The sequence below is a fragment of the Abramis brama genome, assembly GCF_963993115.1.
Source record: "Abramis brama genome assembly, chromosome: 22".
Lineage (NCBI taxonomy): Eukaryota > Metazoa > Chordata > Actinopteri > Cypriniformes > Leuciscidae > Abramis > Abramis brama.
This window is the reverse complement of record NC_139984.1, coordinates 2,393,354-2,465,442: the sequence shown is the minus strand read 5'-3', so window position 1 is coordinate 2,465,442 and position 72,089 is coordinate 2,393,354. Positions and strand designations below refer to the sequence as shown.

General features: G+C 40.2%; 1 protein-coding gene across 2 annotated transcripts; it reads right to left on the bottom strand.

Annotated features, from left to right (window-relative positions):
• Positions 1-32,818: 32,818 nt before the first annotated feature.
• On the bottom strand, positions 32,819-63,269 carry LOC311072839 (general transcription factor II-I repeat domain-containing protein 2A-like). 2 transcript variants are annotated; one of them, XM_084098142.1, is made up of 5 exons: positions 62,275-63,269; positions 54,958-55,154; positions 54,079-54,851; positions 33,663-40,031; positions 32,819-33,537 (listed from the first exon to the last, which is right to left on the bottom strand). In XM_084098142.1, the coding sequence occupies exon 4, from the start codon at positions 35,665-35,667 to the stop codon at positions 33,667-33,669; it is 2,001 nt and encodes a 666-aa protein (XP_083954268.1). In that variant the 5' UTR covers positions 35,668-40,031; positions 54,079-54,851; positions 54,958-55,154; positions 62,275-63,269; the 3' UTR covers positions 32,819-33,537; positions 33,663-33,666. The 2 variants fall into 2 exon arrangements, with proteins under 2 accessions (XP_083954268.1, XP_083954267.1); XM_084098141.1 differs by lacking the exon at positions 54,079-54,851 and having other exon boundaries at positions 62,275-63,268.
• Between the last annotated feature and the right edge of the window lie 8,820 nt (positions 63,270-72,089).

The window sequence follows — 72,089 nt, the reverse complement described above, 5'->3', positions numbered from 1 at the left end:
ACACCCAACAGTAAAACAATACACATGGGTTAAAGCCTCTCATGATTATATTAGTGCTGTGAGGTTGGATAGGTTTTATGTAAGTAAAATTAATTCTAATAGGGTTTTAAAAGCTAATATTTTTCCAAATGCTTTTACTGATCATCATTTTCAATTCAAATTCAATTCAAATTTATTTGTATAGCGCTTTTCACAATACATATTGTTTCAAAGCAGCTTTACAGAAAGTGCATTTCAGAAATGTACATAGAAAAATACAGTTAGTTAATTAATCATGCATTAATTTAGGGCATAAACATATCGCCAGCGTCGAGACGTCTCTTCACAGGCGTCGAGTCGTCTCTGCACGGGTGTTGGGGCATCTGTAGTTTCCATGGGAGGCTGGATACAAACTGGAGCAGACAATCTGTATTTACCTTGGGACTAGCGTCCCGAGATAACAACAGAAAAGCAGATGGGAAATAATTAGCGTAGCTGCTGTTCATAACAATAATGCATTCAATCTGATTCAACTGTAGTATAAAAGGTAAGTATTATGTGAATGCTTGGCTAAAGAAATGCGTCTTTAATCTAGTTTTAAACTGGGACAGCGAGTCTGAGCCTCGAACAATATCAGGAAGGCCATTCCACAGTTTAGGAGCTAAATATGAAAATGCCCTCCCTCCTTTAGTGGACTTAGATATCCTAGGAATGACCAGAAGCCTCAAATTTAGTGATCTTAAAGAGCGCGATGGATTGTAGGGCGATAGAAGTTCCGTTAAATACCCAGGAGCTAAACCATTTAGGGCTTTATAGGTCATTAGTAATACTTTGTAATTGATACGGAACTTTATAGGTAACCAATGTAGAGATGATAGAATTGGTGTTATATGATCATATTTCCTTGACCTAGTAAGAACTCTAGCAGCTGCATTTTGGACTAACTGTAGCTTGTTTATTGAGGATGCAGGACAACCAGCTAATAAAGCATTACAGTAATCTAGTCTTGAGGTCATGAATGCATGAACTAACTTTTCTGCATCAGAAACTGATAGCATATTACGTAGCTTAGCAATGTTTCTAAGGTGGAAAAAGGCTGTTCTTGTAACATATGAAATATGATTTTCAAAAGACAAGTTGCGGTCTAATATAACACCCAGGTCTTTTACTGTAGTGGATAAAGTAACAGGACATCCTTATAAAGTAAAGTTGTATTGTAAGAGGTTTTGTGGGCAGTTTTTTTGACCAATAAGTAATACCTCCGTTTTATCTGAATTTAATAGCAGAAAATTGCACGTCATCCAGTATTTTATATCTTTAACACACTCTGTCAATTTAGATAATTTATTGTTTTCATCTGGTCGTGATGAAATATATAATTGAGTGTCATCAGCATAACAGTGGAAATTAATTCCATGTTTTCTTATAATATTACCAAGTGGCAGCATATATATTGAGAATAGCAGAGGGCCTAACACAGATCCTTGCGGCACTCCATAGTTTACTGACGTTATCGATTTTTCCCCATTTAAACAGACAAAATGGTAACGGTCTGATAAGTACGATCTAAACCAGCTTAATGCCTGTCCATGAACACCAGTGTAGTTTTGTAGTCTATCTAAAAGTATTGTGTGATCTATAGTGTCAAACGCAGCACTAAGATCGAGTAAAACTAGTATTGAGATACAGCCTTGGTCAGAAGCTAGAAGTAAATCATTTGTAATTTTAACGAGCGCAGTTTCTGTGCTATGATGCGGTCTGAATCCTGACTGAAATTTTTCATAGATATAATTTTCTTGCAAGAAAGAGCACAATTGAGTGGACACAACTTTTTCTAGTATTTTAGACATAAATGGTAGATTTGAAATGGGTCTGTAATTTGCTAGATTATTATGATCTAATTGTGGTTTCTTAATAAGAGGTTTTATAACTGCCAACTTGAATATTCTTGGAACATGACCTAAAGATAAAGACGAGTTAATAATATTGAGAAGAGGTTCTTCCACTACAGGTAACACTTCTTTCAGTAGTTTAGTTGGTATTGGATCTAATAAACATGTTGTTGGTTTAGATGCAATGATAAGTTTATTTAGCTCTTCCTGTCCTATAGTTGTAAAGCGCTGTAGTTTTTCTTGAGGGGTGATAATTGAGGCTGAATTATAAGGCGCGATTGAAGATTGTACATTTACAATTGTGTTTCTGATGCTTTCTATTTTCTCAGTGAAGAAATTCATAAAATCATTACTGCTAAACTGTAACGGAATATTTTGCTCAGGTGACGTCTGTTTATTTGTTAGTCTAGCCACGGAGTTAAATAAAAACCTTGGATTATTTTGGTTATTTTCTATTAGTTTGCGGAGGTGCTCAGCCCTGGCTGCTTTTAGGGCCTTTTTATAACGTGACATACTGTCTTTCCACGTGATTCTAAAGACCTCTAAATTAGTTTGTTTCCATTTACGCTCTAAATTATGAGTTTCTCTCTTGATAAGTAGTAGTATTGTTATACCATGGTGCTTTAGTTTTCTCTCTAACCTTTTTTAATCTAATTGGTGCAACAATGTTTAATGTACTAGAGAAAATGGTGCTCATAGTGCTAGTCATTTCCTCTAGTTCATCTGTTTGTTTGGGTTCACTAATCAGCTGAGTTAGATCAGGTAAGCTATTTGAGAATCTATCTATAGTGGTTGTAAGGATTGTTCTGCCTGGTCGATAACGTGGCGCAACGTGACAAATTTCAGCAGTACGTAGTATGCAAGTGACCATGTAATGATCAGTGACTTCATCACTTTGCGGTATAATATCTATATCGGTTGGATTGGTTCCATGTGATATAATTAAATCTAGCGTATGATTAAGACGATGAGTGGGACCAGTGACGTTTTGCTTGACCCCAAAGGAGTTTAATAAATCTGTAAACGCAGCCCCTAACGCATCATTTGTGTTATCGACGTGTATGTTAAAATCTCCAACAATTAATGCTTTATCGACATTGACCAATAGATCTGAGAGAAAGTCTGCAAACTCTTTTAGGAAATCAGTGTAAGGCCCAGGCGGTCTATATACGGTAGCCAAGGCTAGAGATAATAGGGATTTCTTTCTTACATCTAAGAGAGTAACATTTAGCACAATTACTTCAAACAAATTAAACCTGTGACCTGTTTTCTGAGTAACATTAAGAATATCTCTATAGATTGTTGCAACACCGCCGCCACGACCAATCAGACGGGGCTCATGCTTATAGCAGTATCCTGGAGGAGTAGACTCATTTATACCGAAATAATCATTTGGTTTAAAGGTGCCTTGTGTAAAAATAAATAAATTCATACTCCACATTCCATACCAGATGGGGGCAGTATACCTCCAGAAAGTGAGTTGGTCTACTCTAGAGTATGAATATCTTCAAGCTACTCCCCTTCACCTTTACCAGTGAATATGTTCATATTCGTTTTGTTCATATTACATTTTTATTGTTAGTTTGAATTACATTAATTTGACAGACAGCATTCGCTGATGTTGACCAAGCTAGCGCCAACGTAACCAGAGCTTCCAACTCTCACGCATTAACCGTGAGACACACGCAAACACTTTTCACACGCTCTCACCCCACACATCAATTTTCTCACGCACAGAAAAATCGCGAAGCAAAGAGGACACGGAGACCGAAAGACTAGACAGAGCAGGTTAGTTATGATATAAAAAAATCTCAGCTCTCAGATTCTGTCAATTAAATACCGTTTTGGCGCTTGTAAATGTTACACGACAGATCCCTAGCGCATGTGAACCGATCATCTCTACTAGCTAATAGTAAAAAAATCACGAACACTGAAAGATACAGTAACGTTAGGCTACAACTTACCAAAATGTATTCCTCATACATAATATCGACCAATCAGTGTTTTTTATCATCGTGAAGAGGTCAATAACACAGCTGGAGAACAATTATGTCAGATTTACCTCAGGAAAGCCATTTAATATACATAATATAGGTCACGTAGTTGGCAAGAAAAAAAGAGCAATAGAGATTGTGCTATGTGTACTATATTACAATACTGTATTTATGAACGTTATATACGTTTATCGAACAGCCTTCGATACATTTCTATGTTATAACTTCCCGAAAATCTACACAAACATATAAAACAAACTTCTAACGAAATACTAACAGCATCTTACTTACCAATCCAAAAGAAATGTTGCAAGTTCGAAGTCAAACCTCATTTTTTTCATGTCCATTAGTTGTCTCCAGCGATGGAAAGCAGTGCCAATGTTTACTCTGGTTCTGTTCCTTTTTTATCATATTTTATTTGAATGTAGTAGTGGGCTGTAGGCTACTTTCCACACGATTGACATCAGGTTCAAGTACGCCCACAAGCCGTGCGAGTTATTCGTGTATTGCATGTTTGGCTGGTGGTTATGTTGCCGGCATACCGCCTCCCATGGCCGAAACTGGTATTACGACACCTGTCGGGCCGTGGCTATTAATGCTAATGCTAATTCAGGTTGATATCTCTGCAGCACTATAACTTGACATTTTTTTAATGACATCATCGCCCTTATTTCTTCTCATTCTTTTGATGCATGTAGCTCATTTTTGGGATATTTTTACCTCAATTTTAACATAAGGCACCTTTAAGCCAGGTTTCAGTAAGGCAAAGTACATCGAAACTATTATCTGTGACCATTTCATTTACAATAACCGCCTTAGGTGTGAGCGATCTAATGTTAAGAAGACCTAGCTTTATAAATTGTTTTTGTTCACTAATATTGAGATTTACTGGTTTAATCACAATTAGATTTTTCCTGGATCCTACAGTAGATTTAATGTTTGACCTCACTAAACGAGGAATAGACACAGTTTCAATATAATGTTCTACATTGGTACTTATATCAATTAAGTTTGTGCATTTGTGCATGATTGAAATGAGTTTAAAAAAGTCACAGCGTTCTAGTTATTATTGGCATTTTAATTTGAAATTATTACATGACTCTTTTAGGGCTGTCAAAGTTAGCGCGTTAATCACGCGTTAACGCAAAATCATATTAAGGGCACTCATTTTTTTAACGGGCGATTAACGCAGCGCATATTTTCTGTTTGACCCGTGGCCCAACCCTAGTTGGAGAAATGGAGATACACCGTGTTGGCAACTTAGCGACATTGCAGACCCCTTAGCGATTTTTTTTCCTTCAACAAAGCGCCCAAACCTTATTTAGTTTCTGAGAATCTACCGGCTCTCTCAGCACGCGCGCCTCTCTCTCTCTCTCTCTCTCTCTCTGCGTCTCGCGCGGAGGAGCAGCGCTTTAATTCAGTTAAACAGATATTATGTTGCTTCTCTAATTTTACAAATATACACGGATATTGTCTTTAGCTTATGTGTATTTGATTTCACCAGACGACGGCTCGATTATCAGAATTTTTGTGCAGTTTAACGTCTTGGAAGGGAGAACTGGTTATGTTTATTGGGTCGCGTTTCAGTCACCATTTCAAATTCATTGCGTTGTTTTACAATAGAAACAGTAAAATATACCAATGAAAACAGTTTTATTGAGAATTTAGCTTCATCAAAATGGGCACAGAGAGAGACAAACTATAATGTAATAATAAATAATAAATGTACATTTAGCATTTTCAGAAGAGCTGCCCTGTCATGCAAAAATCTAAACATTTTTTTGTTAGTAAATTGCTCAGTGCAAAGAAAGAGAAGTAATGGGAACATGGTATTTCTTTGTTCTTTCTACATGTGTCTAATAGACATGAACAAGTTCTTTGAAAAAACATCTATGATGACCTTTAAAACATGTCTCGTCTTCATGCTCTATATTGACTATTGTTTCAATAATAAACATACATTTGCATAAAGCATCTATATTTATCCATGCCCACGTTGATTAGAGTATTACAAACTTGAAAAGTATTAATTTAAGGTATATTTAGAACAAATAAAAAAATGTGCGATTAAATGCGATTAATCACGAGTTAACTCACGACAATCATGTGATTAATTGATTAAAAATTTTAATCGATTGACAGCCCTAGACTCTTTATTTTGTTAAAAGTTTGGGTTATTTTGGTCTAAGTGGCAAGAGCAAAAAAGTGACTACGAAGATTTAGTGCAATGGTGGGAGATTGGAAAAGCACAAATAAGAATCTTTTGCCAGAACTATACAGCCCACTCAAACAGACTTGTAAAGGACACTATCAAAATACTTGAGAGAGAGATAACTGAAATCGAAGAAGGAATTATTGAAGAAAATTCAGAAGAAGTGGATTTATTAAGAGAAAAAAAGACCGTTTTGGCATCCCTGTTTAATGAAAGAGCAAAAGGTGCTTTGATAAGAGCCCGTTTTTCCTCAATACGAGAAATAGATGCTCCGAGCTCTTTATTTTTCCAACTTGGAGCGGAAAGAAGGAGAAAGAAAACTCATGTTACATTTGAAACTACCAGATGGAACTTTAACAACTAATCCAAAAGAAATGAGAAACCATGCAAGTAACTTTTATACTGATTTATTCAAAGCAAGAGACTGTGACATTAACTGCATGGACGATCTACTAAGAGATTTGCCAAAGCTCACCGGCGATCAGAGACAATGGCTTGATGCCGATATCCAATTGGACGAAATATCAGAGGCGGTAAAGAAACTTTCTAATGGCCGGTCCCCTGGCATTGATGGACTACCCTCTGAATTTTACAAACAATTCTGGACTCTCTTAAAAGATGATATACTTGATGTTTTTAGATTTTCTCACAGGAAAAATGAACTGCCGACTAGTTGTAGAAGAGCGGTTTTATCTTTATTACCAAAGAAAGGTGACCTTGGACTGTTAAAGAACTGGAGACCAGTAGCTCTACTATGTACTGACTACAAGATTCTAGCTAAGTGTCTTGCAAATAGGTTAAAACATTTTTTAGAGTATGTTATTAATGATTTTCAGACATATTGTGTGCCAAAAAGAACAATAATGGACAATCTGTTTCTTGTGCGTGATATAATGAGTTTAGCAAATGCGGGTAATGAGGATGTGGGTTTTCTGTCAATTGATCAAGAGAAGGCTTTTGATAAGGTGGATCATTTTTATTTATTTGAAACTCTTAAAGCTTTTGGTTTTGGTGAGAACTTTATCTCTTGGATCAAACTGTTATACAGTGGAGCTTCTGCAATGTTAAAGGTTGGAGGTGGGCTAAGTTGTCCAGTCTTGGTTCAGAGAGGTATAAGACAAGGCTGTCTTTTGTCAGGACAGCTGTACTCTCTAGCAGTTGAACATCTGCTATGTAAACTGCAAGGGTTTCTAGTTAAAGGTTGTGAAAACAGGCCAATCACTCTTTCGGCCTATGCTGATGACATCACTGTTTTTATAAGAAGTGAAACTGATGTAGCGAATTTGAAAAATGTTTCAAATGTTTATGAAAAGGCTTCATCAGCTAAAGTAAATTGGGAGAAGAGTGAAGGATATTTATTAGGAGATTGGCAGGGAAGGACCCCTCCTGTGCTTCCAGGGGGAGTTAAATGGAGAAGACAGGGTTTGAAAATGTTGGGAGTATTTTTAGGATTAAGAGCAGGCGCGCTCAACTCGCAAAATAGTTTATGGGTGCGAGTAATAAAAAACGTTTATCAAAAGTAAAGATGAAAAACCGCACTCTCAGGTTCTATTTTCATACATTTATTATTACTATGTCCTCACAAACGCGTTTCGGCCTAAGCCATTATTTTTAGGAACAGATCAATATAGGCAGAAAAACTGGGAGGGCATGGTGGAGAAAATGTGTGACCGGTTGTCTCGATGGCCCCAGCTATCGTATAGGGGCATGGTATTGGTCACGAACAATCTGGCTGCATCTGCATTATGGCACAAAATGAATGTTCTGGATCCCCCAGAAAGTGTGGTGGAAGAGTTACAAAGAAAGCTAATTGACTTTTTCTGGGATGTACAGCATTGGAAAAAGTGCTGTATTTTTCCTACCTATTCAAGAGGGAGGACAAGGCCTAATGGACATTAACAGCAGAATAAAGACATTCCGACTTCAAGCAGCACAAAGATTGCTGTATGCGGAGCCGTGCTGGGCTGATACGGCGTGTGCTGTGTTGAGGAAAATGAACATTTTCAAGTATGATGTGCAATTGTTTTTGATCAACTTGGCCAACATGGACTTGAGGAATGTTTCCCCTTTCTACAAGACAGTTTTAAGAGCATGGACCTCAACGTTCATGGTCAAGAGGGTGCTCTCAAATATCGGACCCTGGACAGAGAACGAACCGCTTTTTAATAACCCGCTGATTCCAGCACCGGCACTGGAGCCCAGAAGCATCCAGAATGTAATGGCAAGAGCGGGGTGTACAAGAATTGCTGACCTAAAGACTGGTGAAAACTGGAAAAGTCCAGAGGAGATGTGCAACAAGACAGGTATCAAGTCCATAAGGGTAATGAAGAGAATAATGGATGGAACTGTCTCAGCATTGCCTTCTGTCTTCAGACAAAATCCAGAGGAAGACGAGGTTCCTGAACAGAACGGAGGGAGTCTTTTTCCCCAAGTGGAAGTCTCAGCAGCGGTGGATGAGGAGCCAGAGGAAGGTTCTCTTCTACATTTCAGGACTCCTGTGCTGGAAGGTTTCGAGACTGTCTCAAAAAAGGCAATGTACAATATTTGCGTGAAAGTGTCCCATTATAACGTGCTCAAGGATTGTAAGGAGACAAAGTGGTCAGATTTGTTCGGGCCAGACTCGTCCCCTAGAGGATGCTGGAGGTCCCTATACAAACCCCCTATAGAGAAACGCACGGCGGATCTCCAATGGAGGGTTGTTCACTGGGCGGTAGCTACAAACAGGCACGTGGCACACATTGACCCCACTGTAGGGAAAGAATGTCCTTTTTGTGGCACTGAGGAGTCAATAGATCATTTGTTTTTAAATTGTTTAAGGTTAAGAGGATTGTTTCAGATTTTAGATGGGTGGGTCAGAGATTTTGGGGTAGGGTTCAATAATGAATTTTTCATTTTTGGACCAAAATATGTTGCATCAGACAGGAAAAAAATCTCGTTAATTAACTTTGTGGTTGGAGGAGCCAAGATGGCAATCTGGTTAACACGGAAAAGGAAACTGAAAGGAGAGGGGGAAGTAGGTCCTGAGGTGGTTTTAAAGGCACTTATAGCAACTAGAATCAAGGCAGAGTTTGCATATTTTAAACTAATGAATAATATGGACAGATTTGTTGAAATTTGGGCTTTGAATGATGTTTTGTGCTCAGTGGATTTTGAAAATGAGCTGGTGTTAAATTTGAGTTTTTTGTTGAAAAAAAAAAAATTTGTTTAAATGAGGATTGTAAAATTTTATCCAATACTTTGTAATGTTTATAAGAATGTTTGAGTTTTGAGTGGGTATATATGTGTATTTATCAATGTACATCTGTGAAAAATAGATGTTTATGAGGAATGTCTGTATAGCGTAAGTAGAAATAAAGGTGTGTTAAAGGTCTCTCTCTCTCTCTCTGGGAATGATTTCTCGTACGCCAGTGACTGTGCTAGTTTCTTCACTCCTGGTATCTGGATGGGTCTGGTCACGTCTCTGCTCATGGTGTTGGTTCTCACGTACGGCCTGCACATGATCATGCAGCTGCGCACCATGGACCGCTTCGACGACCCCAAGGGTCCCGCCATCTCTGTGCCTCAGACCGAGTGAAGGACGCAGAGCCACATTCCTCACAGCACTAGTGTTTGCTTTAGTTACACAATATTTCGTTAATGTTATTAATATCTTGTCGTAATGTGTGATTGGGGTGCTGATGGATGTTTTCCTGTGATAATCATTTCATTAATAAGCATGTCTATGAATGAATCTCAGGAATACATGTCCAGAATAAAAAAAAAGAACATATAGGCTATATACTGTATATATATATATATATATATATATATATATATATATATATATATATATATATATATATATGTATATATATATGTATATGTATGTATAATAAAGAAGAAGAATTTTAGGAGCATTAGATTTTTTCATTGTGACTTTATTGTTACAATTACTGAGTGACATTTTTAATGGTACTAAAATGGGCTGCTTTTTATGCAAAAATCCACTTTCCTTAGCATGTCCTTGACAAGTTTTGTGAGATTCATTCTGAAGTATTCTTTGAGCTAAATATCTAAAAATCGACTACATTATATATATATTTTTTAATTTACTTTTCCAGAAAAATCGTATTGAATTTACAGACTGGGGCACCATTAAATGTAAATTGTACACTTTACATAAATTATTTGTGTGAGAGAAATATCTATTAACAGACAGCTTAATGTTTTTAGTGTGCTGTAAATATGAAATTAAGTATTATTTATTGGTGGTATGCGTGTATGTTTGATTCCAGTGTTTTTGAGTTTCCCCACTGTAGTTTCCTTCATAGTTCTGTGTCCAGTGTGTGTTCACAGGTGTTTCTGTGTGAGAACTGAAATGTTTTATGACCAATTCTGGGTTTTGATTTAAAGGGAAACATGTTGTGAGCTGTATTTAAATATTAGAAAAAAGGTTACCAGAGACATTCTGACATATTCTTTTGTTGAAATATCAGCATGATGTCTTTTAATAATATTATTGTAGTGAATAATTTGCACAAATAGCTCTCATAAATAACATGTTTTATGTTGATGGCACATCTGGTTTATACTTAAAATCTTAAAAGGTTATCTATTGTCATTTCATGCAGTTACATTTTGGAGGTGTATACTCTTAAATGTGTATATTGTGTCTGTGTTAAATAAACTTCATTGACATTGAAACTTTTGAACTTTTATTTTACCTGTTTATTTTAGACAGTTAATGTGGTTATGAAGGTTTATATGGTCATGGTCCAGGCTACAAAGTCACATTTGATTATAATTTCACGAGTTCTCCTAGCCTGGTCCTACCCATAGACAGTAAAATAAATGGACACAGCGACCCCATTGGATTCAACGGAGAAAAGTGAAGTCAATTAGAAGCACTCACTTCCTGATGGCTGAGCGACTGCACAGACTCAAACTGAGCTTGACAACGTAGATGTGACGTGAGCAACCTGTCTGTTTTCTAGTAGCTGTGCCAAGAGAAATCTGAATCAAACTTGCAGAGACGGAGAGTGTGAGTAGGAGCTGTCCATGAGCTGGAGCAGGAGAAACTTTTGCTAGGTATTCTGATTAATTATATTGTCATTTTGTCTCCACGTCCCCCCGATTGTCCGTGAGCTTCTCCTCCTGTCCATACGGTAATCTCTCTACTGTGCGACAGAGAGTCGCGTGGTTATGACGCAATCGTTAGCCTATTTTTACAAAAACTGCTTCTACGGGGCCATAACATAAGCTACAAGGTAATGGAGCCTTTTATACATTTTCATTAGAAATAAATAATGGACAAATGGAGTCTTTAAACGCCTCAGATGTAAAGTTATTCGCTGTGAAAGTGACGCCAAAATGAATGGGAGTCAATGGAATGCTAACAGCAGGTGAGGGTCTGCTAATCAATGGCGGCCCCCGGGGAAGCTTCAGTTTCCGGCTGAAAGATTACCACCTTGGTCCTACCAGACTCTCGTACATTTAATTTGTACAGAGAGTCTGGCCATTCTCCATTGGCAAGCGTTAACTTCCTTGAAGGCAGGTACTCTGTTGAAGTTTAAAACTATTGGATCTGCCCAGAGCCACTCTGGATCTGCCATAACCATTCGCTAACGTTTGGTCGTGACATAACCCTACAACTCAAACTAGTGCACAACGTCATCGTTCTCTCCCTCTGTTCACTGATTGGACCGGTAAAAATTTGGCTGGAGAAAACCCACGAATATACCGCAAACGTAGAGGAAGAAAGAGAAATAGAGTAAAAGATGGGTAGGTGGAGTGGAGGGATGCCGGAAGAGTTGTCTCTGGGACGGTGCAATGACTGGTGCTTATATACTGTACGCTCGTAATGATGATTGACAGGAGTGAATGATTAGGCTCCTCCCAAACCTAAGTTTGGATCTTCATTTATCCTATCCCATAGCAGTTTAGTTTAGGAGCGAGGTAGGAAAAGGATCTACCTCCTTTTGTGAATTTCTTGATTTTGGGTACAATCAACAGGACAGAATTTTGCCGTTGTTGTGACCGTGAAGGATTATAATACAATAAAGCAAGGCAGTTCAAGGCTTTGTATGTAATAATTAGTGTAATAAATGGTACAGAAGGCCATGTATGTGTTGGTCCAGGCACAGTGCTGGTCTATATGGCACTCCCATGTTGGTCACCAGCAATGCTGGATTTTTCAGCAGGGCAGAGAATCAAGCTTATACACTTTTATTCAAAATCTCTTTGAGTTCAGTTCATACAGGTTAAGTCCACCTCGAGTAACCTTAGGTTTAGTTAGGTCAAGGTTGTGTGATTTCTTATTGCTTGCTTTTAGAGGATTGATAAATCATTAACCAATCAAGTTTAGCCACTACAACACACTACACCATCCCACACTAATGGTGTAATTTATAGTAATATCTTCAGAATTACTGAGAAGTCTTGTTTCAATTGTAATTCTTTTGAAGTGTTGGTGCTTAATGTAACACTATCTAGTGTAAATGATAAATCACGTTTGAGATTTGTGCTGGCTACTGTATACAGGCCACCAGGGCACCATAAAGATTTTATCAAAGAATTTGCTGACTTTCTATCAGAGTTAGTACTGGCTGCAGATAAAGTCATAATTGTTGGTGATTTTAATATACATGTAGATAATGAAAAAGATGCATTGGGATTGGCATTTAAAGACATTCTTAACTCTATAGACCTTATGTAGCCCCGCCCCTTTTCAGCGCTGCGCTCGTTGTCTTTTGACTTCCGGTCTGTATTTTCACCATGATTTTGCGGTTTTTATTAATGAACGGCTCGTTTTAAAATCTTCCCGGTCGACTGATATTTGTTTAGTCATCTGCTTTAAACATTACAGTCCTCATGATAACTTTCGTTAACTTTACATTTAACTTTACATTAAGTAAATCCACTTCAAAAGCTAATTACTCCTGGACAGCAGCGCCATAGAAATATACAGAGCGACCGCAAAACGGAGTTAAAAGACAATATTCTAAAGATGGCGGCGCCCTCGTTTCTCTGGCGCATAAGGTCTATTGGAGTTAGACAACACGTGTCAGGACCTACTCATTGTCGTAATCATACTCTAGATATGAAAGCTTTAGCATCCAATCACATTCTAACACTCGTGGTATAAAAGATTGGTACTTACTCATGTTAGAGTTCGCAGATGCTGACGCTCCAATTCACCACCATCCTCCCCACCACCTCCAAGTCGAATCATTCCCTCTATCCTCCCCACCACCACCACCAGGATGGTCCCTTTCATACCTCACAGGGGGTCGGCTGCGCCCCTGCCTTGATCTTCAGGCAGGATATGCAGAGTCCGGACCCTCAGATTGTGAGCTACGGACGGGGCCTACGCCAAAGAACTTTATTGCTTGCTGGGTTGTTAATAAATGGATAATTGTCACAGTATTTATTCTCCGGAGTCTTTCTGGTAGAACTAATATTATCACACGGAATCAATGTTGATGCCGTTGAAATTCTGCAGCAGAGCGATGACATCTCAGATCATTATCTAGTCTCGTGTAAACTTCATTTAGCCAAGGCTGCAAAGCCGACTCCGTGTTACAAATATGTTAGACCTATAACTTCTGCCACTAAAGATTGCTTTATCAATAATCTTCCTGATCAGTTTCATCATCTCAGCATCCCGGATAGCTTAGAAGAACTCGATATTGCGACAGAAACTTTTAACTCTCTCTTTTCCAGCACTTTAGACACAGTTGCTCTGTTGCGCTTAAAGAAGATTAAAGAGGATTAAAGAAAATAGTCCAACGCCGTGGTACAACTAGCACACTCGGGCCCTTAAGAGAGTGGCCAGAAAAATGGAGCGCAACTGGAAGAAAACAAAACTAGAGGTATTTCGCATTTGATAATATTCGGAATGTTCCAATCCAATCTGGATTGGATTACTGCATGAATTATAATCAAACACTGTTAGTTCGTTGGCCAGAGGAGAACTGAGCGACTGAGTCTGGGTTCTCCCAAGGTTTTTTCTCTATTCTGTCACTGATGGAGTTTTGGTTCCTTGCCATTGTCGCCTTTTTCACCTTTTTCACCTTTTTCACCTTTGTTGACATTGGCTTTTGGCTTGCTTAGTTGGGGACATTAAATCTAACATTTAATTTAATATTCAACAATATTATTGATCTGCCTGCATTGACACCATTATATGAGAACTGAACTGAGCTGGACGATGACATCACAGTTTTGCAGCTATATAGCTATATATAAATGAACTAAATTAATAACTTCTTTACAACAAAATGAAACATCACTGAACTTACTTAAGATGGACTGTGACGCTATTTTCTTCTGGAAACAAACTTTGTTGCGTTTTCCTGTTTTATCTGTAAAGCTGCTTTGAAACAATCTATATTGTAAAAAGTGCTATATAAATAAAGGTGACTTGACTATTATACATTTTTAAGGCCAGACAAGTAATTTGTTGAGGTCAATTTGTAAAGAAAGACAACATGCCTGCGCACATATTTATTCAAACGTGCATACCTGTATAGACTAAACACGTAAGACACATGTTCACGCCGTCTGCGTTCTCACAGGTTTGCGTTTTTTAAGTTTGCGCAGAGATAACTTTTTTTCCCCAACATTTTTCAAGGCTTGCACCTTGGAATCTATTTCAGGGTTTGCGTTCTTGAGCCCCAGGCACTGTTGTTGTGCGGATGAGCGGGCCGGAGCGGTTAAGTGTTTTCTGTTAGAACTGTGTTGTGTTAGCGGCCCCTAAGTTTATAACTAATGATTTTTGCAACAGATGTGAATCAATCACAATTAACTTTCCCTTACGAAAAAGAAGTTTATTCAAGTGTTCTATTAGTATACTTCTTTTAAACTAAAAATAAGAAAGTATACTTTCAGTTGTTGGGAACTTTTTATTCCTTCATCGAAGCAAAACCAGGAGACGTTGGGATCGCGTTCAAACAGAAGTTATTCTTTATTGAGCGTGGCTGCGGTTCGTCCAACATTCTAAAGTAACATAACTTTTCATGGTGTCTTATAGGCATTTTAGGAGGAGGGACTTTTGAAGGTGGAGACAAATTCAAACAAAGCATGTAAATGAGTATACAGGTTTAGGTAACACACCCTAGACTGAGGGTCTGGCCAATCCTAATTCAATCAGCATAACAGTCTATTGCATTGCTAATCCAATCAGTCTAACGATTCAACGTCTGAAACTGGGACTTTGGCTCCAAGAGCCATTTGGGCTCCGAAAGCCATTTGCAGAACAAAAGGTGAGATTCTCAGTGAATCATTCGTGTGCTAATCCCATCAGTCTGAGTGAAACTGGGACTCCAAGAGCCATTAAAGACAATAAGGAGAAAACATGAATTGTAACTTTGCTGAGCAGAATCCTTATCTTAACCTTAAAAGCTAAATACAATATTCTGTACCGTGATGTTATGTATGGAAGCATATTTAAAATACATTCTTAAAATCTGTTATTCTTTACAGTCTACATTTTATATACTTCTCAGAAATATACTTCAAATTACACTTAAGTGTACTTGACTTATACTGAGAGAAAAGTCCAAGTATATTTGGCCTGTACTTGTACTCAATATTTGGATTGAGATATACTTAAAAGTATAATTAAGTATTCAAAGTATACTTGGCTTGTAGTTGTGTTAACTCTTTTGATCGAGTAGCCTATTAAATATACCTTCTTTTTTTTTTTTACATAGTTTTTCATATACAGTCTTATGAAACTTACATTGTTTGAAAATATTGATTCGAATATTGATATAAAACAGACATGTTCTAATTCTGCGTATCTGAATTTTTGTGTAGGCTAGTCCACTGGTAGATTACTTTTAGAATTTACTTTAATTCTACTTTACTCTTTCCCCACCATTGCATGAATTTTCCAGCCATCCACTCTTATGCGGTAGGGGGCGCTATATGACATTAAGTCAAGTTATTTTGCATTAATGTAAAACGCGTTGCTGCAGCATACAGGCATAGGCGAGACAGCTCGCGTGCCTATTGGCTGGTCTTCTGGCAACTGCTTGAGCCTATCGAGCGAGACCTAGAGTGACGTCATACCCAATGAGGGCGCTTCGCGCCCTCTGCGTCACATCCCGCCTAAACGGGCTTGGCTTAGGTCTATAAATGTCGCTCGCGGGCTCATATCTCTGATTTTTCACAGTGAAGCAACCAGAGCGCGTGCACGCACGGCAGGATACACAGTACTCGTTCCTCTCTCTAGAGAGAACCGAGGTTACGTTAGTAACCGAGTACTTTCTCTTACGAGAGATTCTCTCGTACTGCGTAGAATACGCTAGGGGAACCTAATGTAAAACGCCGTGTGTGCTGGGATCTGACACCATAGACTCAAGGGGCGACAGCCCGGAGTTTATATAGTGCACAATCACCTAGGGGACTCACAGGGAATCCTGGAAGAAGAGGGGTTTAGCCACTATCTTCCTTATATGGCTGCTTAGAGCAGCACTGCTATTCACAATAGCCGTATAACTCAGGACTGACAGTGTCAGTTTAAGAGATTTGGCCGTACTAGACCGACAGTAGCCTGGCTTGTAGTGCGGGAACCTCTAGGTTGTAAAACCTTATAAATGTAGACGGGGAGGCCCAGCCTGCCGCCATACAGATATCTTGCAAGGCAATCCCACTTGACCAGGCCCCCGATGAAGCCATGCTTCTCGTGGAGTGCACCCTGACACCCAATGGGCATTGCATGCCCTTGGTTGTGTAAGCTAGCGCTATCGCGTCCACTATCCATCTGGATAGGTTTCGAAGCGGCTAGTCCCTTAGAACGCCCGCTGAATGAAACAAAGAGCTGCTCCGTCTGTCTGAAGGCAGACGAGCGAGACACATAAGCTCTTAATGCCCTGACTGGGCAGAGGAAGCTTTCGTCCTCATTTCCTTCAGTGACCGGTAGGGCAGACAGGGAAATAACCTGCGCCCTAAACGGTGTATTGAGGGATTTTGGAACATAACCGTGCTTAGGTTTGAGTATAACCCTAGAGTCATTAGGCCCAAATTCCATGCACGTCGCGCTCACTGAGAGCGCGTGTAAGTCCCCTATGCGCTTCACAGAAGCAAGAGCCAGAAGAAACGCCGTCTTGAACGACAGGTGTTTAAGATCAATCTTCTGCAAGGGCTCAAAAGGATGACCTTTCATGGCTTCCAGTACCGTAGAAAGGTCCCATATAGGGACTGTGGGAGGTCTGGGAGGATTCAGTCTCTTAGCTCCTCTAAGGAAGCGGATGACTAAATCGTTCCTTCCTATAGACTGGCCAAGCGTTGTCGTAGAGAACACTACTATGGCCGCCACATAGACTTTGAGCGTGGAAGGGTCACGCCCTTCCACATTAATAAGGTCCACATTAATCTGCCCTTATCCAGCAGCTCCTGTAGGAAGGAGAGAACCTCCGTCACTCCGCAATTTAGGAGTGACAAGCCACGAGCTGTGCACCAGCCAGAAAACACCGACCATTTGGAGGCATAGAGACGTCTCGTAGACGGAGCTCTGGCCTGCATGATTGTGTTTAACACTCCCTGTGGGAGGGCAGCGGGTACCCGTTGATGGTCCACACGTGAAGGGACCACAGCTCCGGGTGAGGATGCCAGATCGAGCCGTTGGCTTGGGAAAGGAGATCCTTCCTCAGAGGCACTGGCCATGGGGCGGTGCTTGCTAACCGCATCACAACTGGGAACCAAGGTTGGCTCGTCCAGAGCGGCGCTACAAGCAGCACTGAACATCCTTCTTCCCTGATCCGTTCCACCACCTGGGTCAGGAGGGAGACAGGGGGAAAAGCATAGAGAGGACAGCGAGGCCACATGTGGGTCAGCGCGTCCTTGCTTTTCGAGAAAAATTCTGGACAGTGAGCGTTTTCCTGAGACGCGAACAGGTCTACTTCCGCTCTGCCGAATTTCTTCCACAGCAGCTGTACTGTCTGTGGGTGTAAAGACCATTCTCCTGTCGGAACGTGGTTCCTGGACAGTCTGTCTGGTCCTATATTCAGGAGCCCTGGCACGTGCGCTGCTTTCAGCGAGAGCAGGTTGCTGCGAGCCCATATCAGGAGGCGTCTGGTTAGCCTGTACAGGGACAGGGACCTGAGGCCGCCCTGGCGATTTATGTAGGATACCACCGACACGTTGTCTGAACGTACTAGGACGTGGTATCCCTTTATCAGGGGACGAAAGCGCGTGAGCGCTTTGCTCACTGCTAACATCTTGAAGCAATTTATATGAAGGGCCAAAGAGCGGTCTGCCCTCGAGCAGCGCTCACCATCCTGATGCGGATGCGTCCGTGGACACAACCATCAGTCTCGAGGAAGTCCCCAGGCTTACACCTGAGTGGTACCAGTCTTTTGCCCGCCAAGGGTTCAAAGCTGAAATGCACGCTTGATTGACCTTGAGGCGAAGCCGACCGGAGGCCCACGCTCTGTGAGGCACTCCCTCTCTGAGCCAGAACTGCAGTGGGCGCATGCGCAGCAGGCCCAACTGGAGAACTGATGATGCTGAGGCCATCAGACCTAGCATCCTTTGAAATTTCTTGAGAGGGACTACAGCGCCGCAGCGAAAGGAGCCGACTGCGCGCTGAATGTCCAGTGTGCGCTGAGATGACAGGCGTGCTGTCATTGACAGCGAGTCCAGTTCTATTCCCAGAAAAGATATAATCTGTCTGGGGAATAGCGAACTCTTTTCCCAGTTTACTGTGAGACCGAGATTCTCGAGGTGATCGAGTAAAATGGTTCTGTGCTCCACGATCTCTGAGTGAGATTGGGCTAGAATCAGCCAATCGTCCAAATAGTTCAGCACTCGTATGCCCCGGAGTCTGAGGGGTACGAGCGCTGCGTCCATGCACTTCGTAAATGTACGGGGTGCCAGGGACAAGCCGAAAGGCAGGACTGTGTACTGATATGCCTGGCCCTCGAAGGCGAATCTCAGAAATTGCCTGTGACGTGACGCTATCTGTATTTGAAAATACGCGTCCCTTAGATCTATTGACACAAACCAGTCCCCTCGGCGAACATGCGCGAGGATTTTTCTGGTCGTGAGCATCCTGAACTGACGCTTCATAAGCGCTCTGTTCAGTTGCCGCAGATCTAGTATGGGTCTGAGACCCCCGTCTTTCTTGGGTACCAGGAAGTATCTGCTGTAAAGCCCCCCTTCGCTTTGAGCTTGAGATAAGGGTTCTATAGCCCCTTTGCTCAGTAGTTTCAGAATTTCGGCTCGATGTAGATGTGCTACTTTCGATTCTACCGTGGTCTTGACGCGCGCCGTGTGACGGCGAGGGCGTCGGCGAAACTGTAACGAATAGCCTTCTTTTATGATGTTCAGCACCCATTTCGAAACCCCGGGAAGCTTTGCCCACGCGTCTGCACGGGTAGCTAGGGGCTGGGTGCGAAGCGCGCTTTGATCGGCTCGCGATACAGCGGCTTCGGTGAGCTGTGACATAAGCGCCGCGCTCATGACATCTGAGGCAGGGGGCGCGCTGATAACAGCGGGCAGTATGCCCGCGCTCGACTCCTCTGTGGTGGTTAACCGAGAGGGGGAGGGCTGGGCGAGTTCCATTGGAACTGTCATGTCTGTGTGTGGACGTGGGCGCAGGGTAGCGGGCACGTTTACCACTTTCATAGCATCGCTCGCCTGAGCAGAGCGTCTGCATACTGGTTTCGTTTTTACAGAAACCGTGGGACATGCAGGAAGTAGCGTTTGTGGGCACTGGGTCATGGGCACGTTTGCTACGTTTAAAGCGCAATCGATCTGGGTCGATTTTATGTGCGCAAGCCCCGTATGAGGGGCTGTGCTTGTGTGTAGGAATGGGCACTGAGTAGTGGGCATTTTTTCTACACATGAAACACCATCGGCCGTGGCTGGGACACCAGAAAATACACTCTTTAACCCTCTGGGGTCTAAGGTGTTTTTGGGGTCCTTGAGATGTTCTGACATGCCCTGACATTTGTGCTTTTTTCAGTTGCTTATAAACATATTAATGGCAACAAAAAAAAAAGCACACTATTTAGCACAAACAGGACTACCATAATATGTGAGCAACAAGAATGTACATGTCTGCATTTTTGAGAGAATAATGTTTATGCGTGGTTATGGAAAAAACTAAAGTTTCTGAAATAAGACCACAAAACACATACTAAATATGTGCCAATAAGACTTTTGTCTAATGGATGTCATCGCCTAGTGTTTTTTCTTCAAAATGATGTGAAAATCACCATGCCTAATCATTCACATAACACAATACATTGATTTGAATCTTGCAAAGCACTTTCTGTTTGGAAAGGCAATATTCGAGTGGGCGTCAACGATCATGCATATTTAGTGGTTCACACCTGAGGAGACAATGGGGCCCGCATACTTAATGAGCCATTCATTCAGGTGTGTCACCTATAGCCACAAGAATGCAAGAGCAACAGTTGGAAGCATCTCAATTCTTTATTTTTCCACAAATTGTGCTTGCAAATTGGCCTATAATATCCAAGGAAAACATGTCTAGTAATTGTGCAGTTAATTCTCATACTGTATTTTCAGTTTTGGAATATTTATCCTCTCCCCAAATTTGTCACTAATAAAACACAATAAAAATTATTTAAAGAAAAGGCTTATATTTACCTTTTAATAGTTTGTTTACATCTACTTTGTAAATATCTTTTTTTATTTTTATTAAAAAGGTTACAATTACAATAACAATTCAAGTGTAATCTTTCTTTGTAAAAACTAAAGTATACATTTTATCATACATATTTCAAAATTAAGGATTTGATTGATTATTTGATTTACTTTATTTTTGACAAAACATACTATATTTAACATATGAGCAAAAATTGGCAAACAAAAGCTTATTTGAGGTGGCAGATAGTTTACAGTAAAAATGTATAATCTATCCAAAACTAATCAACGAAATGTTGTCTTTCATATGTCTGTAACATAGGTCTTTCATTTTTATTATAAGAAATATAAATGTTAATTTGCAGTTTAATAGATTGCTTATACAAATACATTTTATTTCAACATATTTCAGTCGATTTTTACTCAGTATAGCAATACTTTTTTTTTTATTTGATTTATTTCAACAATAATCATAAACTTATACAATTATGCCAGAGGCAGTTCATATACATTGAATACAATTTGTTGAGGATAAAATACACAAAAAAGCCACAGGCTTATTTCCATTGTGGTCCTCTATCTGCATAAAATGAAACGAACAGTTCAAATGGGAATAAAATCAAATAACAAGCAACTCACACTTTACAAATTCTTAAGGCATCCTAATTGGAAAGCCATTTTTTAACTTCTCTTCTAAAGGGCCATACCACCTGTAATTGTTTTATATGATCAGGCAATTCGTTCCAAGCAACTGCACTTGAGTACAAAAACGAATTTTTCCCAACTACACTTTTAAACCGGTACAGATATATATTATTTGTCCTTGCCCTTGTAGAAATACAATGTACATCTCTCACAAAAACATAGTAGTCATACAAGTATTTAGGAACAGTTCTCTGAATTATTTTGTACACCATCATAATTTTAATAAACATTACTCTTTTATCCACTTTTAAAATACCCAAATCCCTGAAATGATTATTGTTAAGATGTATACGAGGATGCAATCCCAGAACGATTCTGCACAACCTGTTCTGAGCAGTCTGTAATTTATTTTTAACATGTTTTTTCGAGCCACTGTACCAAAAAGTTACTGCATAGTCGAAATGAGGTTGCACTAATGCACCAGCTAACATTGTCATTGTTTGTTTATCTAAATAAGCAGCCTGTCTTGCTAAAAATTTTATTCGATTATTTATTTTCGATAAAGCTACAGCTGCCATGCTATCTCCAGTCATTTTGTTATCAAGAACACATCCCAAAAGTTTCACTTCTTGTTTAAAAGTAAAATACTCATCTCCCACCCTTATTTCTGAGTTGGGACATTTCTTCAACTTTGCAGCAGAACCGAATAAAATAACCTCAGTTTTCCCTAAGTGCAAAAATAGCTTATTTTGAAAACACCAATTAGACACTTCTACAATTTCTCTACTTAACTTGTTTTCTATTGTTTCTTTATTTTCATCAGTAACTATTATTATGGCATCATCCGCATATAATGATAAGTGGCTAGAACAGGCCATCTTTAAATCATTTATATAAATTAAAAAAAGTAAGGGCCCTAATACACTACCTTGTGGTACTCCACTAGAGATCGGCAAAAAGTCTGAGCACACTCCATTTACATCGACCATTTGACACCTGTTCGTAAGATAAGATTTGATCCATTTACATGAATTAGAGTCAAAACCCATAGCATTTAATTTCAGCAACAGAATACTATGGTCAACTGTGTCAAAGGCTTTTCGTAAATCGAGCAGTACCATCCCACTTAATTTACCTTTATCTATTCCTTTCCTTATATAATCCGTCAAATATAGAATAGTTGACTCTGTGGAATGCAACCTTCTAAAACCAGACTGAAATTCATATAAAATACTAAAATTGGAAAAATATTCTTCAATTTGGTCAAATAATATTTTTTCAAAAATTTTAGATAACGAAGACAGGATTGATACAGGCCTATAATTATTACACTCTAGCCTACTCCCTTTTTTAAAAAGGGGAAAAATTTTGGCTTGTTTAAATTCAGCCGGTACCTTATTCTGGCAGATAGAGAGATTTAAAATGTGAGTAACCATAGGAGTTATAAAATTAGCAACATCTTTAATAAACTTGGCCGGAATATTATCTAACCCTGTGGCTTTATTGCACTTCAATTCACTTAGTTTCTTATAAACTGTCACCTCTTTTACTTTGTTAAATGAAAAACCTCCTAAGGCAACACCACATTTATCATAATATTCTTTAACCAAATTATCATCATATAAATCTGATTTTGCTGGAAGCTCTTTTGCTAAATTATCGCCCACCATAATAAAAAACTCATTTAAACAATTCGCTACCTTTTTCTGATCTGTCATCAATTGACCATTAATTTTAAGACTGATTTTTGAATCTTTACTTTTAACCTTTTGCCGATAGCCTAAACCACTCAAGATTCGCCATAGTTTTTTAGAGTCTTGTTTAGCTTCACTGATTTCATTCACCAAAAACATTTTTTTGGCCTCTTTAATCTTGCATCTTATCTCATTTCTTTTACGTTTAAATTTGTTATAATTATCTTTATTTCCAACTTTTTTGAATAATTTTAAGCTATTATTACGTTCCTTGATATCTTTTAAAATACTGTTACAGTTTGCTAAAACCGAAACATTCATTCACACACAGAAACGCCTGACTGTAACGTTGTTTTTATGAAATATTAGGGCATATAAATGTTAATTTGCAGTTTAATACGTTGCTTATACAAATAGCCTACATTTTATTTCAACATATTTCAGTCGATTTTTACTCATCTCAGTATAGCAATACATTTTGCTAAAACATCATCATTCATTCACACACACACAGAAAGGCGATTTAAATTTAAACTGTCTTTTTGCGAGCTGTGGTAAACAGCGCGCATCTCTGCGGCTGCCGTTCATTCATTCACACGGAAACGCGATTAACTTGAGAAGGAAAAAAAAACTTACTACAGGATCCTCGCTCCTCGCAATACCCGCACTCTGAGGTAGATTTTCCATTATTATTATTCCTCACAGCGCTGCCAGATGGTGTAAACACGTAGGCTACAATGATATGATTAAACTTGTGTTTTCTCGAGCTGATATGGGGGCGTTCACAGGTTTGCCTCAGTAATTTGCGTTTGAATAGCACGCGCTCTCCGTGGGCGGGTTCACATTACATTTGAATTAGCTCTAATGAGCTCGACTGGAATCGCTCTCTTTTAATACAGATTTCACAAGATGAGAATATTTGTTTTTTATATAAATTACCTCATTTAAAAGAAGAGAATTCAAGCTTCATGCCTGTGTGTCTGTATGCCTGTTTGACTGAGTATTCGCTGAGTTACAGTTCATTTTCGGACGCGTTTCAGAATGGATTTAACTGACAGAGAGAAGGCAGAACTCGCATCACGTTTATTTTTCTTTATTTGGCAAAAAGCACAACACTTTGTTTTTATTGTGAGTATACACAAAAATAATACACATTTAACAGAATCGATTGATGTATGAAACTTGCTTGTAATATCAAAGTCAACAGAGCAAAATTCATTTCTTTTGAACTGAACTGAAAAAAAGCGAGCCTATCGCGCCGGCGCTATTGTCGACCTCAGGGGGTTAAGGGATTTATCTGGGTAGCCATAAAAACGGCTTTTGTGTGCAGGCAAGCGGGCAATGGAACCGGCTTGTTGGCTGCTAAATACGCTGGACCAGTCACATTTCTTGGAACTGGACGAGCGGCGAGCTTTGGTGGAAGTCCGGCCGCAGCGGGACTTGGACACCGTCGCTTTCCTAGGCGAGCTAGGATGACTTCGGGGCCTCAGGTTTCAACGCAATCTTCGGCCGCAGGCCACGCGGGGCGGGGCGGCGGCTGGAAGAGCGAGAGCGCGGTCTCGAGCCCTGGGTCTGGCGGCGTTGAGAAGAGGAGGCGGCGGGCGGAGGCTTAGGCTGTGAGCTCTGGGCAGACGGTTTCGCATGGCCTGCTGCAGAGCTGGAGCGCTTCGGGAGGAAGTGCTTCATGGCCTGGGTCGCTTTCTGTACCTCAGCGAACCTGTCGGTGAAATCTTTGACCGAGGTTCCGAAGAGGCCGGCAGGGGAAAGCGGCGCGTCGAGGAACGCGGTGTGCTCCGATTCAGACATGTCCGAGAGCTTTAGCCAGAGATGTCTCTCAGACACGGTGAGCGAGGCCATGCTCCGTCCTATGGCCTGTGCCGCAGACTTGGTAGCGCGGAGATCGAGGTCTGTAGCGCTCCTCAGGTCTGGCACGCAGATTGCGTCAGGTCCTTTCTCGTCCAGCTTGCGAAGGAGATCAGCCTGGTAAATCTGGAGCGTGGCCATGGTGTGCAACGCTGACGCGGCCTGCCCAGCGGCGGAGAAAGCGCGGCGGAGCAGGGATGACGTCGTGCGGCAGGCTTTTGAGGGCAGTGCCATCTTAGCACGCCGTCCAGCGGAGGGCGGGCATACGTGCACTGCAATAGCCTCTTCGACCGGCGGCAGGGAGTGGTATCCTCTGTTCTTGGCGTCGTCGACAGCGCAGGAAGGCATCTTAAAAAAGACGCGAGCTCTTTCAGTCAGTGTGTGTCGCGCCGGCGAGCACACACACAGTGCAGAGAAAAGGATATAGGCGCTGGATAGCGCAGCAGGAAGGCGATGAAGGTGGCGCGGCCAGCAGCTTCTCGACTTGTCTCGCTGAGATGCTTCTTCAACAGCGCGGTTTCTTCTCGGATCCAGCGATGTGAGTTGCTTCGCTGAAGGATTAAAAATCTGAGATATGAGCCCGCCCGTTTCGGCGGGACGTGACGCAGAGGGCGCAAAGCGCCCTCATTGGGTATGACGTCACTCTAGGTCTCGCTCGATAGGCTCAAGCAGTTGCCAGCAGACCAGCCAATAGGCGTGCGAGCTGTCTCGCCTATGCCTGTATGCTGCAGCAACGCGTTTTACATTAATGCAAAATTAAGGATAATTTTTTGGCTTCAGTATTCTCGTGGAAAAGGATTTTCCCCTAGCGTATTCTACGCAGTACGAGAGAATCTCTCGTAAGAGAACCCATACACATTATTAAAAACCCATATACATTTGATTGTCTCTGTCTGCTGCTCACCGAATAAAGCCTCTTGATTGTGTGATCTTAGCTACAAGCTTTATATTGTTGATTAGCCTACAAGTTAGTAATCTTATAGAACAGGAAAGTTATTCTTCATGGCCAGAAGAATAGCCTTTCTTGAGAGTTTATAAGAAGAATAATCCTCCTTGAGAGTCGATAAGAAAATCGCATGATTCGTTTGGTGGACGAACAAATTATTTGATGTGACATTAATTTTGTAGGCATTCACAAATTTGATCTATAGCCCATCTGTATATTCATAATTGATTGTAATTCGTTGTGGTTAATTATCTATATATAAAGATACAAATATACCGGCTATGTATTCCCTTTTTGGGCGATTTAAAATGTGTAGGTAATATGGCTCAAAACCAGTATGATTAATTATTAATTATTAATTATTAATTATACATTCCCCTCATTTGAGCTGATTTCGCTACACCAGCACAAATCTCAAACGTGATTTATCATTTACACTATATATTGTTAGCCTAGAAATCTAGACGCACCCTAGCGGCAGCAAAATGTATTTTGCAGCCAGGGCAGTCTAGCAACTCTCCATAGACCTTCTAGCTGCAAAAACCTAAATTGGGTCAGACCAATCACGTCGTGTATAGAGTAGGCGGGGCGGGCTTAACATATGACGACAGAGTTGCGACGGTTACCTGCTACTTGAAAACAAAGAATGGCGGCTGCTGGCGAACATCTTTCGAATCGGCTTTGTCCGCGACTCTGGAGGACTTGGAGTTAAGTTTTTCTTTGAGAAAAGAGCATAGAACAGCACTTAAGTCATTCTTAAAAAAAGGAAGATGTGTTCGTATAGTTTTGCCGGCCAGATATGGCAAAAGTTGAATCTATCAACTAGCTCCGCTGTTGGGAAAACGCTCTGGTTGGTTGAAGCGCTGTCCTATTGCGTGCAGAGGGAGTTGCCAGACCCAACATCTTGATGTAGGTCTGGCTTGCCAGGCTAATATATTGTTATATTAAGCACCAACACTTCAAAAGAATTATATTTGAAACTAGACTTCTTAGTAATTCTGAAAATATTAATATAAATTACAGCAACATCTCCCTCTTTGCCTTTCAGACGAGGTTCATGTTTATAACAGTAATCTTGGGGGGTGGACTCATTTAAAGTAATATAATCGTTTGGTTTCAGCCAGGTTTCTGTCAAACACAGCACATCTAGATTATAGTCTGTAATCATATCATTAACAATAAGTGCTTTTGAAGTAAGGGATTGAATATTCAGCAACCCGAGCTTTATCATTTGTTCATCTGTATTATATCTGTTTTTTATTTGTTGAACATCAATTACATTTTTACCCTTAGATGGGTTTGGAAGTTTTTTGTATTTCCTAATTCGGGGAACAGACACAGTCTCTGTATGATGATATCTAGGTGAAAGAGTCTCTATGTGATGGGATTTATCTGACCTTGGTGACGCGAGGCCGCTAGCAGACGGTCGGTTTAGCCAGTCTGTCTGCTTCCTGACCTGAGGCCCAGATTGTCATGTTTGAGCTCTAAGACTATGTGCCATATTACTAGTAGAGGATGACACGGGAGTGGATTTTCACTCCTGTCCTGTCCCACTCCCATAGAAAGAAATCTTGTCCCGTCCCACTCCCAGACCAAAGTTTAAAAAATAATCCCATCCCATCCCGCTCCTGTTTAAACTGACTCCCGCTCCTGTACTGCTCCCATATATTTTTTTTCTTCAATTAGTGTTTAGTTAATACATAGAATTTGATTTAATCTGCTCTCCATCCTGTTTTAGACCAGCTGCTGAGCCCCTGTTTCTAGATTTTCTCCAGGAAATGGAAGACAGCAAATAAAAGAAAAACAGTACATAGTTCACACCATGTCTACAATAGTTTAATAAACCCAAACAGCACATAAAGCTGCATTTTACTCATTTATTGTTGAGTAAACAATACATTTATAGTTTACATTTATAGTTTTTTTTAATTACATGTTAACGATTTTCATCAATTATGCTCTTGCATAATGAGTCCATCTTAGTTATATGTTGCTGTGTAGGAACAAAAGTGCATCTACATTTTCTGGATTGAGGGTAGAACGCCTCTCCTCTATCAGTCTTCCCGCAACACTGAAGCTACGCTCAGAAGGAGTACTTGTTGCGGGGATAGCTAGCAGCCTCTTGGCAACTGGTACGAGCCCACCTGACATCTCCCGCCAGAAGTCAAGAAGACACTGGAAACGTGTCAACTTAGTGTCACTCATGTATTGCAGCACCAACTGGCGACCATGTGACTCAATATCACCACTGTCCTCCTTCCTCTCCTCCTCTTCTACACAACTTGCAAAGAAGTTATGCACCTCCGTAGCTCCTTGCTCTGGGGGTGGATCTTCAGGAAAAAAGACAGATTCTTATAGAACATTGTCATTTACAATCTAGTTCTTTGTAGTCTAACATACTCAATTGTCTAACACACCTGTATTAAACATTACCTATAAGGTAATCCTCACACCTGTCCTGTATGTATGTGTCACTCTAAATAAATGAAAATAAATTTTGTCATTTGCTCTGCAAATGCTGTTGATGCTAGTGTTATTCACCCTCTTTCTCCACAAGGCCTCTCACTCTCTCCTCTGTCCCTGCCGTTTCTGTGAGTGCTGTCAGGGTGCTGATGACCTCCTCATACTCCTGACCGTTGAGAGTTTTCCTTAAGAAACTCCTCAGGCTAGGAGAGAGAGCTGTGGCTACCTTATGGTACAGGTGGACTTTGAATTTCATCTCCACTGCCTGGGCTAACTTCCCTTTCAGCTAGGGGAGGAGGAGCATGACGATACATGCAACATCATTGCACTGTGCTTATGTTTGCTACTTGAATGACCACCAACTAAATGAAAATCAGAAATGTATTGTATTACCTCTTTTACAATCACACTGTCTCCATCCTGGATCGACCAACCCCTCAGTAGAGTAGCCTTGGTCGGGAGGACAAGGTGAAGGGTAGGTGTCTGATCAGTGGAGAGATGCCTGGTAGCCTCATCGAAAGGTTTCAGGAGTTGGATGATGTCTTCAAGAAGTTCGCAGTCTATGTTGTTGAGGTAACGGAGCTCGTTTCGGCGAAGCAGGATGTCATGCAGCCTCCCAGATCTCAGAGCATCATTAACAGATTGGAGCATTGCTAGTCTGGTATTCCACCTCGTCTCCACAGATTGCTTCAGTGACTGGTCCAGTGCTTTTTGCAACCTAAAATATAAAGAGATTGCACAAGAAAAATGGATGTTACGGTGACATAAATTCCAATTCATTGGCCTCTCATTTGGGAAAACAACATTTATTTAAAAAAAAGAGATTTATTTAAAATTGAGTAAAAAAAAACAAAGACCTGTGCAGGTATAAATTACAGTAGCTTCTTTTTATTTATTTCACTTTAATTTCTTTCAAATTATATAAGCAGCTTTACCAGGAAGACATAAAATTGTATGCTATTTTACCCTGCTCTTTTGAAGTGTGTGACAAGGGTCTTTGTGTCCTTAAACAGCTTGATGATGTTGCTGTGCACTGGGTTGTCCTCGTCCAAGTGGTCAAATACATGTTTTAAGATTAAGTTGATATTATGGCCAGCACAGGAGAGTCGGACATAATCCTTGAATGCTGCAACCACATTTGAGCCATTATCTGTTACAAAAGCGGTGTCGTTGCTCAGGATGCCAAATTCCTGTGTGAGGTAAAAAAAAAAAAGATTAAAAAAAGACTAACACAAAAGCTTTGCAAAAAGAAGCCCAGATATAAGAGCATCAAAACAGAATGACTAACGGCCCTGTAACTGAACAGAGAACTTTTCAATAAATGTTTATAACTATATTAGGACAAAACATACAGTGTTTACACATATGCTTAATGCATATCAGCACAGGAGGACACTAAGATATGAAAATATGAAAAATATTTTTAAAAGTTTGAAATTTTTATGGAACGTTTTCCTTAATCTATCAAAAAAGTAAAACTGCCTCCGACACAGAGAGCAGCAAATGCAGCTGCCTGCAACAAACTGATGTGCAGTACAGTAAGGGACAGTGACACACACATGGCTACTGTTGTATTTATTGATATATTTCTCTTATTGTATAATTTTTCTTGTAAACATGTTTTTTGTTGTTGTTACTGTTGCACTCTGTTCTCATACTTTTCCCAATTTTAACATTAATTAGCAATATTAATTACATATGCCTTGTGGATAAAGATGATCTGATTTGAGAGACAGACAGACACACGGAGAGAGATACCTGAAGGATTCTCTCCACAGTCCTTCTGATGTGGTCACTGGATTTAACACCTTCCATCTCTCTTGTGGCCAGAATCCGGTTTACCATCTTCCAGTCAAGGATGTAATGCACTGTAACAGTGATGTAGTGTGTGTTGGTCCTTTCCTCTGTCCAAAGGTCTGTGGTTACAGCATGGTCTCTAGTCTGCATGAAAGGAAGAATTATATTTTTAATGGGCCACAAAATATCTTACATGTAAAAAAGATTACCAGTTTAGAATATGGAGATATTATGGCGTTTAAAAATTGTAAGGAAAATCTGGTGTATGGGGTTTAGAATCTATAGATCACAGACTACTGCGTGAGAGGTACAATTTATGTATAAAAATAGTGCAGAGTGACATAGCTGACGGAGCTCCTCCATGACCAGCAGTTTTATTTTCTTATACTCCTCTTCTACGTGACGGGAAACTGTGCGTGCACATGGCAGTATGTCTTCCACCTGCACGTTACTTCCATATTTGGCTCCAATGTCGAGCAGCTCCTGTGCTACGTTGGTAAAGCCTTTCCCCTCTACCACAGCAAAGGGTCTGAGATCTTGGCTGCACATGCGAGCAATTTTGTCGGTCAGACGAGACTTGACACCTGACGGCAAATTTTCGCTTGATGAACGAAGCGATGCTTGGCTGATTCTTTCCCGAATTTGCCTTGCAAGTGTGCCTCTTCAGACCGCTCGTCCCTGAATCACTTGCGTACTTGACTAAGACTAAGCATGTCTTACAAGCAGCGTACATCGTGCTATCACCGTCACATTCTACTCTCATAAACTTAATTAATATTTCAGACTTTCCGACCAGTTCTGTGAACTTAATAGACATGTCATTACTTCTGACTTTGCGCTGTAAATCATTTTTTGCCACATCGACTTCTCCGCGGCTATTAGCTCCTTCCATCACTGCTCTTTGAATTCCGGCGGGAAGCCGTGACAAAAAGCACTGATGGCTTCTGGGACGGCTGGGTCGTGTAGTTATTTTTTAATTGCGTTACATTGTAGGCGTATTAAAAGGAAACTACAAAATGGTGCATTTACTTTTTTCTTTTTTTGTCATCTTTGCTATTGGTTGATTCCCGCTCCCGTCTGCTCCCGTTAACCATTTATCCTGTACCGTCCAAATCCCGTGATTAATAGCAAAGATGACTCCCATCCTGCAGGAATCCCACGGGAATCCCGTGACCCGTGGGATTCCCGAAAAAATGTCAGCCTCTAATTACTAGAGAGAAAAGAGCAGCACCATCCCAGGAGGGATGAATACCATCTCTTTTCAACTGGTCAGGTTTGCCCCAAAAACTTTTCCAATTGTCTATGAATTCTATATTATTTTGCGGACACCACTTAGACAGCCAGCCATTGAGTGAGGACAGTCTACTAAGTATTTCATCACACCTGCGAACAGGAACGGGGCCAGAGCAAATTACAGTGCCTGACATCATACTTGCGAGTTCACACACCTCTTTAACGTTAATTTTAGTGATCTCCGAATAGCGGAGTCGAACATCATTTGTGCCGACGTGAATAATAATCTTAGAGAATTTACGATTAGCATTAGCCAGCACTTTTAAATTTGCTTTGATGTCAGGCACTCTGGCTCCCGGCAGACATGTGACTATGGTGGCTGGTGTCTCTATTTTCACGTTCCGTGTAATACAATCGCCAATAACTAGGGCACATTCAACAGGATTCACAGTGGGTGTTTCACTGAGAGGGGAGAATCTGTTTGACGTTGTTATCGGAACGGAAGTGCAGTGTTTTGTCCCGCGACTATAGTGTCTCACCGTCACCCAGTTGCTCTGCTGCACGCGCTCTACAGCCGGAACCGAACAATGTACAGAGTTCACTAAGCTAGTCGCATCCAAAGCAGTATCTAAAGCCCTTGCACTCTTACAATTAACCTTGATTAAAGCTTGGATGCGTGGCTCTAGTTCTGAAATCTTCCCCGTCAGCTTTACTATCTCCCTGCATTGAATCCTGTGCTGACAGAGAAGGATATGCTAAACATGTTGCATGAGGTGCAAGTAACAATAAGAGGAGAAGATGACATGACTTACTGTTTTTGTTGACTGATCTTACTCACCTAAGTTGTTTGATGGACTCGTAAAAGGCACGGGCGCGGGCGCGAGCAAGAAAAATAAATAAATATATAAAGAGCGCGCGGATGGCACGCTAACAGGCTAGCGAATTACTAGGGTGTTGTGCTAGCAATAATGATTTAGATTGAAGCGCGATGTCAGGTTAATGTGTGAGTAAGTTATATTTAGCAGTATAAACAACAAGGAATGATAGTAAATAATGATTCAAAACAGAAAGATATACAAAGCTTTTCAGACGCACACCAATGCAACAGCTGCAGCAGGAGCAACTGTAATGTAATGTTCCTACATTACATTATTGTAATGTCAATATTTAATTACATTTACATTTATATGGGAACATGTATGTGAAAAATATGTACACAATAAAATATAAAATTTTGTTAATATTACATAATGCTATTTTTGTCTTCATTTGTAAATATTTTATATTCATTAACATATAGCCATACATGGTCAAAGCATATATTGCAGTATATTGAAAAATATAAGCACTAGTTTCCCATAAATGGAAATGTATTATGTAATATATCACATTATATTTTGCAGTATATTCCCATATATTTTGTTCTGTAAGGGGCAAACATCCAGCATTGCATCCAGGTGGGACATTTGATCATGTGAAAGAATTCCTCTATGGCAGGGGTCGGCAACCCAAAATGTTGAAAGAGCCATATTGGACAAAAAAAAAAAAAAAAAAATCTGTCTGGAGCCGCAAAAAATTAAAAGCCTTATATAAGCCTTATAATGAAGGCAACACATGCTGTAAGTGTCTATATTAGCTTTATTAGCCCCCTAGTATCAAAATTATAAGTAGGCTACAAATTCATAATGAGCATTCATGATTAAATGTTTATTTTCCCTGCAGCGCATCCTGGAGAGAATGACGCACCACGTGACTACTCTGCTGTACGATGGGGCTTTAAGTTTAACTTCCATTATAATTTTAATGTATTATGTTTCGTTGCATTGATGAAATTAAAGAAATACAATAAAGAAATCAGATTTTTTATGTCATTTTTACTTTAGGATTCGAAAAAACAACAAAATGTGCAAATGCAGTCCTCTTCAATCCTCAATAATACAATACAATACAATCCAACAGATAGAGTGCAATAAAACAGCAGCCTTTTGAAACGAACTGTAAAAGTCTTTAAAACATGCATAAACCATTAAAACAGTATAAAACACACTAAAAACATAAAAGCAGCCCAGTCATGCCCGTGACAAAAATAATAGTTTAAGTTCGATTTCTGTGCATTGTCCTCTTTAGTTTTCTGCAAATGCCAAGTAAGTCAGTGCAAGGGTAAAATGCAGCATAATCCTCTTCTCTTTTGACACGCACAATAATGCAGCCATCCTCGGACCTGAGCAACAAAACACAATAATATCCCTATGTGTCATTCCAAATATATACTGACAAAAATCCGAAATCAATTAATGAAAAAGCCACTTTGTTACTAAATATGTGCCTATGTGATTGTGTTCTTACCCGTTTAATGTGACTTCTGTTTTCGGACATCACTGGACAGCTTCTCAACATCGGGCATGTAAGATGTAACTTTAATCTTCACGCAGGACTGCAGGCTCTCATCTGTGAGGCGGGTGCGGTACTTGGATTTGATGTAGTTCATGTTTGAGAATATCTGCTCGCACAGGTATGTTGATCCAAAGATGGATAATACTCCAAATGCATATTTCTTCATGTTCCTATAACTGTCAGGGAGAGCATTCCATGTGTCAAACACAAGTTTCTCGATAGTTGGGAGGCTTTCAATTTCGCTCCATTTGTGGCTTTGGGCAAGCTGGGCTTTCAGGCGAGTGACGTCTTCAAGCTCGGCTGTCAGACTTTTGAACTTGGACACCCACAAATCTTTGTCAGCTATATCGGCCATTTCCATTTCAAGGTCAGGTTGAATTACTCCTGGGAATGTGTTCAACAAGGACGGGTCAATCTCCAGGGGAGTGACAGGGAAAGATAGTGTAATTTTTTCCTTTCGGAAGTCGCTGAATCTGCTCCCAAATGCAGTTTGCATATCCACGATCGCACCTTGTAAATAATCACCGTTGAGTGTGTGATCGTGATAGGCTTCTTTGAACTCTCTCAGGGAGGGGAAGTGAGAGAGCGTGCCTCGCTGTACATCTCTGGCGAATACAGTCAGCTTGCGCTCGAATGACAAAACAGCTTCCAGCATTTGCAGTGCAGTGTTTCCCCGCCCCTGGAGACTTTTATTCAGCATGTTTAGGTGACTTGTCATATCCACCATAAAGTGCAGTTTTTCCAGCCACTCGGTATCTTCCAGTTGCGGGTAGTTCAGGTTTTTGCTTTTCAGGAATGTTTTCACATGTTCTAAACAAGCAACAAAGCGACGCAAAACCTCACCTTTGGACAGCCATCGGACTTTGTTGTGTAGCAGGAGATCGGAATATTCGCTGTCAACTTCATCTAGCAATGCACGGAACTGACGGTGGTTTAATGCTTTTGCAATTATCTTGTTCACCATCTCGATGACAAGGTTCATCACCTCCATACACTCCGGTGGGAATGTTTGTGCACACAGTGCTTCTTGGTGCAAGATGCAGTGAAATGCAAGCAGATTTCGATCCAACGCTTTCTGTAATAAAGTCACAAACCCCTTTTGTGATCCCCTCATACTGGGTGCCCCATCTGTAGCCACTGAAATCAGGTGGTTGGTGTTTATTCCATTGTCATTTAAACACTTCAGCACAGCCTCACATATGTCCTCCCCACGTGTTTGGCCTTTCAGTGGTATTAATTTGATAATTTCTTCTTGCGGCCCATCAGAGTTAACATACCTGCATAACAGCGCTGCCTGTTCAATATCGATCACATCACACGACTCATCACAGGCAATTGAGTATGCTGGAGCTGAATTAATGTCCTTGATTTGCTGATTGGTGATGTTGCCTGCCATTTGTATGGCCCTTTCCTTCACTGTCTTTGCGGAGAGAGGCATGTCTTTAATTTTCTGTATTATCTCGGTTTTGTTTTTGAAGTCTGAAAATAGGTGCTCTGATATTTTAATGAATGAATCCTTCATGTAGTCACCATCTGTGAACGGTTTCCCACGCTTTATTATCTCCCGGGTTGCAACAAAACTAGCAGCAGTAGTGGAGTTTGGAGATGCAATCCACTTCTTAAATTTATCTTTGCGCTCCTCTAATTTCTCCAGAAGTAATGCAATCGCACTTTTTCTCTCACTCCCAACTGGGTACTTGGCTGCAAATGTAGCATGCCTTCCCTGGAAATGTCTTTCCACATTACTCTTTTTGTTATTTGACAACTTCTCATTACAAAGCAAACATGCAGGCAATCCTTCTGCACTGGCAATGAAAGCAAATGATTCGGTCCAAGAACTGTTGAATCCTCTGTTCTCCTCAACTATCTTTCTCTTTTTCCCCTTGGGATCCATGGCCCATGACACACCCGCCGGTTTGTTTGTTTGTTTGTCAACCCCCAGCGTGAGTTTTTCCATAGAGTTTTTCAAGGCGACCGTTATTTAGAATGTGTCACTTTATGGTTTCCATGGTGACGCGTCATTGCTTGTCACGTGACACACCGCAGCAACAACAGAGCTGAATGAATGATGATCTGCTTTTATGTAATTTTTCCTTTTTTATTCAAAATATTCACAAATTTGTTAGATATGGCATGAACTATCTGATATTCCGATTGTCAAATATATGCAAATGGAAGTGTTTTGCTGTTTAAACACCTTTATAACAATCGCGTTAATAAAGGATTATTATTGCCTCTTCCTTTGACATCAGTGTGTATTTTACAAACTCTAAATATATATTTTTTTAGTACTTAAATGTCTGAAACTTAAAACGTTATGTGGTTGAAAACACTGAAAAGTTGTGATATATGACAGCTCTGAGCGCGCCTGTCTCTGGCTCAGCGCCAGCCAACCCGCGAAAGCACATTTGAATTTAGCAGTTGATCACGTCATGCACTGACTGTTCTAATCACACCCTTGTGATCGTACGCTCCAGGGACCAGCCTTGACTGATCACACCGGTGTGATCGTACGTGCGAAAGTGCGTGCAAAAAATATTTTTTTCATTTTCATATTTTTGAAAAAGCTCCAGGGAGCCACTAGGGCGGCACTTAAGAGCTGCATCCGACCCCCGCTCTATGGGGATGAGGAGTGGAAGGTAAAGTGGGAGAAAATGTGACAGCATCCTGGGAACGCATCCTAAAGCACTCACAGTGACGGCATGGGAGTTCCCACATTGCCACACCAAACACACAGAGGTCATCCAGGAATTAAATGAGACGCTGTGTGTTCTTTGGGAAGTAGTGGGAGAAACACACAATGAGACTCAGGAACCCTGACAGTCACACAGATCAGAGTCCTGCACGGGTCCATTTTTGGAGACCCGCCCCCGCCTGTACCCGCAAAGTTAAGCACCAGATCCGACCCGTCACCTGTGATAATATCAAAATTAAATCCGCACCAGCCCAGACCCGTTAATATTTGGCCCGTTACCCGACCCGTGCCCGCGATAAATCACACACAAGCTAAAATCATTCCAATTAAAGTGCTTTATTTTTTTATCTCGCACCTCTCTCAACATCACAATAGCCTCACGCGCCAGCGCCTCCTTGTCTTGATTATATTGCCTGCTATATTTAGCCTACCTCTTATTTATTAAATCCAGGAAATTGGTTGAAGAAACATTGATTAAAATTAAGATACAATTAATACAAAACGAAATTCACTTTAAAGAAAGGTTTTCTACAAAAACAAACTTAATGAAGTGGTCAAAATCATGTCTGCCCACTCCATTTATCTCCCAATATTCGGGATCATCTTATCTTATTCATGCTTTTCACTTTTCATATAATCAACATGAAATTAAAAAAAATATATATTATTTTATTTAAACATGAATATGAAACTAAATCGTTTTTTAATGACTGGGCTACAACACATAGGCCTATTAGCAGTACAGAGAAATTTAATGTCGGAGTGTTGCCGGTGAGCATGTGGGGGGAGAGATACGATTTTCGATCAATCATCGAATATTATTTTGCTTGATGTGCCAATTCTTAATATTTGGTGTTTTAAATGCCTGTTTGAGATTTCTGTGAAAGTTTTAATTGTAGGTTCTTGGCCCTGAGTGTCGCGATTTCGGTTTCATTTCGCATATAGCCTACAGCCCTTATAATCATAGATGACGCCACGGGTTTTTATTTAAAAGAAAGAGCGTAGCCTACGTTTGTATGTAGGTCTATATATGGGCAATTTATATACACAATACTTACTAAAATATAATTAATATAATTTTATTGCATTTGTATTAGTTGTTTGAAGAGTAAAAAAAAAAAAAATCAGTCAGTCTTAACGCAAGTTTACAACCGGCAAGTTGGTCGGACTAAAAGGGGAAAACATTTTTTTTATTGAGTCGGTCCTAAATTGACAGGGTCGGTCGGTTTACGACAAACAAGAATATTTTTAAGGATGGCCTGACTAAAACACATATTTGCGTAGGCCTATCTGTAATGGTAATTTAGACGTACAAATATTGCACATATTTTTCATCCGCAATTTTAGGAATGTCACAATCCACCCGTTTTAGCCACTTTTATGCGAGTACCCGACCCGTTGCAGGACTCTGACACAGATTCAAGGCTGAGAAAACTATTCATGTTATTTTTTATATATAAATTGTTTCAAGTGTGAAACATGGGATCCTTTTGGTGATATCCTCATTTGTATTTTTTTTAAACAGTATTTATAACTAGCTGTATATAAACACAATAGGCAAGGCAAGTTTATTCATATAGCACATTTTATACACAATGGTAATTCAAAATGCTTTACACAGAGAAGGAATTTAAATTGACAAAATAATCACAACAGATGCATAAGGTAAAAATATAATGTATAAGATATAAAAATAACAATAAAAGCAGAGAGTCCTGAATTACTAAATTCGGTGCGCCTCTGTCTGAATGGAAGAGTCGGAGAGCTTCGGATCGCGAGACACACTAGTAACAATTCCCGACTTCCTAGTGACTGTCGCCTCTGATGGCTTTCGGTAATCACCGTCTCACTTCCCAATCCTCTCAACTCTTCCAACCAGACAACCCTAACCAAAAATCAAAACAGCATAAGTAAAACAGTTATAAAAAGAATAAAAAGATGTTACATAAATAAGATAAAATGCAATCAGTCGAACACACAGTGGCACAGCTAGTGTTCAGTCAGTAAACGCACAGAGTGTTTTGAGTCTGGATTTGAATGTTACTGTTAAAGCACGTCTGATCTCTTCTGGGAGCTGGTTCCAGACTCAGCAGACTCTCCTTGCTTTGAGTGAACCACTGTTATTATTTCTAACTGACGTGATCCTGATGATCTGACTGATCTGTTAGTTTTATATTTGATGAGCATATCTGCAATGTATTGAGACCATGGACCATTGAGTGATTTATAAACAAGTAACAGTACTTTAAAATCAATTCTAAATGCAACTGGAAGCCAGTGCAAGGACCCAAGGACTGGTGTGATATGTTCATATTTCAGCAGTGTTCTGTATGAGCTGCAACTGTCTTGTATGTGTGTGTGTGTGTGTGTTTGTGTACAGGTGTCATAAGCCATTTTAAGCCATTTTGCTAACTTCAGCACAAGAGAAAATGTATTAAGCATTTGTGATTATATTTCTTTAAAACTTTTGGTAACACTTTATTTTGATGGTTCCTTTTGAACATTCTACTGACTATAAGGAACTTTGCAACTACATGTCAACTTATTCTAACCATGACCCTACCAGTCTACTAATACTCTACTAACACTCTAATGAGAGTTAGTTGACATGTAGGTGCAGCGTTACTTATAGTCAACAGAATGTGTTAAAGGGACCATCAAAATAAAGTTGAACCATTTTTTTTATATATATAGAAATAAGCCTCGTCTGGATATTCAGTTCAGACTGATGTCTGTTCAGAGTTGAGCTCTATGTGTGTTTGTTTGGTCTGAGTGCTGAGATTCTCTCTACAGATCAGCACACACTGGAGAGGCTCTGAAATCACTGTCAAAATCGACAAGCAGAGAGACATCACGGACCAAGACTCTGACATGTGAAAAACAAGAATTCGCACACAGTAAACCAACACAAATGGTAAATAGAGCACAACTAAGGTAACCATGGTAACAAGAAACAACGATGCGCCTGGTCTGTTGTCACTGACAGGTGTTCTGGCAGGAGTGGGCGGGGCTTTGCATGTGATTATGCCTGTGACAACCAATAAACACACAGGTACCAGAATTGAGCCAACAACGAGATAAAAACCAACACCACTGCCGTCAAAAATCACCAATAATACACACATTACAGGAAAAACAAGTATAATGATGGAGATTATGATGTAACAGGGGGTTGAGAAAATATGAGCAGAGATCAGTGGATATTTCAGTGTCAGAACCCCCTCCAGAGACACCAGCTGTTGCAGGTGAACGCCACACAATTTCAGACAAAAATATCCATAGCTTATAATGACTGAGGCAAAGCCATGGAAAATACCTGAAGAAAGCAGCACTGACACTATATATATATACAGGAGCAGTTGCAACAGGTCACAGAGGAGGAGGAGGATGATGAAGGCTGAGATCCGGACTCTTGTCTTTCTCTGAAGATGCACTAAATAAAAAGCCCAAATCAGACACGGCACCCCCACACACAGAGCAGTGATGAAGAAGATGGACTGTCTGATTTCATAGCGTGGATTAGAATAGCTTGGATAGATATCATGATCATCAGAAGCTGCAGTAGAGTTGAGGAAATCTCTGTTGTTGTCCTGCATGGTCTAAGTTTACTGCTGCACTTTGAGTTGCTGAAAGAAAAAAAAAAGAAAGAAACCTTTTAAGAAGAACACCCTAAACTGGTCTCACAGTCTGGCCAAACAGTTTTAATGGTTTAGAGGGGTTTGGGTTGAGAGACCAGCTAAACCAGTTTACTATAGCAACTGAGCAAACCACTTTCAGTTGGTTTTGTATTGTTTCCTTTCACCAGAAAAATGACAAAAATATTTATAAAGAGTGAAGTTGGGCCCTTTCACTTAAGTTAATGAAATTAAAAATGGCATATGCCTTTGAAAGAATGCTACAGATGAATCATAACAATATTGAAACAACGATCTCAAATCGTAAAATACGGCTCCTGGCAGTTCAGTCCAGCTGCTATTGAGCTCCAAGAATAGTTTATAGTCAAATTAAATACAGTTAAATGATAGTTGTACTCAAAATCTGCACACAATCTGAAAGCAGAAACTAGCCCGATTGACTTCTGTTAATCAGCTAAGTGGACACAGTTATAAGCGGACAATCTCAAAAATACTAAATGTTTGCAGATTACAGTTACTAGTTAAGTTGGCTTGAGAAAGCCAACTTACTGAAATCCTATTTAAACTTATTATTATTCTTCTGAGACTAAAAAATCTGACTCTAACTCCTCCTAGAGCTTTAACTCTACATACTCCAAACTCGGGTCAGACCTTCAGACTGTTCTGACTTAGTGTGCTATATCTTTTCAGACTGATTTGACTTTCAGTTTTCTTAAAAATTAATATTAAAAACCATAAAAATCCCATAGACTTTCATTGCAGACTGCTCAAAATGAGCCAAGACTACGGGCCCATTAGTGCACAAACACAAAAACTCAAATCTAAAATCCCTGAAGCCCTAGACTCAATTAAACTACTATTCTATGTACTAATTCACTTTACTATCTATCTATCTATCTATCTATCTATCTATCTATCTATCTATCTATCTATCTATCTATCTTCTATCTATCTATCTATCTATCTATCTATCTATCTATCTTCAAACCTTATCTATCTATCTATCTATCTATCTATCTATCTATCTATCTATCTATCTATCTATCTATCTATCTATCTATCATCTTCAAACCTTATCTATCTATCTATCTATCTATCTATCTATCTATCTATCTATCTATCTATCTATCTATCTATCTATCTATCTATCTATCTATCTGTCTATCTATCTATCTATCTTCAAACCTTATCTATCTATCTATCTATCTATCTATCTATCTATCTATCTATCTATCTATCTATCTATCTATCTATCTATCTATCTATCTATCTATCTATCTTCAAACCCTATCTATCTATCTATCTATCTATCTATCTATCTATCTATCTATCTATCTATCTATCTATCTATCTTCAAACCTTATCTATCTATCTATCTATCTATCTATCTATCTATCTATTTAATCTATCTTTCGTTCTAACTAATCTATCTTTCTTTTTAACTAACTAATATATCTTTCTTTCTTTCATTCTAACTAATCTATCTTTCTAGCTAATCTATCTTTCTTTCTTTCTAACTAATATGTCTTTCTTTCATTCATTCTAATTAATCTATCTTTCTTTCTTTCTTTCTAACTAATCTATATTTGTACCTAATCTATCTTTCTTTCTAACTAATCCATCTTTCTTTCTTTTTAACTAACTAATCCATCTTTCTTTCTTTTTAACTAACTAATCCATCTTTCTTTCTTTTTAACTAACTAATCCATCTTTCTTTCTTTCGAAACTAATATATCTTTCTTTCTTTCTTTCTTTCTTTCTTTCTTTCTTTCTTTCGAACTAATCTGTCTTTCTTTCTTCCTTTCATTCTTTCTAACTAATCTTTCTTTCTAATCCATCTTTCTAACTAATGTTTCTTTTAACTTATCTTTCTTTCTAACGAATCTATTTTTCTTTCTCTTTCTAACTAATCTTTCTTTCTTTCTAATATTTCTTTCTTTCTAACTAATATTTCTTTCTTTTTCTTTCTAACTAATCTTTTTTCTTTCTTTCTAAGTATTACTAATTTATCAATCAAAATTTAAACTACTTTAAACTTCAAACTACTTAAAACTTCTAACTTTCTTTTAACTTCTTCAAACTCTCTGGTCTGGCTTTCTCAAGCCAACTTAAAGTTTGTCTCAACAAACTTTTTTTTCTAGTTTGAGTCTTGGTCTATCATTACTGGAAAAAAAAGCTGTTACTGACAAAAATACTTGTGGTGTGGGAAGTTAATCCTGATAAACTTTGTTTCTCTTTTTCTTTTTTTTCCGATTGCTCACACGCATCGGTCAAAACTGAAGTCACAAACTCTCCTCAGAACAAACTGTGAATCATTTTCCATTGCTTTCACACAAAATGCATTCAATGACAATGACCACATTTTCTCAAATTCATGAACACTTTTGTCATTCATTCTTCACCATCTTCAAAACACTATTTGCAGCATATATATATATATATATATAATGCAAACACTGCTTTCAAAACTGATAAAAGCACATTCAAATCAGAATGATGGCAAACTTTGCACATTTCTGCAGGAATTATTATAAAATATCGGATATTTATAATGAAATAAAATAATAATTATTACAAACAAAACTAATTGCAATTTCAGCTGAAAGTCTGCCCAGGTAGTTTCTCTTAGTAATATTTTTTTTTTTTTTTTTTTGAGATATAGTCATTTAAATGGTTATTATAAAAACTTGTTTAACACTTTAAATAGCATCCATAATATTCAGTATACAGTATACAACAGTTTCTCGTTGTATCAACACTTGGTGTAGAAGTCACTACTTTTTTATCCCCATTTGGTCATTCTAGTGAAGGTCTGCTAATTCTGGGCCACATTGCGGAAGGTCAGGGGGACCACTATGTTAGTGTCACGCTATACCAGGACAGGAGACCAGAATACAACTTAAACTCAAACTTTATTTATACACGTGTGCAAACCCAAGAATCCCTGGAGGCAACTGAAGGTCAAACTCAAAAGGCAATGAACTTAGAGTCTCTTTGAATGCTCGAACTCAGGAAATGTCTCTGAATACTCGAACTCAGGAAATAATGGATTCCATAGGTGACAGTCTCCGTAGATAATAGTCTTCATAGATGATAGTCTCAGTCTCCGTAGAGCCTTGAAACTTAGATGTAGACTTGTAGATACACTGAACTTGAATGAAGACTCACAGATGCATGGAACATAGATGCAGACTCGGTAGACACTGGAATCATCTCGAGAGAGGAAACATGGAATCTCTCGCCGATGACCTTTGGAACCAGTGTTTAACCACACAAACTCTTGATACGCCGTCGATACGGGGATCCACCCCGTTTGTGCTGACGGTAAACTCTCAACGACACTGGAATCACCCCGAGTGAGGAAACATGGACTCACTCACTGATGATCTTTGGAACCAGTGACAGATAACCAAACTAGACCCAGAACACATCAATACCCAGCAGTGAGTGCATCTGAGGGAGCTGAATATAAAGGCTGGTGATGAGGTAATGATGAGGAGATGGGGTTCAGCTGCGGTGATGAGGGAAGTGTGGATGCAGGTGTGGATCCAGGAGGATGCTGGGAAATGTAGTACGTGACAGGGCCAGGGAAAACCAGGGAAACGGTGACAGTTAGTCTTCATGGGACAGTATCTCCATTTATTCAGTCTATTAAGGAGTCACAACTTGTCTCGTCTCCAACACTAACTGCCCTATTTTTCACTCAAACATGGACCATGGCTTTCATCCTGGCCGTATTCCTGATTCAGATATGGACCTGGTCATAATCCTAGCAATGACACTAACAGATATCCTTGTGTCAATGCTAATCTTAGTCTTGACTCTCTGGCTGTTAGCCCATATTTGCCTCTACTTTCATCAATTATTAAGATTTGTCTGTCCATGGACATGTCTACTGTATGCTTCACACTTTTAATAAAGTCTAAGCCATTTTCAGAGAGCTTCCCCAGACATTTTTCTGGTATATATGTCAAATGTGGAACATCTATCTGTCTATAGTATTGAACCCTTTGTGTGTAATTTATTTCACCTACGTAATTTATTATTTGGTTTGTGTGTTGTGTATTTTGATTATTGCTGTGTCACTGGTTGCTTATTTGATGGTCTAAATACTCCCAAACAGTTATGATAGACAGACCCAACCCTCTCGCTCTGACATTGGTGGGATTTGGCAGCGCTGCTCGGACTAATGGATTAATTAAGGACAGGTGCGGCAGTTTGTATAAGAAGAGACAAGCGAGAAACAAAGGGGGAGCGGGGGCAGAGAGTGAAGGTGTGCAGAGGAACGCATGCACACCGCGAGCTGAGCTTACGGGCAGGAACCCGTATGATGGAGGGAGTGTAATAAAGTAAACTGCAACAGAATAGTCTGGAAGGAAGGATTACAATAGATTTTTTATTGAGAAACAGAATTATTTCAAGTGTGTTGGGGTTTAGACGATTCCTCTTCTCGGACAAAACCTCTCCAGCCTTGGAAAAGAAGGAACAGAGGATGTGGTGGAACATAAAAATGCCAGTGCCAGCTGGTATAAATGAGGACACTGATGCTTCTGTTGAGCCAAGACCGAGGAGGATTCCCTCTTTCTTGCTGGCTCCATTACCAGGAAAAAGGAAGCAAACAAATCCAAAAGGGCAATCCAAATCAAAAAGCAGTCCAGTCCAGATGCAAAAATCCAGAGCAATCCAAATAATCTTATCTAATTAATATAACAAGACTATAATATAGCTAGGCCTACTATAATAACAATATACTATAACTATTCTAACATATAATGTAATAATATACAGCCCTAACACATATATGACACTAATGACAATGATGTTGTCGTTATTGTGTCATTGTGCTTTTCTTTACTTTTTTATCTTGTTGCCTATTTTATTATTGTGAGTAAATTGTTATTAAATAAATTGTATAAATCCAAGAAGTGGTTGCTGTCCTTTTCCTGTCAGTGGAGAAACTAAATGCTGGTATAAATTAAAAACTTCACATTCCGGTGTGACATATATATCAGAGAAGCTTTAGTAGATCTTTTGCAACTTGAGATGGACGAGGACTGTTGCATCAGCAGGATAAAGTTGTACAAAGGGGCCTTGCTCTAAAACTGAAGAAGCATGGATTTGTCACGGTTCATGAATTCACTGTTTTCTTCGTGTCTCGTGTATTTGTTGTTCTGTGTGTGTGGGTGTGTGTGAGTGGGCGTTACCGCTCGGTTCAGCTGATCAGCGCGCCAGCTGCTGCCTATTTACTCAGATATAAATTCTCATCGCACTCTCCTCTCTTTGTCAGATCGTTGTTTGATGTCTCCAGTGTTTGTGTATCCAGTCCAGTCGGAGTTTCAGTTCGTGTCCTCGTTTCCTGTTCCTTGTTCAACTGGTTTTCGTTTTCATCTGGATTCTTCACTGTTTCGTCACCTCATCACTTCAGCACCTGTATCTGACCATCTAGTCCCTGCTTGCCTGTCTGCCTGCCTGCCTGCGATCAATGTTCTACTTCTACTACATTCAATAAAAGAGATTACTTGCATCCTTGCTTCCTGTTTATTGATCGTGACAGGATTGTAATGAGACGTGTGTTCTATGGATGGTTTACCATAAAGAACATCTACTGGAAGAACATCACACTATTCAATGTTGCATTTCAACATATACATTGTTGTGGTTGTCTTTGTTCTACTTTAATTAGCATTAAGACACATACACACAGGAGTTATCGTTGAGGTTGTTTTACTAGTCTACATACACCAGCGGGTGATACCAACTACACCAACTGTATGGGGGTGTCCTGGTCAGAACCATTCACTGCCTATACTACATCCCCCTTCTTAAGCTTTGAACAAAGTATTAATCAGACATAAAGCAAAGTATAAAATATAACCAGTGTATAAAATAAACATTTGCTATGAACAAGCAATAGTAACACTAATCTAGCATACTTAAGCAAGCACATAATCCTTAAACCGTGCTGGTTGTCTGACGATACGTCCGACTCTTGTGCATTCCGGACGTCTCACGCTCCTTTCCTCATCTTGAGGAGGCTCAACTGAAGCAGATTTTGGAACAGTGTCATTGCACAAGTCATTGTCGGTGTACATGGAACAGTCAGGTTGTGAGTCTTGTTTGATTGACCTGTCAGGCCTGAGGTGGCGTCTGTTCCTGCGGTAGACTGTGCCCGATGATGTGACAACATCGTATAAGCGGGGCTCATCTCGGATACTGACAACTGTAGCTGGTTTCCATGTGTTTTTGATTCTCATATATACTCTATCTCCCCCTTTGAAGGCTGGAAGTGGGGCTGCTGTTCTATCGTACCATCTCTTTTGCTGTGATTGAAGATGCTGCAGCGTTTCCTGGATGTGTTTAGGTATAGAAGGATGCAGAACAGCTTTGCTGGCCGGTAAAGTGGAACGTAAGACTCTGCCCATAAGGATCTGGGCTGGGGAGTATTTGAGACCAGTGACAGGAGTGTTGCGGAGAGTCAATAAAGCTAGGTGAGGGTCAGTGCCAGACTGAGCAGCAGCTTTCAGCATAGATTTGATAGTCTTTACGGCTCGCTCTGCCATGCCGTTGGACTGAGGGAAATTTGGGCTGGAGTGTGTGATGTTGAAACCCCAGTCATGAGCAAATCTAGCCATTTCAGCACTGGCAAAGGGTACATGATCTGCAATCAGGATGTCAGGCACACCATGTCTTGCAAACACTGCTTTGAATTGTGCTATCAGTGAGCCTGATGTTTTGTCTGACAGCTGTAGGACTTCTGGATATTTAGAGAAATAGTCCATAATCAGAAGAAATGAACGTCCTTGAAGGTCAATGCAGCTATTTTCTGCCAGGGTCCATTTGGAACTGGATGTGAAATAAGTGGCTCCTTTTGATTTTCAGGACGACTCTCTTGACAGTAACCACAGGCTTCTACCATTTGACGTACGGCTTCAGTGAGTCCTGGCCAGTAGAAGCATGATCTGGCATGTGCTAGAGACCGCTGTATACCCTGATGTGCCGCATGAAGTCGTTTCAGCACTTCTGGTCGCAGTGCACGAGGGATGATGATGCGATCATCTTTCATGAGTAGCTCATCATCTATGCTAATGGTGTGTCTAACTGGCCAATAAGCTTGAGCAGCTAGTGGGACATTTTTCTTTCTGTCCGGCCATCCATGCTCATGTAGCTGCCGTATCAGGTGAAGCTCAGGATCTGACTGTGTGGCTTGTTGGATCTTGTGCATGATGTTACCACAAAGTGATTCTCCATTCACTGCATAGATGACTTTCTCTTCGCTCAGGTCTAGACTCTCTGTTGCATCAGACTGAATGTATGCTCTGGACAGCGTGTCTGCGATATGCATCTGGTTGCCTGGAGTGTAAACAATGTGAATATCATACCGTTGTAGCTGGAGCAGCATTCTTTGAAGGCGTGCTGGTGCTGCGCCTATGGGTTTGGAGAATATCGCCTCAAGTGGTTTGTGATCTGACTGAACTGAACAGGCACACCATAAACATGCTGGTGGAATTTTCTCAGAGCGAACACTATGGCCAGTAGCTCTTTTTCTATCTGGGCATAGTTCTTTTCAGCCGCAGATAGCGCTCTTGAAGCGTATGCAATTGGTTGCTGTTTCTGCATTAGAGCGGCCCCCAAGCCATCTTTTGAGGCATCTGCCTGCACTTCTATAGGCTCCTTTGGGTCAAAATGCCCAAGAACAGGTGCAGTTGCTATGGCTGTTCTGAGTTTTTCCAAGTGCTAACTGCTGTTCAGGATGCCATTGCCAGTCTATATCTTTCCTTAGCAACAGCCTGAGCGGTGCAGTGAGGGTGGCTTCGTTGGGAATGTATTGTGACAGGTAGCGTGTCATACCCAGCAGACGTTGAAGGGCTTTTCTGTCAGTGGGAGGGGAAAATTGCAATATTGCTGAAACCTTGGACTCATCAGGCTTCACTCCCTCAGCGGTGATAACATGGCCTAGGTAAGTAACCTCATTGACCATATACTGCAACTTGTCTATGTTGAATTTCACGTTTAGACTCACCGCTCTGTTCATCACTTTCTCCAGGATGACATCATGCTCTGCTTTGGTGGATGCCGCTATGATCATATCATCAGCCACCATGAAAACACCTTCAATGTCCCCAAAGCTTTCTGAGTTCAAGCGTTGAAATACCTCGCTCGCTGACTTTATGCCAAAAGGCATGCGATGAAAACGATACCTGCCCCACGGCGTGTTGAAAGCACAGAGATCTGCTGACTCCTCATCTAGTTGAATCTGCCAATAGCCGTCCTTCTCATCCAGGATGGTGAACAACTTTTTGCCAGCTAACTTACTCCGTATGTCCTCCAGGGTGGGAATATTGTAGTGCTGGCGGAGTATGGCCCTGTTTAGGTCTCTGGGGTCCAGGCAGACTCTCAGTGCGCCGTTTTTCTTTTCTGTGATGCAGAGACTGCTGACCCATGCAGTAGGTTTAGAGACTTTGCTTATGACACCCCTTTTCTCCAATTCATCCAGTGTCTCTCTGAGTCGGTCATGGACTGCATACGGTATCTTCCTGCAGCCGTGTATTACCGGAGGAACAGAAGGGTCAGTGTGAATATGGTGCAATCCTGGAAACTGGCCCAAACCTTGAAACACTGATGCATAGCGGCTGAGGAGCTCAGTTTTTGTGGCAGGTGATGTTGGTGTGAGAGCGTCTACTCTTCTTATGAGGTCCAACTGCACACATGCCTGTCTCCCCAGTAGGGCTATATCTGACGCTGTAGTCACAAAGAACATCATGTCAGTTGTTTTATTTTTAGACTGCACTTGGAGTTTAACAACACCTTCTGGTTTGATGCGGGTGCCTCCATACGACACAAGCACTGTGTTTGTCTTTTGGATGTTCACAGGAACCTGAAGCTGATCAATGATTTTCATTGGAATGACGTTTGCTTCAGCGCCCGTGTCGAGCTTGAAGTTGACAACTGTGCCTGCCATACTCAGATTTGTGTGCCAGCCTGTCTCTGACGTGTTTGAGTGAACTACAGTACCGACAAACAGAGTGTCTATCCCAGATATCTCTGTATCTATGTCGAGCGCGTCCATTTTGGCTTTTGATTTGCACACAAGTGCAAAGTGGTTCTTTTTGCCACATTTTTTACACACTTCATTGTAGGCAGGGCACTGCCTTGGCACAATTTTTTGAATGTCCTCTAGTTGGCGCTGTCATTTGTTTGTGCACTGCTGGTTTGCTTGATCTCCATTTAGGCTGCTGCCCTTTTTTAGTGATGGCATGCACAAATTGTGTTTCTGATGATGCTGCCATAGCTGTAACTTGTGCCCTCGTGACTTCTTTAGCTCTGCACATGTCAATGGCTTTTGAAAGGGTCAACTCAGATATAGACAGCAATCGTTCACGAAGGCCAGAGTCTGTTATGCTGAATACTATTTTGTCTCGTATCATGAGATCTTCAGTTTCTCCGAATTCGCATGTGCGTGCTTTGTTTCTTAGCTCCGTGAGGAATTTATCTATGCCTGCTTGCTCAGAGAATGTGTGGGCCCAAAACTGATGTCGTTCAAAGACGGTATTCTTTCGCGGAGCACAGTATTTTCGCAGTGCTGCGAGGACTTCTGATAATTTTTTACGTTGTGGATCCTCGTATTCGATCTCGAGCGAATTATAAATGTCTAGCGCCTCTTCTCCTATGCAATGCAGCAGTACAGCGATTTGTCTCGTCTCAGATTTATCCACTAGAGCTGAGGCAGTAAGATACAAATTAAATCTTTGTTCCCACTTACGCCAATTTTCAGCCAAGTTCCCCGTCAGGGACAAAGGTGGCGGCGGATGAAGCATTTCCATCTTGACCGTCACTTTAGCACCTAGGGCTCGCTAGGATAATCCGGCCGTGCTGCTGTTCGTCACTGTTCACCCGCGCCGCGGTGATCTTCAGTCACAACTTGATGCGCGCGGTGTTATTCAGTGGGGTACATCGACTTCTGACACCATGTTGTGGTTGTCTTTGTTCTACTTTAATTAGCATTAAGACACATACACACAGGAGTTATCGTTGAGGTTGTTTTACTAGTCTACATACACCAGCGGGTGATACCAACTACACCAACTGTATGGGGGTGTCCTGGTCAGAACCATTCACTGCCTATACTACATACATGTTTAACATTCTTTTACTTTGAATATAAGGTTGGACTGTTGTAGTGTTTGTCTGAAGATGTAGTTCTGAAAACATTTTCCTGCTTTTCTTCAGGACTCCCAGAAATGTGTGTAGCCTGTGTTCTTAAACCATAGATGTGGCTGCTTTAACTGTTCCAGTGTTATTTATTTAGTGATTTTGTAGGCATTATTTAAAGATTTTTTTTTTCTTTTGCAATCAGAGCTGTCAACTCTCACACATTCAGCGTGAGACTCACGCGACTGACACTTTTCACACTCTCTTACGCCACACATCCATGTTCTCACGCACAGAAAAATCGTGAAGCAAAGATGACACGGAGACTGACAGACTAGACAGAGCAGGTTACTCTAAAAATCTCAGCTCTCAGATTCTGTCAATTTTATTACGAAATTCTACTAGCTGAATTCTACTATTCATCTCTACTAGCTAATAGCCGGCTAGAAAAAAAGAGCCATAGAGAGTATTTTGCTAAATATGTGTAGGGGAGAGGCGGGACGATTGAAACGCGGGACGGATGAAACACTGAGATTTTCTTGAAAACCACTCACGTCATGTACGTCAAATTTCGTCAGCACGTACAGCACGCAATGCCTACCATACCCGCGAAAACATTTCTTCTTTACGTCGTGCCGTTTTGGAGTTAAAGCCGCAAAGCTGTTTTTGAATGCGGTGAGTGAATTCTTTCGTGCGGTACTTTTTTTTGACTGACAAGTTGGATTTATTGTTTCATGTGCCATTGTAATGATAATACGGCAGGTGTATTAGTACTGCAACACACCCTTAAGTGTGCAATATCAGAGTTTTTTAGTTTAAGGGCAAAAGAGGTTTAAATGACAGGATGCGCTGTCGGGACGATTGAAACAGTGTTTCAACCGTCCCGCCCGCGCGTCCTGCCCGTTAAACCTGGTCATAGCCTATACTGTTCATATATTCATATACTGTTTCTAGACTTGTGTTTCTTTTAATGCAAATTAATTTTCAATTACGCAACACATGCTATCTCTGTAATAATCATCAAATCTTCAATCTTCAATCTTCAATAAATTTAATTTATCGTCTTCTGGTTGACCTCGTTTTCTTCATAATAATAGGCTATTCAACTAGCAAACACTCAATATGACTCAAGGAAGAAATGTAAGAAAATTAATTGTAAATGGATTTGTCTGTCTTCGTCAAAATAGCCTGTTAGAAAGATTACAAAATGCGCATAGGCTTATCGCCTATTGTTTATTGGGCGACAGAACAAAAATGGTTAATATGAACCTTTAAATTAAAATAAATTACAAAATATGTTTGTAACAATATGTACATAAGTTACTTGTCAGGTATTGTTCACAAAAATAAGCATTAAATGAATAGTTGCCATTTAAACTGTTATGTTTCATCCGTCCCACCCCTGTGTTTCAACCGTCCCGCACAGGCGGGACGATTGAAACAAAGCACAACTCCCGTTCAAAGTCATATTTTACTTAAATCATTCTATATTTATACCGAATAACACATGATACTAAGAGAACACATATGTGAGTTGTTAATCACAAAAAAATAAAAAATCTATCTGTAACCTTATCTTAGAAAACGACATTTATCTGAAAAGTGTTTCAACTGTCCCGGCTCTCCCCTACTATATTACATATTTATTATATTTTTACTTATATCATTAAATAAAGTTGTTAATATAATTAAAAAATTAAAATAGTTATTTTTAACCTTAAATAATACTACCAGCTGATAAGGCTGTATGTGTACCTAATATTTATCCAAATTAAATAAAATCACAAGAATTTAATTTAATTGAAATCGTGAAATTTGTGTCAAGCAATAAAAAAAAACATAGCTTACCAGAAATTGTACCGTGTAAACATTGTAACGTTGTCACTAAGCCTAATAAAATTCAGTTTAAGTAATTTAAATCTGGTGAATTTTGTAGGTAGTTTAAGACTTAGATTTTAAAAATAAACTGTAAGGGAAAACCAATGTTTTATGCTTAAAAAACCTATTACAATTATGACAGTATGACAATAATATAATAATTGTTATTAATTATAATATTTGTTATAATTGTAAATCATATAATAATTATTATTACGTTATGAGCTCACGATTTTATTAAGTTTTGAGAAAATTATTACATTATGAGCATTTTATTACAATAATAACGTAATACTTATTACATTATGCACTGTTAACCCTTGCTGTAAAATTCTGACAATATTATACCATTTTCCATTAAAACAGTAATATACCGTAGAAAATAAAAGTAGCCTACAGGAATATACTGTGAATTAACAGTGCTCAAAGTCGACACTCAGAGGCTGTTTTCCCAATCACACCCTATACCCTCATTCACTATTCCCTACATTAGTTCACTAATATAGTCCACTTGAATGAAAAGAAGTGAGTGAATTGAGACACTGATGAACACATGATAAGCAGAATCACTGAAGGACAGAGAAACAAGAACAGAAAAAAGAGAAACACAAAAACTACAACTGACTTCCAGCCACACTGAGTGTGAAACCAGTTTACAAACCAGTTTACGATTATTTCTTTCATACATGTACAAAAGTTCTTGTTGAGAATTAACAGAGATTTAGTTATTAATAAAGTTTGTTGTCACCATGATGGAGATCAGTATTTGCTTTAGTTGGTCTCTTGTCCCTGGACTTCTTACCATTCATCTCCCTCTGACTGCTGTAACAGTGAGTTTATAAAACACATTTGTTATGGCAAGAAAAAGTCAAGAGGAAGATGATTTTTATTTTTTTGCGATGATGTCACAATCATCCTGGACATGCCTGATTTTCAGATTTTTCCTGTATATAATCATTGAAATTATAGTTATCTCATATTTAGCATATATCTGTGAATCTACAAAATGAAATCAATATTTCTGTAATCAAGTCTTCTGAAGAATATTGTAATCATATAGTGCATTCAATTTTATTTTATTCCTGCTTGGCTCAGACACACACAGACATCAACAATCAGCATATGAATCTCAACAATGGTGAAAAGTTTCATGTCGCAATGCATGCTGGGTTCCAGGATAATATAAAACTCCCAGCATGCACTGCTGCATGAATAATAATAATAATAAAAAAGAAATATTGCCACCATTGTTGAGATTCATGTGCTAAATTGTGATATCTCGGTGTTTCTAAAACACAGTGTAGGTCTGTTTCTCTGGTTATGCATCATGTGTTTAAAAAAAAAGAGTCATTGTATCTTATTGCTGCGTTTTCACAGTGGTGGTAATGTAACACTTTTGATTGAGGATTAAACTCTGAATAAGTGAGAATGAATTCCTTAGTGAATGAACAGGCAATATGATGATTTTGTCATCATAATCATTATAACCGCAATCATTCATAAACTGTGTGTGTGCACAAGTGTGACTTGCAAAAACACAGCTCAAGCAGCAAAGGAAAAAACTAATGTTTTAGCATCAGCATCCCAACTAAAGCAAGCACTGATCTCTATAACGGTAACTTCAAACCAAACATTTTCAATTAAACATCTCAATAACAACTTCTGTATGACAGAAATAAAGTCATACTGGTTAATAATAAGTGTAATAATGTGTAATGGCTGGAAGTCAGTCGTAGTTATTGTGTTTCTCTATTTTCTGTTCTTGTGTTTCTCTTTTCTTCAGTGATTCTGCTTGCAATCACTTACATATTCCCTTAATTATCTCACTGCATCGTTACTTTTTACTCGTAGTGTGGATTTTCCTGTGGGGTTGAAAGGGTTAACTGTGTAAGATAAAAAAGACACACCCACAAAATGTATTTTAACAGTAATAAACTGTAAGTTATAAAACAGGTTTATACTGGCAACACTGTTGCCAGTAGTTTACTGTAAAATTAATTTTTTGGGTCACCGTTGTGCAGAAGAGTAGAGCCTGTGCTTCAGTCCAGGAGAAGATCTACAAACATTGATGATTTGCTGCATGTTGCTTTATTTAACAGGCAGTGACTGTGTAGTTGCTGATCCAGTGGAAATCTCTTTATGTGCAATAGTTTTTTAGTGGTCTCAAATGAAAGAAGTTCACAGTAATACTTTGCTCACATTATTAATGCATTATAAATTTAAGTTAATACATTTAAATGACAGTTGGTCAATTTAAGGCAGTCGGTTTCTGCAAGTGTAATTAGTTAACTATAAATTTAGTGCATTTTTACAGAAACAAACTAGATTACAGTAAAGAACTGTACAATTAACAGTATTTTACTGGCAACAGTGTTGCCAGTATTTTACTGTAAAAAAACCCGGTTAGGTCTAACAGTGTGTGCAGTTATTACATTATGAGTTGCTACACACGTTAAAATTGTGATTAGTAATTAATTAGTAATTCTTTATAATTTGTCATAATCACCTATTAGTTCTTAATGAGGCTAATCTCATTCAGTAATTATTGATTACCTAATAGGGAATTGTCTCCTAAATTTGATATTACTTACTGATTAGTTAAGCTTGTTTCTATATTAGTTAATAGTTAATTTACTTATTAATGACGGACCATTATTCTAAAGTGTTAAATATCTTTAAAAAACAAGAATGGCATTCTCTAATCATTAGACTTTTTCTGGTTCGGGTTCATGCGCTTGAACATTGAAACTCAGCATCCAGTCACTTTGAAACGAAGTACCAGACCTGCCAAACACAAGGTCATTTGTGCTGGGTTATTAAATATGATCAAGCTGGATCATAAAATGTAACAATAAGTTATTTGACCTGGACAGACCAGTAAAGAACTGACCTGAGATCAGACAGAGAGTGATGATGATGATGATGATGATGATGGCAGCTCTAATTCCAGATTGACTTCAGTCTCAAGGATATTCAAAGAAACAGTCGTGTCAGATAACAGTGATTAACAAACATATGCATATCCTCAATCTGTCTCTCTCACTTCTGCTTCCTTGTTCTCTATAACGGTTCCACCCATCTGCATCTCTAACAGGGCAGGAAAGTGTTGAGATATGAGTGAAAGACATGCAGAGCAATATATGCATACAATCACACGCAATGATGCACATCAGTATAGTACTATAATCACATACAGTAAACAGGGACTTTACACACACTGTAAAACCCAACAAGTTAAGCTAACTCATTTCATTTGAGGAAACTGATTGCCTTAATTAAATTAAGTTTATAAAAAACAATAGTTATGAGTACTCTGAACTTATTTTAATCGAGTCCACTAAAACAATAATACAAAGTCAAATTCAATAAGTTAAGCTAACTTATTACATTTGAGGACACCGATTGCCTTAATTCACTGTAAAACCCAACAAGTTAAGCTAACTCATTTCATTTGAGGAAACCGATTGCCTCAATTCAATTAAGTTTATAAAAACAATAGTTATGAGTACTCTGAACTTATTTCAGTTGAGTTCACTAAAAGTAGATATACATTGCAGTCAATAAATTAAGTGATTAATTAAGTGATTATTGAGCATTAGTGATTAACACCTGCTGTTAACGAGCAGAATCAATGAAGGAAAGAGAAACACAAGAACTACAACTGACTTCCAGCCACAGCCTTAGATGAAATCAACTCAAGATAAAAGATGTTTAAATCTCTAAAGATATCAGCAGAGGAGGATTAAACCACTACACAAACAGCATTACCAGCTTCACTTATTACTAAACAGTTTGACTTTTGTCTTGCGTCTACAGAAGTTGTTATTGAGAATGAACAGAGGGTTAGATGATAATGATTTATTGAGTTTCATTTAAAGACACCATGATAGTGATCCGTGTTTGCTTTAGTTGGGCTCTTGACCCTTGACTTTATAACACCAGTTTTTCCTCTGGCTGCTGTAACTGAGTGTAACTGAGTCCATTGTCCGGGAAGCAGACACACTCTGTCAGTTCAAAGCCAGATTAAAGACACATCTCTTTGACCTAGCATTCACGTAATACATTATAGACTTCTATAATTTAATGTTAGGCTGCATAGATTAGGTCAGCCGGAACCGGGAACACTTCCCATAAATCCTGATGTACTCGTTACATCATGAGAAGAATGGCATCTACGCTAATTTTAGTGTCTGTGTTTATCCCGAGGTTTTCCTGCAGCCTGCCGGATCCAGGCCGTATCCAGATCTGACGAAGGACCTTCACCTGGACCCGATGACAACGCAGTGCTGAAGTGCCAACTAGTCTCTCCCTATGGAGGATCCCTCTACCACTCTACAGATAAGGCGTTGTCGGGAAAATTCGTTTCGCGTTCCTACCCCAAAGCAACAAAATAAAATACAATTCTTTATCAAAATTTATAAGGAAAGACAAGTACTTTGTTTAGGCTTGGCTTGTAGGGAATTCCAAACCTGCGCACATATATTCAAACACACATAACTATAGAACCCATTCTAAATGCGCATGTGAACGCCATCAGCGTTTCTCACAGGTTCGCGTTTAAAGTCTGTGTAGAGGGAATGGTGTCGTCTTAGCGGCCCCTAATTTAAGAACTAATGATCGTTGCGACGGAAGCAAATCAATCAAAACTAACTTTAGATGGAAAAAAACGTAACTCTGCTATAAAGCCAAAACAACCTCTGTTACCTTAAATTATATGCTAATCTCTGTAAAGCTGCTTTGAAACAATCTACATTGTTAAAAGCGCTATATAAATGAAGATGACTTGACTTGACTTTATAAAACACATTTGTTATGGCACATACGCCAAAAGAAAATATGAGCATGTGGTTGTGTTAAGATAATAAAAATCATCATTTAGTGACTTGATTCTCTGATCTTTTCCAGAGCCTAATCTCTGATTAGACAGGTGATGTATTACTTGTATTATTCATTATAATAGAACTGATTCTGCTGTAAGACCCATTGTTGTGACAATCAGATTTTAAAAACCTCTATGGTATTATGTTGACTTACACAGTAATCAAGAATCAGCATATGAATCTCAACAATGGTGACCATTAAAAAATGATTTATGCCGCAATGCATGCTGGGAGCCATGGATAAGTTTTGTATTATGCTAGTACCCAGCATGCATTGCAGCATGAATCATTTTTTAATTGTCACCATTGTTGAGATTCATATGCTGATTCTTGATGTCTGTGTGAGTCTTAGTAATGCAATACTTTTTCTGTGAAACTTTTTGTGCACAACTATTTGTAAAATCCTTCATTTTATCTGATGTCTCAACATGGCTAGCTCTTATGCTGAAGAATCACAGTTTTGAGTGAAACTAATATGTTGCCCTTTTAATCAGAGATCAGACTCTGAATGAAATCAGTGAATCAAGTCACGAAATGATGATTGTCATCATCAGTCCTTCACCATCAACACCCGATCAGACTTTTCCTTGCCTTTTGTGCCATAACAAATATGTTTTATAAACACTCAATTATAGCAGTCAAAGAAAATCTTAAGTGCAAAAGTCAAGGGTCAAGAGCCCAACTAAAGTAAACGCTGATCTCCATCATGGTGACCTTAAATGAAACTCAAATCATCAACTTCTAAACCTTTGCTAATTCTAATAAGAACTTCTGTAGGCGAATGGCAGTAATAAAGTCAAACTGGTTAGTAATAAGTGAAGCTTGTAATGCTGTTTGTGGAGTTGTTTAGTCCTCCTCTGCTGAGATCTTGAGATATTTAATGTCTTCTTTTATCTCCAGTTGATTTTGCTGTGGCTGAAGTCAGTTGTAGTTCTTGTGTTTCTCTTTCCTTCAGTGATTCTGCTTGTTAACAGCAGGTGCTCATCACTAATGCTCAATCATCACTTAATCAATCACTTAATTACACAATTAGCATTCTGGGATCTAGAAATGTTCTATAACTCATTCAGTTTGAGTTCTGTTTCAGTCATTCAAGTTTCGGTAATATTTGAGTGCTGTGAACTCAATTGTATTTATTTTGTCTGTTGGGTGAAAAAAAAAAGATTCTTTACACGATCAGAGTGGTCTGGCAGATTTGTGTCCCAATAAACCTTGATTAATGTAACAGGAATATAAATGTAGGTTATGAGGAGGTGCTGTACAACAATGTTTAAGAAATTAGAACTGGGTCATTTTAATATGAAAAGAGTACAGACTGGGTTACATTAACTACTGGTTTTATTACAAGGCATGCATAAAACGGTATACAATACAAAAGACAAAATAAAAAAGAGTAATACAAATTATGTCCTGGGTATATTCATTTATACATTTATCAGAGCAGGCTACACAACTCCTTGTCCAAGCGCTTGTTCTATCCAGACTGGACTATTATAATGCTCTCCTGACTTGTCTTCCAGCATGTACTGTCAAACCTCTGCAACTGATCCAGATGCTGCAGCAAGAGTGGTCTTTAACGAGCCGAAGAGAGCACACGTCACTCCTCTCCTCATAAACCTGCACTGGTTGCCAGTTGCCGCTCACATCAAATTCAAGTCACTGACGTTTGCCTACAGAACAACCCCTGGCTCTGCTCCCTGTTACCTAAACTCATTACTTCAGACTTACGTGCCATTCAGAAATTTGCGCTCTGCAAGTGAACATCGTCTTGTGGTGCATCATCTCAAAGAGGCACAAAATCTCTTTCTCTGACCTTTACCTGGACTGTTCCCTGCTGGTGGAATGATCTGCCTAACTCAACCAGAGCTGCTGAGTCTGTGGCCATTTTCAAGAAACGGCTGAAGACGCATCTTTTTCGGCAACACTTGATCCATTAATACTTACACAGTCTCTTCTATTCTCTTCTATTCTATTCTATTCTATTCTATTCTAAAAAAAAAAAAGTACATACTGCGTTAGATTAAACTGGGAAGGGTCATAGCACTTGCATATTGTTGTCCTATTGTTAGTTTAACTGCTTCTATTGTTCTCATTTGTAAGTCGCATTGGATAAAAGCGTCTGCTAAATGAATAAATGTAAATGTAAATAAAATGTTTTGTCTACGTGGGGCCTTTCCAAATACCCACACTTACGGTCTTGGCCACTTGAGACAGGAAGTTATTGCGCAAGATTGTCCCATGTCAAAAAAATGCCAAAGCGCACTGCCCTGAACACACACTAAACCCACACTGTCTTTGTGGGATAATCTATGTAGTGGAACTACATAACGCGTACTACATAACTACATAACATAATGTTACATGGTTTAGAGCCCGAGTACTGTTTCTGCCCAGGAGGGGGCATTGTGGAGGAGTTCAATAAATGCGAGGCTTGGAAGAGGCCACAGAAGTGTGTGTGCTTTTTACTCACGCAATAAACAAGAGAATACGACATGGTGTCAGAGTAGGATACTCTAATAAGCTTGCGGAAGTTTTGTTTCGGGGGCAAGTGACGTTTTATTAGTTGGAAGTTGCAAAGTCATGGAACAAGCGGCAGGAGGACAATGCGCTCTAGGTGATGCAGCTGCCGGGGAGAGAGAGACGCCCGCGCCAAGCCCGTGTGCTACGATCAGCATCCAGCCACCTGAGCCATTTAACTTCTCCAAACCTACCGAATGGGAAAGATGGATCCGACGGTTTGAACGTTGCTGTCAGGCCAGTAATCTCCATACTTCCACGCAAGCCAATCAAATAAATACACTCATGTACTGTACTGTATGAGCGATGAAGGGGACGACATTTTGAAGGGGTTGAATTTGACGAACGTAAACAGTGAGTGATAAGACGCAGTGAAGGAGGGTTTTCACGCGTTCTTTGTTGTGAAGAAAAACGTAATTTATGAAAGAGCACGTTTCAACATGAGAAAACAAGGAGAAAACGAACCAGTCGACTCCTTTGTGACTGCACTGTATTCCTTGGATGAGCACTGCAAATATGGGACACTGCACGACGAATTAATCAGAGACAGGTTAGTCGTTGGTTTAAATGATATACGTCTGTCAGAGCGAATGCAGTTAGATAAAGATCTAATGCTGGAAAAGGCCATTGATATGGCGAGACAGACTGAGGCAGTGAAGCAGCAGCAGAGTAACTTATGTGGTGAATGCATTAATGCCAATACGTCTGACTCTGTTGATAGAGTCATAAGTAAAAGCAAGCCATTTCAAAGCAGGCAGAGAGTCAAAAGTGCTCATGGAGCAAAATACAAATTTAAACAGTCACAGTCAAGATGTCACAAGTGTGGAAAAAGCCCATTTCATTCGAAAGCACAGTGCCCTGCTAATACTGTACTCTGTCATGCTTGTGGGAAGAGGGGACATTACCAAAAGGTGCTTGCTTAATCCAGAAAGGTGAATGAGATTCAAGAACAAGACCCTGGCATATTTTTAGGCACTGTGGTTGCAGAGGGTGGCCCCTGGTTGATCGATATTAAAATAAAAGACTGTGAAGTACAGTTCAAAATCGACACAGGCGCTGATGTCACTGTTATGCCAGACCATGTGTTCCACAAGATATTTAAAGAGGGCAACAAACCAGCAGTCCAGAGAGTGACCAAGCCTTTACTTGGACCTGGATGTTCACCACTTAGCGTGATTGGAGTTTCAAACATGCTGTTTCTGAAAGGAGACAAGCACATATTGGAGGATGTGTATGTTGTTAAGAGTCTTCATTCGCCACTGCTAGGTAGACCCGCCATCACCAAACTGGGTCTTGTCACACATGTTGATGGCGTAAGCATTCACACACTACAGGAACGCTATCCAAAGCTGTGCAGTGGGCTAGGACTGTTACAGAGGCCATACACCATTGAACTGAGCCCAGGAGCAGTTCCATTTTCCCTCAAAACTCCATGACGCATCGCTCTTCCACTCATGCCAAAAGTAAAAAATGAACTACAACGCATGGAGCGGATGGGGGTCATAAGCAGGGTGGAAGAACCCACAGAGTGGTGTGCAGGCATTGTCGTGGTGCCTAAAAAGTCAGGTGATCCACGCATTTGTGTTGACTTAACAAAGCTCAACGAATCAGTGCGAAGGGAGAAATTCATAATCCCATCAGATCTTCCTGAGAGGCCCTGGCAAAAGCTAGGGACAGATCTGTTTGTAACAGTTAGCATGCAACTAGACACAGGAGCCTCTTTGTCTTTGATTCCAGAACACATCTATACTGAAAAAATTAAGGACTGTTTATTGAGCCCAACTTCCATTCATCTTGCCTCGTACACTGGAGACAAAATCCCTGTATTTTGGGGAGATCAAGGTTCCAGTCACATATGAGGGGCAACAGTGTTCACTTCCATTGATTGTGGTCAAAGGACACAAACCACCATTGCTGGGACGTGCAAAATGAGTGACTTTAATGCAAAGGCGAGAGTGCAAGAAGGATCTCAACCTATCTATCACAAACCAAGGCCTGTTCCATATGCTCTTAAAGAAGCAGTAGAAAAGGAACTTCCACTGTGGTTGTGCCAAAGAAAGACAAGACAGTTAGGTTGTGTGGCGATTATAAAGTCACAGTGAACAAATGTATTCTTGCAGAGGAATATCCGCTACCTAACGTGGAGGATCTTTTTGCCACATTGGCTGGGGGAAAAGTTTTCAGTAAGATTGATCTGTCTTTTGCATATCAGCAGCTGGAGTCGGATGCTGAATCCGAGCAGTACCTTACCATAAACGCGCACAAAGGCCTGTTTAAGTACCATCGTCTGGCCTATGGAATTTCCACAGCACCTGCAATTTTTTAACACACAATGGTCAAATCCTACAGGGACATCAAAATGTAGTGTGTTTTATGGATGATATTCTGGTCTCTGCGCCATCTCCCGAGGAACATCTGGAAGTACTGGACAAAGTGCTGTCACGACTACAACAACATGGAATAAGAGTGAAGAAATCAAAATGTGAATTCCTCTGTAAGTCTGTGGAATACTTGGGATTCAAGATTGATGAAAAAGGAGTGCATCCAACAGAGAGCAAGGTGGAAGCGATCGTGAAGGCCCCTGATCCAACAAATGTCTCAGAATTACGTCCCTTACGACTTCTGAACTACTATGGGAAGTTTGTAGCAAATCTTTCCACACTGTTGCACCCACTCCACCGACTGTTGCAGGCCAATGTAAATTGGCAATGGTCTTTGCAGTGTGTTTAAGCTTTCAACGCCTGTAAACAGTACCTGTTGTCAAGTAAGTGGTTAGCTCACTATGATCCCAAAAAGCCACTAAGACTCACCTGTGACGCCTCTCCCTATGGCGTTGGCGCAGTTATCTCACATGTGCTACCTTCAGGGGAAGAACACCCCATTGCATTTGCATCAAGGACTCTGACTCCACAGATTGAGAAAGAGGGCCCTAAGCATAGTCTTTGGTGTGAAAAAGTTTCACAAGTATCTGTATGGCAGCAAGTTCCTTTTTTTAATTTTATTATGCAAGTACAAAGAAAAACAGAGAGGTAGGGCAACAAACAACTTGGTCAACCTGGTTTTCCATCCAAGTCCACCCAAGTATTAACCAGTACTAAACAATATCCTCTGTGCAATAGGGGAGAAAAAAAAGAAGAAAAAAAACCACAATGCACATTCCCCTTCACTTTATACATACAGCACACTTTTTTCTTTTCTTTTTTTTTACACACAAGACAAGGGACAGTAGACAAGGCAAACAAGACAAACTATTTAGACACATTCCGGACAAGTTACACACACAGGACAAGTCACACTAACAAAAAAAAAAAAAAAAAAAAAAAACCTAATCAACCAAAGTAATAATAATAATAATAATAATGATGTCTCATTCACACGCCCACGCCCACGCACACACACACACAAATTACACTGGTGGTGCTCCTTGAGTGAACTGTTGAGAGAAAAAAAAAAAGGAAATAATTTAACATTACCATGTTAGATTTACAAACAAATAAAATAAAATATAAAATGAGTTAAGCAGAGCTAGCGTTGGGCTAATTACAGAGCGTCAAATATTGGTTTCCACACAGAGTTGAACTGTTTTTGTTTATTTTTTTGTTTATTTTTGTCCACTGACAGAGTTTTCTCGATGTTTAGGTAATATTTCATTATGGTTTTCCATTTATCCAACCCTGGGGTATCTGTGTTGTTCCAATTTTGTAACAACAGCTTCTTATAAACTAATGAGGAAAATATTAATTGCCATCCCATAGGATATTTCATTTTTGTTACATTTTGGAGTAAGCAGGCTTCTGGTGTAAATACAAATTTCTGCTTACAGATGTTAGAGAGCCATCTCTCAATATCAAACCAGGTTTTCTTTATTTTTTCACAGTACCAAAATGAATGAGTGAGATAGTCACTACTACCCATACTACCACATTTTAAGCAGGTCGGGGGGGGGGGGGGGGATGCATCAAACTTATGAATTTTGTCCCTACAATAATAAATTCTAGTCATTAATTTATATTGAATCAATCTAAGATTTTCGTTGGTTGTGGCTTTATATGTTAGATTTAAGCACTCCTTCCATTTTGTTTTGGCATTGAAGTTTTGGCTCTGTCCCAGCCTTCATATATTTTACTTAGCAGATTACAATTTATTACGACATTATTGAGATACAAGTAATAATAATAACACATACATAACACTTATACTTTTTTTCTTTTTCTTACTTTGTTCCAAAAGGGTCTTTATCTTTTCCGGAACATCATTCACTATATCACAGGTCTCTTACAAGAGGTTCTCTCGTATTGCGTAAGTTGCTTACGCTACGGGTAAAGTCATCTTTTCTCGAGATATGAAGCCAAAAAATTATCCTTAATTTTGTATTTCTTGTCAACGCAGTGCAGCAGCCAGCAGACCTAGAGCAAGCTGTCTAGCATGCTCATTGGCTGCCGCACGGCAACTGCAACAGCCTACCACTGAGCCTCGCATAGCTCGCCAGTGTGGGCGTTGTCACGGTGTGACAAAAATCAGAACGGGACTAAAGTCCTTGTGAATGCAGTGTTATCTAGAGACCTCTAGTGAACACCCGTCTCTCTGCACTGCGAATCTGTTGCCATGGCAGCAAGGCCAATTGCCCGATTGACAGCAGGTGTGGAGTAATTACAGGGAGCGTTGTGAGAGGGACACGTATCTTGATGGGGCTTTAAAACAGAGAGGAAGCAGACTGTGAGCGTGGTTCTCTTCCCGTGAGATACTGTGTTTGTCGACGGGTTGGTCTTTCTATTGAGGCTGGGCTGTGGAGCGGGCAAAGATTGAAGCTGAGAAGTAGAAAGAAGAGAGTGAAGGATTTGTCAGCGAAAACCCAAGGAATATCGTCAGCAGTGGGAAGGACGTAAAGTGATGAGTATTGGATTCGTTGTTTATATGCACTAACACTGAAGTGGTGTTGAGAGTTTGGAAAGTGTGTGGCACGAGTGCATTAGTACACCGAGTGAATTGTTGATCTGTCTCCAACTTTTGCCCTCCCCTTTGCCGAATGTGACAATAGCTGCATCCGTCTTCTGCTTTCTCCGGAGAGAAGTTGAGCCCTTGCAAAAGACGAGATTTGATCCGGTGGGAGAAAGACCGGTGGGTGAGTGCTGGCCCGAATGCACGGTGTACGAGTGGAGATGTAGTGCCTGAAGTGACGATTCACAAGGTTTGTGTTATGGAGTGAAGTTTATTGTGTGGAGAAGTAATAGTAGTCTGCTGTGCACTCTCCCCCTACAGTCTTTCACCCGCTGTCTCCAAGGAAGGGCTTCCGATACATCAAGCGCCCAACTTACTACTTCGAGACAACCCGGCTTGTCAATGTTGAATGTTTCATATACTGTTGAACAGTTAAACCTTGCTGTATTGTTACAGTGCACAACCAAAGTGGAGCGTTTCGCTTAAAGTGTCCTCTCCGCCTGGTGGACTCCACACGCCTCTATTGAAAGCCTTTGCCCTGTTCAGAAAGAAAGAAGGTATTTCAGCTGAATGTTTCATATACCGTTGAACAGTTAAACCCTGCTACATTGTTACAGTGTACAGCCGAAGAGGAGCGTCTCGCTCAAAGTGTCCTCCCCGCCTGGTGGTCTCCACACGTCCTAATTGGAAGCCTCTGCCCTGTTTAGAAAGGAAGAAGGTATTTCAGCTGAATGTTTCATATACCGTTGAACAGTTAAACCCTGCTACATTGTTACAGTGTACAGCCGAAGTGGAGCGTCTCGCTCAAAGTGTCCTCCCCGCCTGGTGGTCTCCATATGTTCTAATTGGAAGCCTCTGCCCTGTTCAGAAAGAAAGAAGGTATTTCAGCTGAATGTTTCATGTACCGTTGAACAGTTAAACCCTGCTACATTGTTACAGTGTGCAGCCGAAGTGGAGCGTCTCGCTCAAAGTGTCCTCCCCGCCTGGTGGTCTCCACACGTCCTAATTGGAAGCCTCTGCCCTGTCCAGAAAGAGAGAAGGTATTTCAGCTGAATGTTTCATATACTGTTGAACAGTTAAATCCTGCTACATTGTTACAGTGTACAGCCGAAGTGGAGCGTCTCGTTCAAAGTGTCCTCCCCGCCTGGTGGTCTCCACACGCTCCTATTGAAAGCCTCTGCTCTGTCCAGAAAGAGAGAAGGTATTTCAGCTGAATGTTTCATATACTGTTGAACAGTTAAATCCTGCTACATTGTTACAGTGTACAGCCGAAGTGGAGTGTCTCGTTCAAAGTGTCCTCCCCGCCTGGTGGTCTCCACACGCCCCTATCGAAAGCCTCTGCCCTGTTCAGAAAGAGAGAAGGTATTTCAGCTGAATGTTTCATATACTGTTGAACAGTTAAATTCTGCTACATTGTTACAGTGTACAGCTGAAGTGGAGCGTCTCGTTCAAAGTGTCCTCCCCGCCTGGTGGTCTCCACACGCCCCTATCGAAAGCCTCTGCCCTGTTCAGAAAGGGAGAAGGTATTACAGCTGAGCGCTTCGTATACTGTTGAACAGTTAAACCCTTGCTGTATCGTCACAGTGCGCAGCTGAAGTAGAGCGTCTCGCTCGAAGTGTTCTTCCTGCCGGTGGTCTCCACATGCCCTCGCCGCAAGCCTTTGCCCCTTTTCGGAGAGGAAGGTATTATATCTGAACGCCTCATGTACTGTTAATAGTTAAAGTCTGCTGTATCGTTGCAGTGTACAGCCGAAGGGGCGCCCCCGTCCAAAAGGGTAATTCCACCTGAGTATCTTCACCTGTTGGTGTCAGCTAACTGTGTCGTTCCAGGGAATAGCCGTAGTACGTGCCTTGATTGAAGTGTCCTCCTGCTGTCTAAAGGTCTCCTTACGCCCTGGCTAAAAAAACCCCGCTCTACTCTTGCCCGGCGTAGGAGACACCTACCGGGGTATACGTACCTGTTTCCTCTCCTGGCCCGGCCCGCTCGTCACCTGTCCACCTGCGTTCTGTCCGAGTCTGAGGCAACCGTCCCCTGAGTACCTACCTCCGGAGCAGCATCAGTGACTCGCTTCACCCCCGCTCCTGAATACCTACCTGGTTCCAGCCCGAATGGGGTCCGTATAACCACGACCTCTTCTTGAGTCCTGAAAAGAGTACTTACCCAGTGACCTACCTAGACGGTGCGAGTATTCCCCCTGATCCCCCTTCAACGAGCCGCAGGCCCGCCACGATTGTTCCCCCCTCTAAGGTCCAGAAGATCACCGAACTCCCTCTGGCGGCAAGAAAGAAGATTTTAATTAGGACTTTTTCAATTCACTGTTTTTAACTTAATAAAGAAAACTGTTATTCCTTTACTTCCTTGTCTGTCTGGTCCTTGACACGTTCCTCGAGGTGGTTCCCGGGTTTCAGGGGTGGGTGCAGTCTGGCTTGGCCCACCCCGACCTGTGACAGCGTGGCTTAGCGTATATAAGGAAGGGCTCAGAGGCTGTTTCCCTGATTTTCATCTCTTCAGCGAAGCTCTACGCATCGCTGGACTCTGAGAGAAGCCGCCGCCGTTGAATCAAGCGACCTGCAAGCTTAGGACAGCGCCTGAAGAAGCCGGTCTCCGCTCCACCTCCTCTTCGACCCAGGAGTCCGGCCGGGCCCGGTCCAGCGTCGACGCGGAACTACTTCGCCTCCTCACCAAGGCCCATCAGCCAGCTGGGCCTCGAGTGGTCACCACCGAAGGTGCCCGCGCCCAACAGGCTCGACGGGTGTTTTCTGCCTAGCCGCCGCCAAGCGCCTGCCTCTATGTCAGCACCCTTCTTGCCGGAGCTCCACGCTGAGCTCTCTAAATCGTGGAACACTCCATTCTCCGCGAGACTCCGCTCTCCTGTCTCCGCGACTCTTTCCCAAGTGGACGGAGCCGCCGAGAAGGGCTATAGCCAGATCCCCCCAGTGGAAGAGGCGGTCGCAGCGCATCTTTGCCCGCCATCAGCCAGATGGCGGGCAAATACCTTGACGCTTGCCGACATGGGCGAATCTGAGCGAGCCGTGTTCCTCAACGCACCGCTCTCCCCCACCGGCCTCTTTGGCTCAGCGGTAAGCGGGATTGTCGAGCGGTTTTCGGAGGTACAGAAAACTATGCAGGCCATGAAACTTTTCCTGCCACGGCGCTCGAGTTCGACTGCAGGCCGCTCCCAAGCTCAGCCTCCTGCACGAAGCTCTACGCAGCGCTCGTCTCAGCCTCCGTCTTCTTCGCAGCGACGACAGGGCGGCCGCCCTAGATCGCGCTCAACCAGCCGTCACAGGCCGCCTCCCCCCCGGGGACCCCGGCCTAAGATCGTGTTGAAACCTGAGCCCGCAAAGTCCTCCTAGCAGTCTTAAGGAGGAGAAGATGGTCGAGTCCCGCCGCGGCCGGACCGCCATCAAAGCGACCCGCTCTGACAGTCCCCTTAGAAAAGGCTACTGCAGCAGTGTATTCCGCAGCCAATGAGTCAGTTGTTCAACTCGTTCGCCCGCACACAAACGCTGTTTTTACGGCGACCCAGTTTTTTAACTGCATATACTTAAATATCTCTGAATCTTTTAATTTAAATTTATCTTTCAGTGTATCAAATGAGGATATATCATTTGAACTAATAATATCTGATAATGTTTCAATACATCCATTCATCCAAGTTTTCCACATTAATTTAGCACCTTGAATTTTAACAGACGGATTGTTCCAAATTTTAATATGTGTTGGAGTACCGATCTCCATCCCTAAAATCTGCTTGGAACATGGAATAAGAGTGAAGAAATCAAAATGTGAATTCCTCTGTAAGTCTGTGGAATACTTGGGATTCAAGATTGATGAAAAAGGAGTGCATCCAACAGAGAGCAAGGTGGAAGCGATCGTGAAGGCCCCTGATCCAACAAATGTCTCAGAATTACGTCCCTTTCTCGGACTTCTGAACTACTATGGGAAGTTTGTAGCAAATCTTTCCACACTGTTGCACCCACTCCACCGACTGTTGCAGGCCAATGTAAATTGGCAATGGTCTTTGCAGTGTGTTTAAGCTTTCAACGCCTGTAAACAGTACCTGTTGTCAAGTAAGTGGTTAGCTCACTATGATCCCAAAAAGCCACTAAGACTCACCTGTGACGCCTCTCCCTATGGCGTTGGCGCAGTTATCTCACATGTGCTACCTTCAGGGGAAGAACACCCCATTGCATTTGCATCAAGGACTCTGACTCCACAGATTGAGAAAGAGGGCCCTAAGCATAGTCTTTGGTGTGAAATAGTTTCACAAGTATCTGTATGGCAGCAAGTTCCTTTTTTTTTATTTATTATGCAAGTACAAAGAAAAACAGAGAGGTAGGGCAACAAACAACTTGGTCAACCTGGTTTTCCATCCAAGTCCACCCAAGTATTAACCAGTACTAAACAATATCCTCTGTGCAATAGGGGAGAAAAAAACACAATGCACATTCCCCTTCACTTTATACATACAGCACTCTTTTCTTTTCTTTTTTTTACACACAAGACAAGGGACAACAGTAGACAAGGCAAACAAGACAAACTATTTAGACACATTCCGGACAAGTTACACACACAGGACAAGTCACACTAACAAAAAAAACAAAAAAACCCCCCAAAAAACAAAAACAAAAACAAAAACTAATCAACCAAAGTAATAATAATAATAATAATAATAATGATGTCTCATTCACACGCCCACGCACACACACACACACAAATTACACTGGTGGTGCTCCTTGAGTGAACTGTTGAGAGAAAAAAAAAAAAGGAAATAATTTAGGTAACACTTTATTTTGATAGTCCGTTTGTTGAGACTTTACTAGTTATTAGTAGCCATTCAGTAGCTTGTCAACAGTGCATCAGTTGACATTCAACAACACTGTTTCAACTGACAAGTAACATACGTTCAACTGACTGCCTATAGACTATAAGGTACAATTCAAGTGTTAATCTACAGATTTTACGAAAAAGTGCCTGTTGACTGTCAATATTATTTTGCAACAGGTTATTAACCAACTGGCGACTAACTTTCAATTGTCAACTAACTTTCTGTAGATTGAGTACCAACAACTCAAGATCAATCTGTCAGTTAAATGTCAACAGTCATGTCAGCATATGAAGTATATGATACTGTATATCCTACTCAAGGGGTCTCATGTGCATCAAATTAATAATTATTTTAGCTGATTTAAAACTGTTTTAAAAACTGTTTTAACCATTTGTAGATAATCTGTTGATAGTCAACTAAAGATTACATGTAGTTGCTTATTTGTTGCTTGTCAACAAAGAAATTGTTTATGATCAGTTGACTATTAATAGACATTATCCACCAAGTGTTAGTAGATATCTTTTAGGACTATCTAATTAAAGTGAAAGACAGTTGATATCAGTAGAAAGTCTATAACCTATCAACAGATTGCATACCTAACCTGACTGAAGTAGAACAAACACTATGGCCAGCACATCAGAGAAAAAAAAAAAAAACTTTTATTAAATAAAAAAAATAATACAACCCATTATTTACTAGGATATCACGATCACATCTGAACCATCTGATTATGTGAAAAAAAATCATCCCAATGAGAAAACTCTCAATAGTCTACATCATTTCAAATGCCCGAGGCCAAGATCAAAAGTTATAAACAACAAATAAGAATAATTATTAATTAATACATTTAGCCTTTCATGACAGTAAGTTTTACAGAAAATCGCATTTATTAAATGCAGTTTAACGTTATAACAGTTACTCATTTAATAAATAATCTCTGTTCCTGCTGCAAACTCGCTTCGGAGGATTAACAGACAAGACTATAGTTTAAACCCTTAACAATACCTTCTTTAATCGTTTAACCATTTTGTAACATTTAGTTTATTTAACGTTACGGTGAGACACAAAAGGTGTTTTCTCCTATAGAACCATAATACACCAAAACACAATATAAATTACCAAAATACATAATCTTTATTAGCTAACGTAACGTTAGATGTAATCCAAATCTTTATAATCCATACGCAAGCAAGAAACAGATCCAAATTCAGCCCTTCATCCACATACAGCGATCTCCATCTCCATTCTCAGCAGCGACCGTAAATGTCAAATCCCGCGCTCGTGATGAATTTAAATTCAAAAATTGCGCCCTCAAGAAGCGTTACGACATGTTTTACGGCAGTGATATCAAGCGCTCATTGGCTCTCGCCTGCTTCGTCACAGATTGCAGCATGCCGTGTTTCAGTTGAAACAACATTGAAATGCAGAAGCGCACGCGTCGTCTTCACGCAGAGGGAAGCTGGGTTAACATTTTCATGGATTAATAACTTAAATTCTGCTCTGTCCCTTATACAAAACTATTATATACTGCCAGAGAGGACTGCAACACATCGTCATTTGAGCGACTTTTGGTACCGATTTACATTTTCGCAATAAATTATTATGATTACACATCTGTTGTTTTTCTTCATAATTTTAGCCTGCATAGTTTTAAGAAATGGTTATGGGTAGGTTTAGGGGCAGGAGTAGGGTTAATGTTAGTGGCTCAAAATATATTTTAATGCTATTAATAAAACTGGCATTTCCCTATACATCTCTGTCCATAAAGTGTTTTATTATTTTTATATTCTGTATAAAATGAGTAATTTATATTTAGGTTTGGGAGTAGGGTTAAGGGAACTTACATTTATCTATAAAACAGTATAAGGGAAATGATACAGATCTTTATGATTCGTAAACGTTTTGTAGCTGTGAATTCGTAATAATTCTACGTTGCAGACATGTCTGTATCATACGTTTCAGCATCTATCCAAACGTACAAAAAAAGTATGCTTTCAATCTGTTGATAGGTTATAGACTTTCTACTGATATAAACTGTTTTTCACTTTAATTAGATAGTCCTAAAATGTATCTACTAACACTTAGTGGATAATGTCTATTAATAGTCTACTGAGCATAAACAATTTATTTGTTGACAAGCAACAGATCTAATCTTTAGTTGACTATCAACATATTATCTACAAATGGTTAACAATTTTTTAAAAACAGTTTTAAATCAGCTAAAATAATCATTAATTTGATGCATCAAACTTATGAATTTTGTCCCTACTATAATAAATTCTAGTCATTAATTTATATTGAATCAATCTAAGATTTTCATTGGTTGTGGCTTTATATGTTAGATTTAAGCACTCCTTCCATTTTGTTTTGGCATTGAAGTTTTGGCTCTGTCCCAGCCTTCATATATTTTACTTAGCAGATTCAAATTTTTTACGACATTATTGAGATACAAGTAATAATAATAACACATACATAACACTTATACTTTTTTTCTTTTTCTTACTTTGTTCCAAAAGGGTCTTTATCTTTTCCGGAACATCATTCACTATATCTCAGTTCTCTTACGAGAGGTTCTCTCGTATTGCGTAAGTTGCTTATGCTACGGGTAAAGTCATCTTTTCTCGAGATATGAAGCCAAAAAATTATCCTTAATTTTGTATTTCTTGTCAACGCAGTGCAGCAGCCAGCAGACCTAGAGCAAGCTGTCTAGCATGCTCATTGGCTGCCGCGCGGCAACTGCAACAGCCTACCACTGAGCCTCGCATAGCCCGCCAGTGTGGGCGTGGCTTAGCGTATATAAGGAAGGGCTCAGAGGCTGTTTCCCTGATTTTCATCTCTTCAGCGAAGCTCTACGCA

Bases quoted from the DNA above. Each gene is read 5' to 3' on its own strand.
- LOC311072839 (XM_084098142.1), bottom strand. From the start codon at position 35,667: ATGGAAAAACTCACGCTGGGGGTTGACAAACAAACAAACAAACCGGCG.